General features: G+C 37.0%; 2 protein-coding genes across 2 annotated transcripts; one reads left to right on the forward strand and one right to left on the reverse strand.

Moving 5' to 3' along the window:
- Nucleotides 1-38,254: 38,254 nt before the first annotated feature.
- On the reverse strand, nucleotides 38,255-46,380 carry LOC108204418 (MLO-like protein 10). The gene is made up of 15 exons (XM_017373836.2): nucleotides 46,059-46,380; nucleotides 45,727-45,784; nucleotides 45,393-45,619; nucleotides 43,071-43,187; nucleotides 41,679-41,739; nucleotides 41,491-41,579; nucleotides 41,304-41,378; nucleotides 41,126-41,214; nucleotides 40,987-41,036; nucleotides 40,862-40,902; nucleotides 40,612-40,785; nucleotides 40,078-40,113; nucleotides 39,922-39,989; nucleotides 39,774-39,834; nucleotides 38,255-38,964 (listed from the first exon to the last, which is right to left on the reverse strand). The coding sequence occupies exons 1-15, from the start codon at nucleotides 46,206-46,208 to the stop codon at nucleotides 38,554-38,556; spliced, it is 1,707 nt and encodes a 568-aa protein (XP_017229325.1). The 5' UTR covers nucleotides 46,209-46,380; the 3' UTR covers nucleotides 38,255-38,553.
- Nucleotides 46,381-47,579: 1,199 nt separating this feature from the next.
- Nucleotides 47,580-55,079, forward strand: LOC108217360 (uncharacterized). The gene is made up of 15 exons (XM_017390198.1): nucleotides 47,580-47,649; nucleotides 47,728-47,871; nucleotides 47,970-48,083; nucleotides 48,176-48,256; nucleotides 48,372-48,521; nucleotides 48,758-48,838; nucleotides 48,954-49,028; nucleotides 49,335-49,448; nucleotides 49,610-49,681; nucleotides 50,144-50,260; nucleotides 50,331-51,296; nucleotides 52,033-52,491; nucleotides 52,608-52,860; nucleotides 53,320-54,350; nucleotides 54,472-55,079. Exons 1-15 carry the CDS (start codon nucleotides 47,580-47,582, stop codon nucleotides 55,077-55,079), a joined length of 4,335 nt encoding a protein of 1,444 aa, XP_017245687.1.
- The last annotated feature ends 5,869 nt before the right edge of the window (nucleotides 55,080-60,948 follow it).

Below are 60,948 nucleotides of genomic sequence, written 5' to 3' on the forward strand. Positions count from 1 at the left end.
ACTTACAACAAATATATATATATATATATATATATATATATATATATATATATATATATATATATATATATATATATATATATATATATATATATATATATATATATTCATACGCTAAAAACCCCATACGTCAACACACACATGAAATTATCTATTTCCACATATCAAAAAACCATAGAAATAAATAAAAAAAGGCATTCAAATTCCCATATAAACACATAGAAACATAAAACATCCCTAAAACAATATAAATTCATCTATATCCACTACAAATTAATAACATTAAAACCTATAACGAAACTTCAATATCTCCAGCGGATTCTATTACTAAACAAACAAGAATCAACTCCAAATAATATCTCTATGTAACACAATAATATCTCTATGTAACACACAATTTAAAAAAAAACTTAATAAATTGCCAAAACTCAAACTAATTAACAAAACCACAAAAATCAAGACAAGAAATAAAGAAATTCTATAATGATAGAGATAAGACCATCTCCCTCCTATATATAAACTTATTTCTTCTCTCTGACACTCTCTCTCTCTCTCTCTAATGCTCTTTCTCTAACTCTCTCTCAACCCCTATCTATAACTCTCCATCTCTCCGCAACCCTCTCCAGCTGTCTCTGTCTCTCTAACTCTCTCTACATGATCATGAGCAGAGTTGCAATTCAAATGTTATTAGGATTCAATTTATAGCGGTCATAGGACACTAAATTTAAAAAAATAAAAATAAAAGAGGTCGAGTGTCACTAACTTGGAGGTAGACAATAGCATCAACAATGTGCTCCAAGACATGAGGTCCAACAATGTCTCCTGCCTTATTTACATGATCAATCTCAGACACATAGAAAACACATGTTAGCTTATTCTTTTTCTGAATCACGGCTCGAGAAGATGAACTTTATGTCCCACGAAAAATGATCATAAGCTATCTTGTAAAAAATTAACTGATTATAATAAGGACTTACCAGGACACTTGGATGTTTGTTTTCTTAGCAAACCTCAGCAACACTGCTGTGCTTTCTATCGGCTATTTCACAGAAACAATTGTTATAGAACTAAAAACGGGGGTGAGCGAGTCGTGCTTTGGACTGGTCTCGGTGCGAGATGCCTACGTATCTTCTGCGTGGGGAAGAATCAAGTCCAAAACGTAGTTCTAGTTATGAGGGGTAGAGCCCTTTATATAGGCGCTTCGGAGTCAGAAGTCGAATGGAAGTACGATTCCGTGTATCAGACTTCTTATTGAAGTGTGCCTCGAGGCAAGAGATAAGATAGAACTCTTATCCTCTCGTTGTTGATATTTATCTGAACTCCGAGACGTTTATCTGTTAGAATCAGGTGTATTATAGAACTTGTATTTGTAACCGGACCTACAGTTGGGCCTCTATTAATTACGAAATTAATATCTAAGAGTCTCACGCCCTATTTAACTGGGCTTTAGTATTCTTGGGCTTCTAATATCAAATAATAATTAAATATTATTTCTAACCCATATCATTTGCCCCCAACTTTCGACAAGTTTCGTAGAAACTTTTCAAAAGTTGCTGAGACCTTATCGGCTTTCCGAGCTTCGTTCATTACGCGAGAAAGCTAACTTCTGCCAATTCTTATCACCCAAGGTCTGAAGTTTCATAAATAGCGCAATGATCTCGCCGATCTTGACTACTTTGAGATAATTCGAGAGATGATTTGAATTGACTGTATAGTAAAGATAGCTCTGTTTCGTGTCCTTCGGGATTGCATTTCATTTTTTTATTGGAATATCAGAAGATACGAGTCCTTTTTATGACCTTCTGAGTATCCTTTTCAGATGTATGCTTGTAATGGTGCTCTCGAGCATTTCCGTATTTTTTCAAGGCTTAATTCAATTAAATTGGAGTTTCTACGATTAAATTCCAATTTTCTAGAATTTTTTGAGCCTATGAAGAATTTTCAAAATATTTTTTGAAATTAAAATCCCAATTTTACTATTTTTCCTGATTTTTCAGGAATTTTTCTTGTGTTTTCCAATTCTTAGGAATTCTCAGAATTTAATTAAAGAATTAAATAATTCTTTAATTGACCATTCAATCCTTGAATGAGAAGTGTCTCCTGGGCGTGCCTTGCCACGCCAAGGAGACATGTATAATACCACGCCTAGGAGACATGTCTCCTGGGCGTGGTTGCATTAAGCCGGCTAAGGCTGGTTCTTATGATGCTTCCTTGGCGTGCTTAGACACGCCAAGGAGACATGTTATGTGCCACGCCCAGGAGGCATGCCTCCTGGGCGTGGATGGATGATGTCCGTTTAGGATTGCCAAGTTGATGCTTCCTTGGCGTGCTTTGGCACGCCAAGGAGGCATGTTCTTAACCACGCCTAGGAGACATGTCTCCTGGGCGTTGGCAAGAAAGGCCTATCATAGCTCGTCAAGTTGATGCTTCCTTAAGGCACGCCAAGGAGGCATGTTTACTAGTACGCCTAGGAGACATGTTTCCTGGGCGTGTATAGGTGAGGCCTGTCCTGGCTGATTAAGATGATGCTTCCTTGGCGTGCCTTACCACGCCAAGGAGGCACGTTGTTTAACAGGCCTAGGAGATACGTCTTCTGGGCGTGGGTTGGTGATGCCCATCACAAGTTGAAGAAGTTGTTGTTCTCTAGGCGTGCCATGCCGCGCCTAGGGAACATAGTTTTTGACCAACGCCAAGGATACGTGGCTATGAGATAATCGACGCTTTTGGTTAACAAGTGAATGTGCCCTGGGCGTCGCATGCCTCGCCAGGGAAACATTGTGCGTACCACGCGTAGGAGTCATTTTTAGGACTATAGTCGTGTTATATGTTGTGGGCCTTAGTCTATAAACTTGTCAGGCCTATATTTCGAATTATTCTTTTATTTTATTTTTGTGAGTGTCTTCAGGAATTCTCGAGACCCTTCTAGAATAGGTTCGAATTTTTCAAAATCATGGGCTTCCCGCCTGTGACCTGGGTTTGTGACCGGCCCAAAGCCCAATTTACTGGCTGTAGCCAGTTCATTTTAGGGTTTACCGGCAAGTGAACGGGTTAAGCTTTTTCTATATAATGTGTGACTTGAGATTTCATTTCTCATTTCACACAATAGTTTCCAAGTTCAAGAGCTAAAAATCCTCCCAAATACTCTCAAACATCCTCTAGTTTTTTGGCGAGTTTCTAGGCGTATCTCCGGCAATCTTCAAGTTCTTTCCAGATTCCGATCGATATTCGAGACTTTTTCCAGATTCCGGCCGATATTCAAGGCGTTTTCCAGATTCCGGTTAATCTTCATCCTTTCTTCACCTATTTCTGGGTTTCAACCTTCATCTGAAGAATATCAATGGCGGATTCTTCATCCTCACAGCAATCCCAGCTTTCACAGCAACCTACAGCTCGTTCGCGCGCCAACCGAGGTAAAAAATCCCTCGTCCATGCTAGTGTTGTTTGTCTTAGGGATTTACTAAGTGAATTTGGTCAAGCCTTTCCCAATCTACTTCACTTAGATGCTTATAAATATCCTTCTAAATACGATCAGAAGGACGTTGATGCCATTGCATATCTTTTTGGCATTAACGGGCCTTATCGGGCCATGGCCCCAGGCCCAAACGATCGAGCCTGTTATCCCAAACCTGGGGCCATAAGGATTTATAAAGAAACTTTTTACGCGGGCTTCAGATTGCCTCCTCCCGAGTTTGTTTTTAGATTATTGGCCGAGGCCCGTGTTTGTCCAACCCAACTCCAGCCCAACGGCTGGAAATTCATCTATTGCTTCCTAGTTCAGTGTAGGAAACACGGCATTGAGCCCAGTGTTTCAGTTTTTAGATATTTGTTTAAATTTGTCAATGCGCCCAATGACGAGGGTTGGGTCAAGATCCAATATAGGACCCTAGCCCGTAGCATCTTTGTTTCGGGTACGGCGCCCGATTCCCTCCCCCACTGGAAAAAACAGTGGTTTTACTTATATTTGGACGACGCGAACTGGGCCGACTATTTTTATTCGGACTTTAGCAGAGCCGAAGATGGGCCTGTTAGGTCCTTAAAACTGGGGGTGGAGGAAGAGGCCGCCATAACTATTTTAACTGGAGACTGCCTCCACCATTGCTCGGTGCTCGTTTCTGAGGCTTCGCTCCAGGAATATGGGCTGAGCGATTTGGGCCCAGAGGGTATTATCCTTTTTTCTTTTTCTTTATTTTTTGTTTCGGGCCCGTATGTTTGGTTATGTCTTCTAACCTTTCTGGGCTTTTTTGTTTGCAGCCAAGGAGAGATTGGGCGCGATTTTCGCCAAAAGGGAGAAGGCCGCGACGAAAGTCGTGGAGACTGAGGTCCAACGGGTCAAGCGGCCCAGGAAGGACGGGGCTCAAGAGGTCGTGGAAAAAATCCAAGCCTTTTTGGCTCCGAAGCCCACGGCCGTTGAGGAGGACCCGAGCCCGTATGTGGTCCAATGGGGCCTCCTCAACAAAGATACCGTTGTTGGGGATGCAAGGGCCGCGGCGGAGTGGTCCAAAAATGTGATCACTCCCCGAGATAGGGCCCATGTTGTGGAGTCCTCCGAGGACCTCCAAATCGAAATGCTGGGGGCCCAAGCCGTGGCTACGGTAAAATCCGAAACCTTTTGTTATTTTACTTTGCATTTTTATTTCACTCGTAATTTTTCCTTTTTGTGGAAAACTTTCTAACTTAGAAAATTTTCTTTGTTTCATCGTTCGCAGATGAACACCTACCTCCAAGCGGCCGTCCACAACCTGAAAACGGTGAGGGCGGAGAAGACGATCGCGGAACGCGACCGCGATCGTTACTTTGACGCCTCAACTGCCAACTTTGAGCAGTTTAGGAGGGTGGAGGCTGAACTGGTGGCTGAGCAGGAGAAGGTGCGGTCATTGGAAGCGGAGTTGGCGAGGGTGCGCCAAGAGGCGATCGCCGATTTTAAGGCATCGCCGGAATTTGACGAGCTCCTCGCGGCGGAGTACGACGCGTCCTTTCCCGAGACTTTCAAGTCCTGTTGGGAAAGGATCATAGATGAGGTGGGGGCCCAAATTGAGGGAGTTACCCTGGAGCGATTCCCGGTTCCTAAACTCCCCGGAGAAGAAACCCCTTCTCCGATGGCGGTAGAGGACCTCGAGGGGTCGCATCTAGTTGACTCTCAAGATGGGGAGGTCCCTACCGAGGATCATATGATCGAGGATCCCATCCAGGATAAAGAGGATCTTGGTGAGGACGAGGAGGCCCAAGACGAAGCCCAGGAACAGGGGGCCCAGGACCGGCATGCCCAGGAGAAGGAGGCCCAGGAGAAGGATAAAGCCCAAGAGGATATTTTCGACGATGGGCTTCCTTAGACTAGGCCTCCCTTCAGCCCTGCGTGGCTTATTCTTGTACTTATTTAACTTATCCGGATATTTACACCCTTCGGGGTTTTAACTCCTTTATTTAAGTTACCTTTGTTTCACACTTTGCTTATCATGCCTTTAATATTCTTTACTTAGGATATTTTTAGATTGTCTCTAGTAAGATCTGTTAATTCAAATCTCGAAATAGTCACGGGACTTTAACTTTCATGAATCGGGACTAATTCAAAGTTATTTTTACTTAGAATTTTAAAACTCCAAATCATCTTCCAACGATTAGGTTGGGCTTACAGCTTGGATTCTCGTAATCATTTTTTATGATTGGGATAGCCCATCAGGGTCGTTGACTTTTAACAGTCATATTTGGAATTTACTTAATATCTTTTCTCAGCTTCAAGCCTTTATCCTTTTTCAGGATGTTTTATTCGAAGGTAAGCATAAGCCCATAACACTTTAACAAAATCAAGGCTAAAAATCCTCGGGACTTTCATTAATATCATAGTAAAAGAGATAAACTAAACTTGAATTCAACTACATGGCAGTGGTCAACATGACCTTATTCTTGCGATAACTACTAAATTTTACTATCATAAGATAAGCATTAAATATAATATATCTTCAAGTTGGTCGCATGCCAACTTCTGGGGACTTCAACTCCTTCCAAGGTTTGAAGCTTGTATGAGCCATGGCCTGTAACAGTCTGTTAGATATAATTGATGATTACTAATGTTCTTAAAGTTTGTTTTAGAACAGGAGTGATCAGAGTTTAAGCTGGAAGCTGATCAGAGTTTGATGAAGCTGATCAGAGTTTAGTAAAGTCTGACCAGAGTTTGATAAAGTCTGATCAGAGTTTACATAGTCAAGACTCGTCAGAGTTTACACGTGGAAAGAGCTCAGAAGCGGATATACTTCAAGGAAGGATAGAAGCGGAGGAGTGATTTGCTGACTATGGAAACTAAACAGAAAACTGGAGCAATCTTTGATTGATAGAATACATAGCTGATTTATAGGATATCAAATCAGAGATTGATTTTGTAACTGTGTCTATATAAACACAGATTAGGGTTACTCTATATGAGTTGAGTTATCGAGTACATTGTTAAGAACCCTAGCAGCTCTTAGTGATAAAATATACATCACTGAGAGAGTTTTTGTAACCATTAAAGCTTTGTGAATAAGAGTTTATTGTTTTCAATCTCTTATATTGTCATACTGTGTTACATATTGTGATCACTATATCATCTTATATAGTGAGTTTATAGGACCTAACAAGTGGTATCAGAGCCAGCTCTGTTAAGATTACTACAGTGAGATCTTAATCACAATCATGTCTGAAAAATCACAAGCTTCATCCTTTAGAGTTCCAATCCTTAAGGCATCTGAATATCCAGTCTGGAAAGAGAGAATGATCATATTCTTAGACTCTGTTGATCCAGAATACCTTGACAGGATCTATGATGTACCACATATGCCCACCAAGCTCTCTGTTGGGCTTGCAGATGAACCTCAGAAGATGGTTCCAAAAGAAAAGAAAGATTATACCCCTGAGGACATCTTGTCAATTGGTAAAGACTCTAAGGTGAAACACCTTCTGCACAGTGCCCTTGATAATGCAATGTCTAATAGGATGATTGGGTGCAAAACTGCTAAACAAATCTGGGATGCTCTGGAAACCAGATGACAGGGAACTCAGGCCATAAAGAAAAATAGAAAAACAATCCTTACACAGGAGTATGAGCACTTTGACTCAAAATCTGGTGAGTCCTTGACAAATCTGTATGACAGATTTGTCAAACTGCTGAATGACTTATCTCTTGTGAACAAGGAATATGATCTTGAAGACTCAAACCTCAAATTTCTTCTGGCTCTTCCTGAAAAGTGGGATTTGAAAGTCACCACAATAAGAGACAATCTTGATCTTGGAGAAATGTCTCTTGATGATGTTTTTGGAAGACTGAAGACCCATGAACTTGAGATGGAGCAAAGAAGCAAACGTCATGGAGGCAAATCAAAGTCTGTTGCTCTGAAAGTTCAAGAGGAAGCTGCTAAGAGCAAAGGAAAAGCTCATGTCACAAAGTCTGACATTGAGTCATCAAACTCTGATGACTCAAACTCTGATGTCTCAGACTCTGATGACAGTGATGGTGAAATGATGCAGTTAGCAGCATTGATGGTGAAAAGCTTCAAGAAGTTGGCTTACAAAAAGTTCAACAAAGGCAAAAGTTTTTCAAGGAAAGACAGAAACTCTGACAGAGTTTATGACAAGAAGAACTTCAGGAAGAATGAGGGCAAGGAAGGGAAAGCTGGAAAAGCTGACAAGTATACCTGTTTCAACTGTGGTGAAAAGGGTCACTTTGCTTTTGAATGCAAGAAAGCCAAGAAAGAAAAAGAAAAAGCCTTTATCACCAAGAAAGGAAACTGGACAGATACATCTGACTCAGAGGAAGAAGTCAATTATGCTTTGATGGCAAACACTGACAACAACTCTGAATCTACTGTTAAGGTACCTCATTCTACTCTTGCCTTTGATATTGAAGATATAACTGAGTTAAGATTGTTCCTTAAAACTTTGCATACAAGCTTTAGAGATCAGACTTTAGAGAATGAAAGATTAAAATCTGAAACTCTAAGTGTAAAGAAAAGGAATGATTACCTAGAAAAAGAATTAGTTCAAATGTTAGAAGTTCAGAAAGAGAGAGATGATGCTGTCATTATCAAAGATGAATTATCAAAGAGGTATGCATCTCTTCAATCAGAACTTGCTAAGGAAAGGGATATCATTAAAACATGGACTAGTTCAGGCAAAACTACTCAGGATATTTTAGGTAGTGGAAACTGGAAGAAAGGACTAGGTTACACTGATAACTCTGAAGCTGAGTCATCAAAAACAGAGTTTGTTAAAACTCAAAAACCTAAGGTTAAACCTGTTAAATTTGTTGCTGAATCCTCTAAGTCTAAACAGAGTAGACCAAAATCAGAGATTAACAACAATTTAAAATCTGATAAGCCCAAACAGGTTAACATAGGGCTGATGACTCAGAAACAGCTTAAACATAATCTTAAAGAGGCAAAGTCTGATGACAAAAACAAGGAGCCTAGGAAAAATAGAAATGGCAAGATTGGAATAGACAAGAGTAATAACTACATGCCTATTCCACATGCACCTAGGAAGACATGCCATAACTGTGGGAATACTAATCATCTTGCTAATTTTTGCAGGAAGAACAAGGACATTAACTCCTTACCTACAAAGTCTGGAGTTAGAAAAAGTAGTATTAGATATAAACCACAAGATCCATGTTTTCATTGTGGTAGTTTATGGCATTCTATTTATACTTGCAAAGAATATCATAGTTTGTATTATGATTATTATCAATTGAAACCTTCTTTAAAGGTTAATAAAAACTCTGCAAGTACAAACTCTGTTTCTAGTACAAACTCTGTTACAAAGTCTGTTGGCTCAAACTCTGATAATAATAATAATTCCGCTGCAAATGCTAACAAACTTAATAAGGCCAAGGGATCCAAGCAAGTCTGGGTCCTTAAAACTAACAATTAGTGGTCTTTGTGATTGCAGGGCAACAGGAAGAATATCCTAGTCTTGGACAGTGGATGTTCAGGACACATGACTGGAAATAAGACCCTGCTGTCAGAGTTTGTGGAGAAGGCTGGCCCAAGTGTTTCTTATGGAGATGGCAACATAGGAAGGACTCTGGGATATGGCAACATCAATCTTGGAAATGTCATCATATCAAATGTAGCTCTTGTTCAAGGGCTAAAACACAATTTACTCTCTGTCAGTCAAATCTGTGACAGAGGATATCATGTTGATTTCTATGAAGAACACAGTGAGATAGTAAGCAAGTCAACAGGCAAGGTGGCAGTGATTGCTCACAGACATGGAAATATTTATGAAATCCACTTGCCTACAAACTCTGAAGGAAAAGCAATTTGCTTGTCTACAAGAATCTCTGCAGAAGAAAGTTGGAAGTGGCACAAGAAGCTCTCACACCTGAATTTCAACTCCATAAATGAGCTTATAAAGAAAAAGCTTGTGAGAGGACTCCCTGAATCACTACTCACATCTGATGGATTATGTGATTCATGTCAAAAGGCCAAGCAGAGAAAGACATCCTTCAAGAGTAAGACTGAACTGAGTTCAGAAATTCAACAATGGAAGAGTTCTGCAAAGAAAGAGGTGTAATACAACAATTTTCTGCACCTGGTACACCACAGCAAAATGGTGTAGTTGAGAGGAAAAACAGGACTCTTATTGAAGCTGCCAGAACTATGCTTGATGAGGCTAAATTACCTACTTATTTCTGGGCAGAAGCTGTTCAAACAGCTTGTTTCACTCAAAATGCAACCTTGATAAATAAGCATGGCAAGACCCCATATGAGATGGTGAAGAAAAAGAAGCCAAATCTGAAGTACTTTCATATATTTGGGTGCAAATGCTTTGTATTGAAGACTCATCCAGAACAGCTTACCAAGTTTGATTTAAAAGCTGATGAAGGCATTTTTGTAGGGTATCCTCTGACAACAAAGGCCTTCAGAGTCTATAATCTGAGAACCAAGGTGATCATGGAATCCATACATGTGTCATTTGATGACAAAAGAATTATGGGCTTAGCAGATATGGATGATCATGAAAAACTGCATTTTGAAAATGAAGAAATATTCTCTGATTCGACAAACTCTGATGAACAGTCAAACTCTGACTGTGAACAAAATACAGCAAACTCTGATGAAAATTTACAAGTTCATGATGATGAAGCACTTGCTGAGGGGGAGCATCAGAATGTTTCAGACTCTACCCAAGACTCATCAGAGAATGCTAACTCAAACTCATCAGAGAATACTGATTCAAATTCTGATAGCACAAATGCAGGGGGAGCTACAGAGAATGATCAACAGAATCAAGAGAGCATGGATCAAGGGGGAGGATCCAATGATGAAAATGGTCAACTTGCTAGGAAGTGGACAAAATCTCACATACCTGATTTGATAATTGGAAATCCAGAAGCAGGTGTGCAAACAAGGACAACTACAGCAAATGAGTGTTTACATCATTGCTTTCTGTCACAAACAGAACCTAAGAAAGTGGAGGAAGCTCTTCAAGATGCTGACTGGATTCAAGCAATGCAAGAGGAGCTAAATGAGTTTGAGAGAAACAAAGTATGGACCCTAGTACCAAGACCTAAAGATAGATCCATAGTTGGTACAAAATGGGTTTTCAGAAACAAAACTGACAGTGAGGGTGTCATAACAAGGAATAAAGCAAGGCTTGTGGCAAAAGGGTATTCACAACAGGAAGGTATTGATTATGATGAGACATTTGCTCCAGTTGCAAGATTGGAGGCAATTAGAATCTTTCTGGCCTATGCTGCTCACAAGAAATTCAAAGTATTCCAGATGGATGTCAAGAGTGCTTTTCTTAATGGGAAACTGGATGAAGAGGTATATGTTGAACAACCTCCAGGCTTTGTGGATCCAAAGCATCCAGACTATGTCTATAGATTGGACAAGGCACTTTATGGACTAAAGCAGGCTCCAAGGGCATGGTATGAAACTCTGGCTCAATTTCTTCTTGAAAATGGATTTACTAGAGGTACCATAGATAAAACCCTGTTTTATTTGAATCATGGTAATGATCTGCTTTTAGTTCAAATCTATGTTGATGACATTATTTTTGGCTCCACTAATGCTAAACTCTGTCAAAGATTTGCCAAGCTCATGCAGTCTAGGTACCAAATGAGCATGATGGGGGAACTCAGTTATTTTCTGGGTTTACAAGTTAAACAGACTGAAGATGGGATTTTTATAAATCAAGCCAAGTATACCAGAAATCTTTTGAAGAAATTTGGTATGCAAGACAGTAACTACTCCTATGGCAACAGCAACCAAACTAGACAAAGATACTGGTGCATCAGTGGATATCACAAACTATAGAGGAATGATTGGATCTTTGCTTTATCTGACTGCAAGTAGACCAGACATCATGTATGCCACATGTCTATGTGCAAGATTTCAGGCAGATCCAAGAGAGCCTCATCTGATTGCAGTAAAGAGGATATTCAGATATCTCAAGGGAACCACATCTTTGGGATTATGGTATCCTAGAGAATCAGATTTTAGTCTAATTGGATACTCTGATGCAGATTTTGCAGGTTGCAAAATTGACAGGAAAAGCACAAGTGGGAGTTGTCAATTTCTGGGTGGAAGACTTGTTTCTTGGTATAGCAAGAAGCAAAAGTCCATTTCAACATCAACAGCAGAGTCAGAGTATATAGCTGCAGGCAGCTGCTGTGCTCAAATTCTTTGGATGAAGAATCAATTGTTGGACTATGGGTTATCCTTTTCTAAAATTCCTATTTATTGTGATAACCAAAGTGCTATTGCTATGACAGGAAACCCAGTTCAACATTCTCTGACAAAGCACATCAGTATAAGATATCATTTTATAAGGGAGCATGTGGAGGAAGGAACCATTGAACTTCACTTTGTTCCCACAGAACAGCAGCTAGCAGACATATTCACCAAACCACTAAATGAAGCAACCTTTACTTGGCTGGTGAATGAGCTAGGAATGATATCAGGAACTGAGTAAACATAATGGTTAGATCTTTCAAATTTAAATTGTCAATTTACCATATGTATTGCTCACATATCTGCCATGATATACTCTGATTGATAAATTCTGATGCCATTCTCTGATGATATACTCTGTTTGTTATACTCTGATTGACATTCTCTGACGCCATTCTCTGACGATATTCTCTGATGTTTGTAAACTCTGAATCTTGATTAATGATCTCATTTTTATTTCTCTGAGACACTTAACCTGTGAAGATACTATGAAGCATGATCTGAATTAGTAATCATGAATCTTAGTTAAGTTCCTTAATCTTGATCTCAATTTTGTGCTACTATTTTACACTATATGCATATTGATATCATTGAGACTCTATTACTTCACATATCTTAATTATAAGTGAGACTGATTAATTTGCATTTTCTCTCAGTAAATTAGACAGTGTTTATAAACTCTGATGCTATACACACCCCTGGAAATAAGCATAGTACTCCTTTGAGATCTTAGATGTCTATATGACAGTGACTGGGAAGACCCAAACATTTACTGGTATTAAGTAATTGCCAAGATTCTATCATCTATGGTGACCAGTCACAATCTCTGATTACTGGAGAAATACTGTTGCTAAATTATATTTAAAGGTCGTGATTCATTTACACTAAAAAGCGTCCTTGAAAAAAAAAAGGGTTAGTTTATTTTATATATTTCTCCATCAGAGTATGTCTGTTGTCTATGTCTTGAGAGTTTAAATAAATTATTCTTGTCTACCTTATAATTACGAAATTGTGAAATTCTCTAGTCTCTGATTTAATATGTTAAATCACACACATTATTTCACAAACACATTATTGAGCTATGGATTTTATGACAAACTCTGATTTATTGATGAATATTCTGCAAATCATGTCTCTATTCTGAGGTCCTTAGAAATTTATTTTCTTTGATTTAAATCTCAGAGTTTAAAATTCGAGAGATTTGATCTTGATTTTTTAAAAATCTTGTACATTTCAGGAGTTTCAAATATTCAGAGAATGTGAAGAGAGTGTTCCAAACGGATGTATTATTAGTGGGTTTGCATGAAAAACATTTTAATAGGAGAACGTGTAATCAGAATTTATTACTGCACATGTTTTACTGCGCTCATGATTATTACTCTCGTTTCTCCATCCCACTAACATTCATCTACCAGTTAAAATCTGACAGGTGTCCAAGTGAACAAAGAGCCCAAGCTGTACAGCTAGACAAAATCTGAAGAGTTTATCATCAGATTTTATTGCTTATTCTTCACTTATACACTTAATCTTTACACACACTCTCTCAACAAACTCTTACGCTCTTCTCTCTGAAATTCAAATCTTCTCCTACACACCTTCTCAAACACCTTCATTCACAAACTCTGTTCTAATGGCCACTACAGCTTTTACCTTTGCAGGTGTGGAATTCGTTCCAAACAACCATGCTGCCATTCTCAACACTGCCGACGCTCCAAGGGATTATCATCCCATCCAGCAATTTTTGGCACAGAGTGCCCTTGCTAACGCCCTTACCGCTCCTGCCAGACTCTCAGGAAGCCAAATCATCAATTTTTGGAGGACGGGTAAATATGACAATGGTGGTGCAGATGGATCACCATCAATTGTGTTTTCATATGAAGGGGAGGAGTATTCTGTTACTCCAGCCACAGTTCGTCAGGCATTCAACCTGCCAGAGCATACTGCTTATATCACTAATGGAGATGCAAATCTGAGAACAATGATGACTGATTTGGGCTACAGTGAATCACTTGAAAAATTGGGACAACTGAAGCGTCCAGGGCTCAGAAGGGAATGGAGTTTCTTCTTCGACTGCATCACCAGGGCCTTTCAAAAGAAGTCTACAAACTGGGATGCAATACCAATGGACATGCTGCAGATTGGGTATTCTCTGATCTACTCTACTAATTTTGATTTTGGTAGATTAGTTCTTAGAAATATTGGTGAAAGAATGCATGAGAATAGACAAGTCATATATTTCTCAAGATTCTGTCAATTATTGTGTAATACTACTGTTGGTGAGGTAGATTTTGATGTTGATGATGAGATCAAGCCATTCAGGCTTCATAAAAGAGTGTTTAAAGACCTCATCTCCAAGGATGAGAAGTATCCAATTCAGAGACCTCTTCTAATTCCAGCTCAAGTTAGAGCCAGGATGGATATGCCCCCAGTACAACAACAACAACAACAACAACCACAACAGCCTCAACCTCCAGTCTCTCCTACAATCCCCAAACAACCCAGAACTTCTGCATCCAGATCTAAAAAGGCTACAAAGTCTGATGAAAATCCTTCTACTAAGAAGACCAGAACCTCTGTTGCAACACAAGTTCTGAAGACAAAGTCTGATAAACCAGCAAACTCTGATGCTGTAAACTCTGATGCTGTAAACACTGATCCTTTAAACTCTGAAGCTGCTTCTCCACAAAAGCAGAAAAGAAGGAGACTGGTTGCAGCCTATGATTATGATGATCTTGAACCTGCACATGCACCAAACTCTGAACCTTCTCCTACAACAAACTCTGAACCTGTTCAAACCAGTCCTCAACAAAAGCCAGCTAGATTCAAAAGAAGGGCTAAAAAGCCTGCGAGGGCAAAGGTACCCATAAAAGAGATCACAGATTTTACTCTTGAGGAAGAGCAATCACCATCTACTACACTTCCAGAATCTTCTCAAGCTCTGATGGTGCATCCTCTTCAGGCTGTTCCACTCTCAACTGCTACAGCATCTTCTACTTCATCTGAAGTAGATGAGGAAATTATATGCAAGGAGCAAGCTACAGCTGAAGCTGAGACTACTGTATCTGATTCTCAAATTCCAGTCTCTGATCATGGACCCTCCACTCCAATTCCTCATTCTCCAATGAAAATTCCTGAGGATGCCATTGTTCATGATACAGCTCCAGAAAACTACAAGTCAGATGTTGTAGTTGAAGAACCTGATAAGGTAGCAGTGGAAGCACTACAATCTCTTGCTAAGGCTGGTGAAGAGCCTAGCAAATCAAAAGCTGATGCTCAAGAAAAATCTGTTCAAGATCCAGTTGAGAAAGTTGCTAATCCTGCATCTGATAATGATGAGGATGATGACAGTTCAGATGATGACAATGATGAAAATGATGATGAAGTTCCTTTGTCACATCTACAGCAAAAGTGGGAGTCTACCAGCCAATATAATGCAAGGCTGCAAACTCTGAACACAAACTCTGAGCCACTTCCCAGGGATCTTCAGGTTGATCCACCAAGTGAAGTATGGGACAAACTCTGGATGAGCCACCAACATTCTCTGGAGCCAGCAAAAGCTGAAGATTTTCTATCTATGGCAGAGAATAAAATCACAAACTCTGATGTCATGTCAAGCCTCAAGGCTACAGTTCTTTATCTAAAGACATTTCATCCTGCTCAAGCTCAGACATCTAAGTCTATAGATGGTCTTAGAACAGAGGTAGCCAATCTCAAGGAAACTCAAACTATGGAGAAGAAAAGGACTCTACTACCTCTGAAAGATGATGTTAAGAAGCTGGTGTCTGCAAATGACTCTCTGGAAAAGAGGATGACCACCATTGAGTCTACTCAAGAGAAAATGTCCAAACAGCTTGAAGCCATCCAATCTTCACTTTCTCTGATCACATCAATTCTGATTCCTGATGAGGATGATGTCAAAAAGGGGGAGAGAGTAACTAAAGTCAAATGCAAGTCTACTACTCAAACTCTGAAGAGAAAGAAGAAGGATGATGATGATGATAATGATGTGGATGACTTCACAAAGCACAAGAGATTTCAAGCAGGAACTGGTGGAAAAGCTATAAACTCTGACAGTTCAAAATCTAAGCAAAAGTCTGTTCCAGTGCCAACACATAATGTCACATCTGGATCAAAGCACAGACCAGTGGCTGGATCAGATAGACCATTGACTGATGAAGAACTTGCTAGATTTATCTTTGAACAAGAAAATCCAGAAGCCAAATTGGATTTGGAGTTGATTGCTGCAGAGGAAGCTGAGCTGAAGAAAGAACATGTTGAAGCTATAAACTCTGGAAAAATTCAAAAGCCTGCAAAATCAACTACCAAGCCAAAAGAAAAAGGGATATTGATCAAGGAAGCTACTGTTGCTGATCAGAGTTTACCAGTCAAAAAGGTATACTCTGAAGATGAGTATACATCCAAGGGAAAAAGCAAAGTAGATGAACACCTTGAGAAAGGATTGATTAAGAAGAAGCCTACAACCTCTGACAAGGCTCAAGTTGTAAAGGAAAAGAAATCAGAAGCTGCAATCTCTGACAAAGCTCATGTTGCAGAATCACAACAACAAAAATTAACCTCTGACACAGCTCAAGTTAATAAGGAAGCAAAGAAAGACACAACCTCTGACAAAGCTCAAGCTGTGTTCAAACCAACAACTACTCCACTGGAAGGATTTGCAAAGCCAAGTCTGATGACTGAGATAAACTTTGAAAAAGGCTCAATTCAACCAATCTCTCGTCAAAAGGCAGGAAGAGATAAAGGAGGGCTAGGATCTAAATATGAGAAATTTGATCAGAGTATAGGATCAATGTCAACAGACCCCTCATCTCTCTGTGCTCCCAAGACTGGAGCATTGCAAGAAAGAATGGACAAATTAGATTCAGTCCAGCTGGTGAAGAATGACAGAGGAGATAACGTTCTTATCTACTTCATGTCTGATGGAACAGTGTTTAGAGTAATTGAAGCTGATCTGTATGCTAAACACTGGGAGGAATTGAGATATGTCTCACACATATTTCTAGTAAAGAACAAGTCATGTCAACACATCTCCAATCTGCTCAAAGATCAAATCAGAAGAAAGATGGGTATTACAGGAAACAAAAATGCTGGACCTTTCATTCCTAAATACCTCAATCATAAAGGACAGCTGGTTGAGATGAAGAAAAATTCAGCAAAAATAGTAACAATAGCTGGAATCAGAACTCTTGCATTTAATGAAGAGTCTGATAAAGCTTACAATATCAGGCTGGATAGAGACTTGAGAAGAAATAAGATATATGATCTCAGAGCTGCAATTTATCAAACTGGAGTTTCAGATCCAGAGCTGAGAGAGATCAAGAGACAGATGATTACAGTACTTGAAGAAGCTGAAAGAGAACTCCTCAGAGGATATCTAAAGACAGTAAATGGTGTCTATGAAGCTAAGGTGTAAAGTATCTGTAAGTTTTAAAAAGTTTTCAGTTATATAGCTAAACTCTGTTGCATTTGACTTATCTGTTTTGACATCATCAATTATCTGTTAACTTGCACATAACATATTTATGCACAAGTTGGGGGAGATTGTTAGATATAATTGATGATTACTAATGTTCTTAAAGTTTGTTTTAGAACAGGAGTGATCAGAGTTTAAGCTGGAAGCTGATCAGAGTTTGATGAAGCTGATCAGAGTTTAGTAAAGTCTGACCAGAGTTTGATAAAGTCTGATCAGAGTTTACATAGTCAAGACTCGTCAGAGTTTACACGTGGAAAGAGCTCAGAAGCGGATATACTTCAAGGAAGGATAGAAGCGGAGGAGTGATTTGCTGACTATGGAAACTAAACAGAAAACTGGAGCAATCTTTGATTGATAGAATACATAGCTGATTTATAGGATATCAAATCAGAGATTGATTTTGTAACTGTGTCTATATAAACACAGATTAGGGTTACTCTATATGAGTTGAGTTATCGAGTACATTGTTAAGAACCCTAGCAGCTCTTAGTGATAAAATATACATCACTGAGAGAGTTTTTGTAACCATTAAAGCTTTGTGAATAAGAGTTTATTGTTTTCAATCTCTTATATTGTCATACTGTGTTACATATTGTGATCACTATATCATCTTATATAGTGAGTTTATATGACCTAACACAGTCTTAATTTGGTAGGGGCCTTCCCAATTTGGAGCCATCTTGCCTTTGGGACCCACTCCAGAAGCTTCAATTTTTCTAAGTACCAGATCTCCTTCCCGGAAGTATCGCTCCTTAACCCGTAGGTTATAGTAATAGGAAGCTCGTTTCTGGTTTTCCACAATCTTAGCATGAGCTTCGTCACGAATCTCATCAATCATATCAAGCGCAAGTCTCATGCCTTCTTCGTTGGCTTCTGGCTCATACTGCTGGACCCTGGAGGATGTATGAGTGATTTCAAGTGGCACCACTGCCTCGGCTCCATAAGCCAGCTGAAAAGGTGTTGCCCCAGTTGAAACCTTACAAGTTGTTCGATACGCCCATAGTATAGGGAGTATCTCATCGGCCCATGATCCCTGGGCTTTCTCAACTCTTTTCTTCAGTCCATCAAGGATTATCCTATTGGCCACCTCAGCTTGTCCATTAGCTTGAGGATGGGCAACTGAAGTGAAGCGTAACTCAATCGAGTAATCCTCACAATAACTTCTAAACTCAGCATTATTAAACTGAGTCCCATTGTCTGTAACCATGACTCGAGGTATTCCGTACCTGCAGATAATGTTCTCCCACACAAATTGTGTAACTTGCTTGGTGGTTATCTTGGCCAACGGCTTGGCTTCAATCCACTTAGTGAAATAATCAATTGCAACCAATAGAAACTTTCTCTGCGCACTAGCAAGTGGAAACGGTCCAAGAATATCCATCCCCCATATTGCAAAGGGGATAGGAGTATTAATAGACGTTAGCATCTCAGGTGGCTGTCGTACAACGGGTGCAAACCTTTGACAACGATCACACCTTTTCACATAGTCTTGAGCGTGCTTTAGCATATCTGGCCAATAGAATCCAAGGCGAGTTACTTTATGAGCTAATGCTCTTCCACCAAGGTGTTGGCCACATACCCCTTCATGAACTTCTCTAAGGGCTTCTCGAGCCTCATCCGGCCTCAAACATCTCAAATAAGGGATCACAAACGATTTTCTATATAAGACCCCCTCAATGAGTACATACTTAAGGGCCCTCACCTGTAACTTCCGCGCTTCATCAGCATTAGGCGGTAGATGACCGCTTTGTAAGTACAACTTAATCTCATCCATCCAAGTGGCCCCTGTGTCAATGGGGGCAACTAACTTTGCTTCAATGCTTGGGGTTCTCAAAACCTGATAATAAACGCTTCCTGAGCATACCTCATCGTCGGAGGATGCAAATTGTGATAAGGCATCAGCCTTGGTGTTCTCCTCCCTTGGCACATATTCTACCAAGCATTCTTCGAATAGTGTCATCTGGGTCTTTACAATCCTTAGATATTTCAGCATAGTCTCCTCACGGGCTTCAAACTCACCATTCACTTGGAAGACTACAAGCTTTGAGTCACCACAGACTTTCAAATTCTTTACCCTCAAGGTTCTAGCTAGACCAAGTCCAGCTATTAATGCTTCATACTCTGCTTCGTTATTAGTGGTCGGAAAGTCTAGCTTAATAGCATATTCCACTGTAAAGCCATCAGGGTTTTGGAGCACAAGTCCTGCACCACTACCTTTTGTTTTTGAAGCCCCGTCAAAAAATAGTAGCCAATATTCTTTAGGTTTTTCTTCCTTAGTAGGTTCTTCTACCTTGTCTCCTTGCCCCCCGACTTCCTGGTTGCTAATGGTGCATTCAACTAGGAAGTCAGCTAAGGCCTGAGCTTTAATCGCCGTTCGAGGCTTATATCGGATATCAAATTCTCCAAGCTCAATTGCCCACTTGATCAATCTTCCACTAGCCTTAGGGCTATGTATAACATTTCGGAGAGGTTGGTCTGTCAAGACTTCTATCTTATGAGACTGAAAGTAAGGTCTCAATTTCCTCGAGGCCGTATCATGTTCAAAGCAAACTTTTCGATCACTGAGTAGTTGAGCTCCGCTCCATGCAGAACCTTGCTCACATAGTATACTGGTTTCTGGACTTTGGATTCCTCCCGAACCAAGACGGCACTTAGCGCTTGTTCCGAGACAGCTAAGTATACATACAGGGTTTCGCCCTCTACGGGTTTTGATAAGAGTGGTGGCTCTGCCATATATTTCTTTAGATGTTCGAAGGCCACTTGGCTCTCATCCGTCCATTCAAAGTTCTTAACCTTCTTTAATGCTTTGAAGAAAGGCAAGCACTTGTCTCCTGACTTGGATACAAACCTTCCCAAGGCCGCAATTCTTCCTGTCAGTTTCTGAACATCCCTTACATTCTTCGGGGGTTCCATATCTAGGATAGCTTTTATCTTGTCGGGGTTGGCTTCAATACCACGCTTTGAGACCATTAGACCCAGGAACTTTCCAGAACCGACCCCAAAGGCACACTTAGCTGGGTTTAACATCATCTTATGCGTCCTCAGGACTTCAAAGGCCTCCCTAAGGTGCTCAAGGTGATTTGCTTTGTTCAAGCTTTTCACCAACATATCGTCTACATATACCTCCATAGTCTTACCAATCAGATGTTTAAACATCTTGTTTGCAAGGCGTTGGTATGTTGCTCCTGTATTCTTAAGCCCAAAAGCCATAACCAAATAACAAAAGACACCAAAGTCAGTGATAAATGATACCTTGGGTACATCATCCTTGTCCATCCGGATCTGATTATATCCGCTGAAGCCATCCATGAAACTCAGCATCTCATGGCCAGCAGTGGCATCTATCAGTGTATCAATCCTTGGAAGAGGAAAACAATCCTTCGGGCAAGCGTCATTTAGGTCAGTGAAGTCCACACACATCCTCCATTTCCCATTAGCTTTCTTGACCATAACAGGGTTGGCTAACCACTCTGGAAATTGTATCTCTTCAATAAAACCCGCTTCTAACAACTTATCGACCTCCTGTTTAATGGCTTCTTGCCTTTCAGGGGCGAAGTTCCTCTTCTTCTGCTTAATAGGTTTCCTCTCGGGGTTTACATTCAACTTATGGGTCATGAATGAGGGATCGATACCTGGCATATCAGCCGTTGTCCAAGCGAAAACATCACGGTTGTTCCTCAAGAACCTCACAAGCTCTTGTTTCAAATCTTCCTGGAGTAGTGCTCCAACATAAGTGACCTTTTCAGGTTCTTCTGTACACAATTGGATCGGAACCAAATCTTCGGCAGGCTTGCCTCTCCTTTCTTCTTCTTCTCGGACATCAAGGTCCTCTATAGGTAATACTTGCCCCCCGGCTCCTCTAGATCTTAATGCCCCAATGTAACAGCTTCGGGCCATTTTCTGATCTCCTAATTCTTCTCCAATTCCGTTCCTAGTTGGGAATTTAATCTTCATGTGGTAAGTGGACGGGATTGCCTTAAAAGCGTGTATCCCAGTCCTTCCAAGGATGGCATTATAAGTAGACGAGGCTTTAACAACCAAGAAGTTTATCATACATGTGGCTTGCCTAGGTTCGGTACCCATAGTCATAGGGAGTTGGATCATGCCTTCAATCTTAGTTTCCACATTGTTGAAGCCATATATAGGCATATCCGAGGGTGTTAGTTGAGTATCAGAATATCCCATCTTTTCATAGGCATCATAGAACAAGATATCCACCGACGCTCCATTATCAACAAGCACTCTCTTTACGGACGAGTTTCCAATCACCGGAGTAATTACCAATGGGTCATCATGGGGAAACTTTACCTTCTCGAGGTCAACGTTATCGAATGCCATTGCATAGTCAATTTTTGCCCGCTTCGGGGGTTCTCCAACTATACTCATCACTTCCCTTACATAAGCTTTTCTTGAGTTACTTGAGGTTCCTGCAGCTGTAGGCCCTCCGGAGATCACGTTGATCACAGGCCCTCGAGGCTGGGTTCTTTTATCATCGTTGTCTCTTCCACGATTATCATTGTCTCGATGACTCTTGTCTCCATCTTTGGTAAATTTGGATAACTTTCCTCTTCAGATCAAGAACTCAATCTCATCCTTCAACTGCCGGCAATCATCGGTCTTATGTCCTCTGTCTTTGTGGAATCGACAATATAAATCTTTGTTACGTTTCTCCGGATCGGTCCTTATAGGCTTCGGCCATCTAACGCTTTCATCCTTCTCAATTTCCAACAGGATTTGACTCCTCGGGGCGTTAAGCCTGGCATACTCAGTAAACCTCGGCCCCACCTTCTTTTTAGCAGGCGATTTTTCTTCATCTTCCTTCCGGGAGTACTTATTCTCAGCATTATACTCCGTGTCATTCCCACGTTTCTTGAAGTTGGTATTCGGTCCCTGATTGTTCTGGGATTTTCTCAAACTTTCCTCCGCCTTTATATACTTTCCGGCTCTCTCTTGTAAATCGTTCATATTGTCCGGAGCCCTCTTGGCTAGAGATCGGCGAAAATTGTCATCAGTGGTGCCTTGTTGGAGTGCAATCATGGCTACCTTCTGATCCAGATCTGGGACCTTTAAGGCTTCTTTGGTAAAACGATTCATATACTCTCGGAGCGATTCGTTCTTACCCTGGTGCAAATTCATTAACGAGGCGGAGCTTTTGGCGTGAGTTTTGCTTCCAACGAATTGTCCTATGAAGGCCCTGCTCAAGTCTGCAAAACAAGAGATAGAATTAGGGGGTAGGCGACTGTACCAATGTTGGGCCATTCCACTCAAGGTTTGAGGAAAAGCGCGGCACTTGATCGCTTCCGTGACAGGTTGGAGCAACAGTGCGTTCATGAATGTTCGAACGTGGTTTGCGGGATCACCCGTGCCATCATAGGCTTTAATGGTTGGGAGCTTGAATTTTCGGGAAATCCTTGCACCCATGATTTCTTGCGTAAAAGGGGGAACCGGGTTATCAGGATCGCCTGCTGGTAACAGGTGAATTTGATTCATCACGGTTTGACGAGGGTTTTCATCCCTTGATTCTGGGGGTTGCATCCTTGCCTGGTCTCTTTTTAACCGTGCGATTTCCTCTTCATAGGCCCGGATCCTTTCCTCATAAGTTATTGGCCCCGGGGGCTCATTAGTTTCTTGCCTATGGCGGCGTCGACGGTGTCGATCAGCATCTCTCCTCCTTCGAGGGGGTGTATCATGCTCCTGCTCCGATTCGGAAGAGTCGTAGTCAGTTACATGCACATAGTCATCTCTTGTGCCTCCACGGGTGGTTGTAGTGACCGTTGAGTAATGTGTGCCGGCGTCGGTGACGGTTGCAATTACTCGAGTCAGAGGGGGCAGCGAGCCAAAAGTCAGGGGAGTGGTAGTTTGAGCAATGGTCGTACCAAGCGGGAGAGAGGTAGTTACAGGGGTTGATTCAGTCGAGACCCCGGTGGTGGTTCGACTGCGTGGAACATGGATTTCTGAACGTGGTCCGGTTGGGTTCGTCATGGTTGTTGTTATGTTCCCACAGACGGCGCCAAATGTTATAGAACTAAAAACGGGGGTGAGCGAGTCGTGCTTTGGACTGGTCTCGGTGCGAGATGCCTACGTATCTTCTGCGTGGGGAAGAATCAAGTCCAAAACGTAGTTCTAGTTATGAGGGGTAGAGCCCTTTATATAGGCGCTTCGGAGTCAGAAGTCGAATGGAAGTACGATTCCGTGTATCGGACTTCTTATTGAAGTGTGCCTCGAGGCAAGAGATAAGATAGAACTCTTATCCTCTCGTTGTTGATATTTATCTGAACTCCGAGACGTTTATCTGTTAGAATCAGGTGTATTATAGAACTTGTATTTGTAACCGGACCTACAGTTGGGCCTCTATTAATTACGAAATTAATATCTAAGAGTCTCACGCCCTATTTAACTGGGCTTTAGTATTCTTGGGCTTCTAATATCAAATAATAATTAAATATTATTTCTAACCCATATCAACAATATACCTGATAAATTTGAAAATAAAAAATCAGAAGTTTGGGTGAAGAAAAGTAATTAAAGGGATATGGGTGATGAAGGTCAAAAATTTGCACTTATAATATTAAGAGAAATATACACTTAAAATATAGAAGAAAATAATATAAGGCAGAAAGTTACTTCTTTACCGGATAAATAAACAACCGAGATGATAGCCTCCTGTCATGCCCTTCTGAAATTGTTATAGCAATCATGAAGCACAAAAGAAAGAATTAGTAACAGTAATTAGTAAAGAGCACAATGAATTCTATGATACATCTCTTAATTTGCAACAGGTTGCATGATGTGCACAAGTCAAATTCTGGGCAAGGGCCCTCAAGAAGCCGTAAATAAGAAGAAGAACAAAGCAACCTTTCTAAGAAGTAATTACCAATGCGTTAATAGAAAAACACGCACATGTAACAACAGTGTACTTCTACCAACACCAGGATCACTATCAACTAAGAGCAAGGAACCGAAAAAACAGGAAAAGAACTTAGGTACTGAAATATGCTGCAGATCCACTACATAATCAATACTTTAGCACAAGCAAATCCTTATTACTCATATACATCTCTTAAGATATGAGACTTGAAGCTAAGCACAAATTATCGAGTATGAATATTGAAAGATTTTGTAGGGACCAGAAAAGTACCTCACGGGATTCAAAATCGGTTGCCATGATCATTAGTATAAATTGTAGTAGATGTTATTATATGATGAATACTTAACACTACACATTCTGGGAAACAAAACTTAAATCAAGCTAGCAACTCCAACATACTAACTTATCAGGCTGATACAACCTGGAATGCCTACCGAGCTGGTAACTTATCTAATTACATACAGAGAGAGATAATTTAAACATACCACATACGTCATCAGACATTAGTTATACCTCGAGCAAAACCACCATCAAGAACCCAAACAAATTCATTTCAAAATACTTCAGACTTAGAATCATGCAGATGACCAACTACAATTATAAAGATACATGGGATAAAATATTTGCTTCCATACACTGAACTTACGTTTATTGGACAGTAAAAAGAAACAGTAAATACCACAGATTACATATCTAAACCAGGTTCTAAAAATAAAAGTAAAAACTCTACACACACATCAAATACCCATCAGGAATTCAACAAAAAACACATTAAAATTCCATTATAAACACTCACTCACCCATACACACATCAAATACCCGTATAAACCCACTACAAATTATATTTTTCCACTGCAAATTTGGAACATCGAAACCCTCACAAAAACACTTATATATCAACATAACTACTACCAAACAAACAAAACCCCATACGTTAAACAAACATTTTTCAAACAAACAGAATTATTACTAAACAAACGAGATTTAAATTATAAACACTTACACACATTCAAATTTCATTAATTAGACAATTAAAGCAAGAAAACAGATTAATTATACAACTAAAGCAAGAAAACAGATAAAAATATATTTTTTTTCTTAAACCAAAACACCCAAAATCACTAACACACACACACATAAATAAGCAACTACAAATTATTAGATTCAATATACTACAGACGACATCAAACATTAGTTATACCTGGTGCAAAACCACCACTAAGAACCCTAGCAACTTCATTTGCGGATGGTAGAGACCTAGAAATCAGGCATCTGACTAATTGCATTTATAAAGATAAATGTGAACACATTTGCTAAGCTACAGACACCAAAATATATTTACAGAGGCACATGCTTCTCTGTGAATTTATTTAGATGTACTTTCGTTACGCACCATAGCTTTTCATATGTAATTGGCCGGTAATGTGTTGAAAAAAGACAAATTATAAGCAACACAATTTATGCATTATTGTGTAAGTGAAAATAACATCAACAATGCGATCCAAGACATGAGGTCCAACAATGTCTCCCGCCTTATTTACATGATCAATCTCAGACACATAGAAAACACATGTTAGCTTATTCTTTTTCTGAATCACAGCTCGAAAAGATGAACTTTATGTCCTACGGAAAATGATCATAAGCTATCTTGTAAAAAATTAACTGATTATAATAAGGACTTACCTGGAACACATGGATGTTTGTTCTCTTAGCAAACCTCAGCAACACTGCTGTGCTTTTATTCGGCTATTCTACAGAAACAAAATACTCAATAAATTTGAATATAAAAAATCAGAAGTTTGGGCGAAGAAAAGTAGATTAAAGGGATATGGGTGATGAAGGTCAAGAATTTGCATTTATAATGTTAAGAGAATTGATCAATTTCCTATGTACCGCTGATCGATCACCTCAATGGCCATGTATATATCAGGCAACATTTTGTACTTTTGTAGTTACAGTAGTTTATTATACAATTTTGATTACATTATCATTCCTTGTTACAATTAAAACTACCTATTTCACAGATAACCAGACTTATGGCTTAGCTTATTCTTTTTTGAATTAAGGCTCGAAAAAGAAATGCCTTCTCTAGATTAACTTTATGTCCTACAGGAAAAATGATCATAAGCTATCTTGTAAAAATTAATTGATTATAATAAGGATTTACCAGGAACACATTGATGTTTGTTCTCGTATCAAACCTCAGCACCACTGATGTGCTTTCTTTTGGCTATTACATAAAAACATAATATTTAATAAATTTGGGAAAAAATCAGAATTTCGGGTCAAGAAAAGTACATTGAAGAGATATGGGTGATGAAGGTTAAGAATTTGCATTTTTCTTTAATGACGGAAGAATTTGCATATTTTAATGTTGAGAGAATTGATTATTATTCCATATACCACCGATCACCTAAATGGCCATAAATTTATCCGGCAACATTTTGTACATCTCTAATTACATTATTTTTATTGCACAATTATGATTACCTTATCATTCCTCGTTCCACTAAAAACTACTATTTTTTAGTATTTAATTTCACGCACAACCAGACTTACGGCTTAGAGTTGCCTTCGACCATGCCTTTTGGCAATACTTTCTAAATCAAATTAACAATCAGAATCAAGGAGAGAGAGCCTGAGTTTGTTCCAGAAAGTCCTCAATAAACTATGGAAAAAGTAAGTCAGAAATGTATGTGGAAGACTAGTAAAATAGATTTAAACATTTATTTTTTAGAACCGAATTTAGAATTTCAAAAACAAATCTCAAGACAGATCAATTAATGTCGAAACAGATGAAGAAATATCAAGAAAGAAAGTTAAGTATAAACAGATATATGCACCTTGACATCTGTACTGGAATACATAAATAGTTCTCTAGTCCCATTTCTGATTCGCTCTGCCCAATTTCTGAATTGCTCAATACTCTGTAATAAAGAACAAGATATAACTATAATGAAGCCATATTAAGACTTAACAAAAAAAATACTTATGTATGACAAATCAGAGCAGGTGCCAGTCTAAACGTATAATTAAAATGAGATTTATAGATACGTTACAGATCCTACGTGATGAAAATAACACAAAACTCCACTTTCCACTACTATCATAACTATGATCAACAATATAAAGATTGTGCCGATCAGCGAAATGAAATTTGTACGAGCACAACATTAAACAGAGATAGAACATTATGTGCTTAAAAGTAATCTGCACGAATTATACATATAAAATATAGAAGAAAATAATATAAGGTAGAAACTTACCTCTTTACCGGATAAATAAGCAACCAAGATGATAGCCTCCTGTCATGCCCTTCTGAAATTATTGCAGCAATCTTGAAGTAAAAAAGAGAGAATTAGTAACGGTAATATGTAGACAGCACAATAAATTCTATGATACAAGAAATAATTTGCAACAGGTTGCAAGATGTGCTCAAGTTATATTCTGTGCAAGTGCCCTGAAGAAGCCGTGAACAAGAAGAAGAACAAAACAATCTTTCTAAGAAGTGATAACCAATGGGTTAATGGAAAAACACGCACCTGTAATAACTGTGTACTTTGGCCAGCACCAGGATTACCACCAACTAAAAGCAGAGAACCGAAAAAACAGGAAAAGAACTTAGTTTCTGAAATATGCTGCAAGATCCACTACATAATCAATACTTTAGCACAAGCATATCCTTATTACTCATATACATCTCTTAAGATATGAGACTTGAAGATAATCACAAACTATGGAGTAGTAATATTGAAAGATTTTGTAAGGAATAGAAAAGTACCTCACGGGATTCAAAATTGGTTGCAATGATCATTAGTTTAATTATAGTAAATGTTATTATATGATGAATACTTAGCTGTATTGATTAGGCATGAGTTCTAAGTAGTAAGTTCACTACACTTTCTGGGAAACAAAACTTAAATCAAGCTAGTAACTCCAACATACTAACTTATCAGGCTGATACAACCTAGAATGCCTACAGAGCTGGTAACTTAATTACAGACACAAAGAGACAATTTAAATATACCACATACGTCATCGGACATTAGTTATACCTGGAGCAAACCACCATCAAGAACCCAAACAAATTCATTTCAAAATACTCCAGACTTAGAATCATGCAGACGACCAACTCAATTATAAAGATACATGCGATAAAATATTTGCTTCCACACACTCAACTTACGTTTATTGGACAGTAAAAAGAAACAATAGATACCACAGATTACATATCTAAACCAGGTTCTAAAAAGAAAAGTGAAAACTCTACACACACATCAAATACCCATAAGGAATTCAACAAAAAACACATTAAAATTCCATTATAAACACTCACCCACCCATACACACATCAAATACGTGTATAAACCCACTACAAATTATCTGTTTCTACTACAAATTCGGAACATCGAAACCCTCACAAAAACACTTGTATATCAACATCAATACTACCAAACAAACAAAACCCCTACGCTTTTTAAACAAACAATTTTCAAACAAACAGAATTATTACTAAACAAACGAGATTCAAATTAAACACTTACACACATTCAAATTTCATTAATCCGACAATTAAAGCAAGAAAACGGATTAAATATACAACTAAAGCAAGAAAACAGATAAAAATATATATTTTTCCTTAGACCAAAACGCCCAAAATTACTAACACACACATAAAATAAGCAACTACAAATTATTAGTTTCCACATATCAAATAACCATAGTATAGTAACTAAAGAAAAAAAACATAATTCAAATTCACATATAAACACACACAGAGACATCAAATACCCATATATAAACCTGCATAAAATTATCTTTATCCACTACAAATTTAGAATATCAAAAGCCCGTCAAGGGGTTCGAACTTGGTTGTGATCATCATTAGTATAAACAGTAAATGTTTATTATATGATGAATACTTAGCTGTGCAGATCAGGCATTAGGCCTAACTAGTATGTCCACTATGCTTTTAGGGAAACAAAACTTGAAGTAAACTTGCAATTCTAACACGCTGACTTATCAAGCTGATAAAACCTATAATGCTTACAGAACTGGGAAGTTAACTAATTACAGATAGAAATAGATAAATTAATATACTAAATATGTCATAAAACATTATTTATGCCTGGTGCAAAACCACCACCTAGAACCCCAGAACCTTCATTTGCAGATAGTCTAGACCTAGAACTGAGGATGATGACTAATTACATTTATAAAGATAAATGTGAATACATTTGCTTAAGCTACACACACCCATATCCTTCTTTGTGAATTTAATAAGATGTACTTTCGTTGTGCACCATAGCTTTTCTTATGTAATTGGCCGGTCATGGCAAATTATAAGCAACACAATTTTAACCCATTTTTGTGTAAGTGAATAGTATCACTAAATCTCATATACAAGATATGCATCAACAATATTAAAAAAAGTATCTAATAATCTCATAAAGGAATTCTCCGCTCCTTCATATCAACACAATCACATTGGTCAACCTCACTGGACCAACATCTCATGCCTGCTACGACAAACATTGCACCATTTTCTTCCCCATCAACTGGCCCAAAACTTAATCTCAGAAATATTTAAACAATGACAGGTTTAACAAACTGCTCTGTAATTTACAGAGAAACGGTGTTTATAAACATACATATTAACCAAGCATTAAAACAATACTCATAAAGGCCATACAACTCAAAAACTGATACTCAAGATTGTGACATGCATATGTCCATATCAAGAAATCTTTAGTACAAACTACAAGCATCACATGCACACCCAAAGCATATACAAAAATTCAGCTTACCTTTATCAGACACTAAAAAGATAGAACAGATACCAAAGATTGCATATTTAAACAAAATGAAAAAGGGAAACCCTAAACATAAATGATACATATCCAATACGCATCAAGAATTAACGAGAACACACATTAAAATTCTATTAATTGTATAATTAAAGGGGAAAAAACGCATTCATATTCCATTAATCAGACAATTAAAGTAAGAAAGATAATCATCATAAAATATTCATATACCAAAACCCCAAAATCACTAACGCAAACATGAAATTATCTATTTCCTCATATCAAATAATCATCCAGAATTATCTGTACCCATTCAGATAAAAAAAAATATCTAAATGCACATGCAGATTCCCATATAAATGCAAAGACATCAATTACCCATATACAAACGCAGATAAAACTTATTTGTATCAACTAAAAAATAAGAACATCAAACCCCGTAAATAAACATACAAATATATATATATATATATATATATCAGCAGAACCTATTACTAAATGAACAAGACTCAACTCCACACAACTTCTCCGCTTAACACACAATTCAAACAAAACTCAATAAATTAACAGAACTCAAAGTAATTAATGAAACCACAAAAACTATACCAAGAAATTAATAAATTCAAAAATGATACCATCTCTAGAGAAAAAACCCTTATTTCCACTCTCTCTCTCTCTCTCTCTCTCTAACTTAATGCCTCTGCACTCCCTCTCCCTATCTATGACTGTGTTTGATTCTCTATGAATTAAAGAAGATGTACTTTCGTTATACACCTATAATGTAACTGGTCCGTCATGTGTTAAAAACAGACAAATCATAAGCAACACAATATTAAGGCATTATTGTGTAAATTGAATAGTACATCTTCCATTTTGCTTTAGTATCACTAAAACTCAATATAAAAAATACATCTCTCACAAAGAAATCCTCCACTCTTTCATGTCAACACCCATATTCACATTGGTCAACCTCATCGGACCAACATCTACAGCCTGGTATGACATTTCAGAAACATTTAAACAAGATCAAACCTTAATTTCAGAAACATTTAAACAAGATCAAAACAAAATAGATATATATTAGCAAATTCTAGAAGTACATGATAGTTATACAAACTGCTCCGTAAGTTAAAGAGAAACTGATGGTTATATACAAACATATCAAACAAGCATTAAATCGATACCGATAAAGCCCATAAAACTCAAAAAATGATACTTGAGAGTGTATGTTTTAACTAAACATGTATATGTTCGGATCAAGAATTAATCTAGTTACAAGAAAATATTCACCACAAACTACAAGCAGCACACCACACACAAAACATACACAACCATTCCACTTACTTTTATTAGACAGTAAAAAGAAAGAACATATACCAAAGATTGTGTATCTAAACCAGGCTTCATAAGCAAAAACAAACACTACACATACATATCAAATATCCAATACACATCAAGAATTAAAGCAAAAAACACATTCAAATTCCATTAATCAGACAATTATAGCAAGAAAACAGCTAATCAACATATATATTCATACACCAGAAACCCCAGAATCACTAACACACACATGAAATAATCTATTTCCAATATAAATAACCATCAAAAATTAAAGCAAAAAACACATTCAGAGACATCAAATACCCATATACACAACCCTGATAAAAATTTGTATCCACTATAAAATTAAGAACACTAAAACCCTTTAAAAAAAACTTACATATATATATACATATACATAATATATATGTATATATATCTGCAGAACCTAGTACTAAACAATCAAGATTCAACTCCTCATTAACTTCTCTATTTAACAAACAATTCAAGCAAAACCCAATAAATTATCAATACTCAAACTAATTAACCAAACCACAAAATGTACAAGAAATCAAGAAATTTAATAACGACAGAGATAATACCTGAAACCCCTTTTGTTTCCTCTCTCTGACTCTCTCTCTAATTCTCTACCGCTCTCTCTAACTCTGACTTAATCTCTCTCTCTACCTATCTATAACTCGACCTCTCTCTGAAGCCCTCTCTAGCTGTTTCGCTCTCTAACTCTGTCTTAATCTCTCTCTCACTCTCTGTCTATAACTCTCCCTCTCTCTAAAACCCTCTCCAGCTCTCTCAGACACTCTCTCTCTATGATCATGATCAGAAATGCATTTCAAATGTTACTCGGTTTAATTTATAGTGTTGGCAGAACTCTAAATTCAAATCCTGTTTATAATGTTCGCAGAAATCTAATTCAAATCCTGGCCGTTGGTAATTTGAACTTAATGGCCATCTGGTTTCAGAGAGAGAAAAGGGCCTCAGAGCATCCCAGCGGAAAGCCCAAGTCCGGGATCAATCTCAGTACCAACATAAAGTGAATTCTAAGAATAGCTGGTAATTTTCCTACAATGCACAAGGCCATTTCTACTTTCAAACGAGTCCGGTTAAATTTTAGGGTTTTATATCGAATTGTCCACCGAACTCACCAAAATATATCAAATAGCTACCTGATCTCCACAACGACTCAGTTAAACCACTATAATGCTACTATATATCATTCCGTTAACTTAAAAAAAAAACCTAACGCCAGAGTTGACAGAAAGCTGATGTGGCATAATAGTGTGTTTGGCTTATTTTGTTCAACATTACACTTTTGCTCATTTGGTTGAAAATCTGTGTCCTGGATTGTGAGAAAAAGGTTGTAGCATTTAAACCCTAGGGTGCCAGGGAAACAACAGTCTGTAATCTCTTTCACGAAGAAGAAAACTCCAGGAATTAATATTCCTGCTTGAGATGGGTTCCCTACAAAAGTGTTTTTTAACGGGGAGGAATGCTCACTCCCAAGAATACTTCCATCAGGCAATTCTTACAGATTGCACTCATCAGCCTCGACATCTTTCATGTTACCTCTAGTAATCCTGGTTTTGATTCAGCAATAACAATGTGATCTGAGTATTGCTGCCTGTTTTGGTTGTGGATGATATTATCTTCATTCTTTGGTTTAATTATATTGTCTGTATATTACCGTGAACTCGAATTATTCAACCACACTTGAGTTGTTAATGATGGTTCCTGATCTAGAATCATCACAATAATGTTGAACAAAATAAGCCAAACACACTACTATGCCACATTAGCTTTCTGTCAACTCTTCCGTTAGGTTTTTTTTTTAAGTTAGCGGAATGATATATGGCAGTATGACAGTGGCTTAAATGAGTCGCTGTGGAGATCGGGTAGCTATTTGATATATTTGGTGAGTTCGGTGGGCAATTTGATATAAAACCCAATTTTATGATCATTTTATATAATACTGTTTATAATTATTATATAGTACAATTTTAAATATTTTATAATATTAGAATTGTATTTAATTTTGAAAAATAAACCATCTCCAGCTTTCTCTCACACACATTCTCTCTCAACATGATCATGATTAGAGATGCATTTCAAATGTTACTAGGTTCAATTTATAATATTCGCAAACTCTAAATTCAAATCGTAACCGTCGGTTAATTTTAACGTCTCGCTCTACATGATCATGATCAATTCAAATTTTACTGGGTTCAGTTTATAGTGTTCGCAGAACTCTAAATTCAAATCCTAGCCAAATCCTAGTCGTTGGTTAATTTCAACGTAACGGTTACCTGGTGTCAAAGAGAAAAAAGGTTCAGGATCTTATTTTGGTTCACTATATTAAAAAAAAAAAAAAAATAGTTTCAAAAAAATAACTCACATTCTACACCACAACTTAAAGTTCCATTTCCTATATTTATTCAAAACGGCACATGAAATCACGTTTTAAACTTTTAGTTTTTGAAAAAAAAAGTAAAACGTAACACAAAGTTATGCTTAAAATATTTATTTTTTAAATGATTATAGACGTAACACGAATTTACATTTTCATCACTATAATGTTGTGTTTGGTTGGGGTGAATGATTCCGGAAGGAATGGAATGAAAAACGAACTATCTTATGGACAATTTTTAAAAAAATTCATTCTTTCCTCCATTCCATTCCTTACATCATGTGCTAGATATTACATCCTCAATTTGAGATGGAATGCTCCATTCTCTCCCATCCTTAATTTTCTTCTCAAATCTCATCATAGCAATTTTGCACTTCCTCAATTTTTTTTTCAAAACTTTCTTCCTATCTGTATTAGTTTCAAGTATTTTTACTAATTTCATTCCATTCTCTCCAACCAAACACAACATAAATGTTACACGAAGTTACGTTTGATTAATTTACATTATAAAAAAATTCAAACCAAAACGAACATTCTACACATATCAGACCTAGAAGAGAGAGGAGATAAGAGATAGTGGAGATAACAGAGGGAGGAGGGAGGAGCTGTAGCACGATTGTTCAACTAGGGCACTGTGACCATTACGTTTATGAATTTTGAGGTATTATTCTATTTGTATATGTAATATCTGTATTTATTTATTTAATAATAACATATCTGAACTAGAATAGAATAAATAATATTAGTTTAATAATATGATTAGAGAAAAAGGATTAGTAAATTTAAGTTAATAACAATAACAATAACAATAATAATAATAATAATAATAATTGTTTTAAAATGATTTGATTTAAAATAGAATTAATAATTAATAATTAGATCATGAAAAAGTTTATATTAATCAGTAGAGTTCTATTAATTATAAGATATTTAGAGGATTATATATAAAAAGTATATGAGTTATTAGCAACCATAATCATAAGGAACGGGAACGCAGCCGCATAGTTAAAGCGAGAATAGAGGGTGCGAGGCGTGAACTAGTGAACCTTTTCATTAGGGGTGTTCTTCAAAGAGCCCGCACCGCAATATACGGTTTTCCTTTTTCGTGTTGCGATTGTGGTTTGAAATTTTAACAAAAAACGCGCAGTACGGTGCGAGTTGCGGTTTGATATCATACGAGCGTGGTTCAAGCCGCACCGCTATTTTCTAATATATAAAAATATATCATATATAGTTACAAATAATTATGTTATATAGATAGATTGTTTATTATGATGATGTCATATGTTATGTGTGTGTGTGTGTATGCGTTCAAGTTACTCAACTCAAATTTGATAATTTGACAATATAAATTCAGGTTAGTTGTAAGATGATAAATTAAATATTAAAATTAAATCTGTTTTCTATAAAATAATTTGTTAGTGTTGGAATCTTTCCATCTTCATCATTATCATACTTATATTTTAGTTTATATTTCTTTTGATGAGCAGTGGCGAAAATCAGAGGGGGGTTAGGAACTTAGGGGATGCTAGAGCCCCCCCTAACTTCGAAAAAACAGTGTATATTTTTTTTTCAACCCCCGCTGAATCATCCATGTCAATATAATTTAAGGTACTTAGAGCGAATTCAAGAGATGCCTTATAATATGTTCCAAGTCATAATTTAGGACATTTGATGAAAAATGTTGATCCAACAATGTCCTAGTGATGCCTTATATCATTAAGACAACCTCTTGAAGCCTTATTTATAAGACACATCTCTCTCCTTGCTCTATCCTATATATTATAATAAATTTTTATACATACTCTCTTTCTCTCTCTGCTTTGGACTTGCTCTTAGTCTAAAGATAGTCTGATTAACAAATACATTCAAACACAAATACATTCAAACAGATACACTCATAAGTCATACGCACAGACTTGACACAACCCTAACTCAACTTCTCACTGTGATAAATTCATTTAGCCGCGAATCCTCGACAACATGCTCAGTTGCGCTCTCCCTCCTGGCGGCCGGCTCCTAGTGCCCACAACTCACAGCCCTGCAACCTGCTCTCTCCGACTCTCCCTGCCTTTAGTGGGCTTAACATTTCGGGCAACAGGGTTCTTGTGGGAAGAAGGACAAACCGAGCCCTTAGTGGTCCTTATCTTATCACGCCACACATGGAGATAGAGACATCTTGGAAAGGAATATTGAATAGTCATGTCACTTGGAACTGGTTGTTTACGCTTTTTTTGGAGGTCTACGACCACTATGTGGTGTAAAAAAATCGGTATTTTATAAGTCAACTTTTTTTTCGACGCTGTTGCTTACTACTGTATTTATGTTAATGCACTATGAAAAACGTTTTCTATGAGGCCTTTTAATCAATCAATACCTGCAACCTAGAGAGATGGTCGTGTCTCTTTGATGAATATGATATCGAGGTTGGGTATTCAAATTTCAATTAGTCCTTAACAATCTCGCTTGCTTCCAAGTTTGAGCCCCCTAAACTTCATTCCTGGTTCCGCCGCTGTTGATGAGTATCCTAACTCACCTCGGGCAACCGCACCACCAGCAACCGCACCTCGGGCACCTCCCACGTCAACACCCCTGCTTTTTTCATTCCTTCTTTCGTAGTAGTACTGATCTGATAGAGTAAGTTAGTAACATGACGTAGACATGCATGTTTTGGTGGGTAATAAATTGAAGTGTAAAACCCAAGTAATCAAGTGCACACATGTTTTTGTACCGTAGTGGTACCTGGTGTACAAGAGTTGACAAAACCACCAATCCGATTCAAACCAATCATATTTCGTCTGATTCAAGTCTAAATTTATTTAACCCGGTTAGTAATTGGATTGAAATAATATTAATCCGATTTGGTTGGGTTGAACATGGGTTTCGGGTTTTTATAAACCGATCCAACTCAACCCGATTGAAAAATATGAGAACATATTCATTATTAGTCTGGTTCAATTAGTTTTATTGTATTTGTGTGCTCTTAAATTTAATATAATAATTTTTGTTTGCTATTTAAATATATATGTGATTAAATTTATGGACGAGGATATGAGATTAAATTCATTATTATGTTTGTCTAGGAGCACACAAACATAAATATTGTTTGTTTGTTACGTTAATATATTTATGACCTTAAATTTATCTATTTATGTAGCAAACAAACACGAATGAGAATATGAGATTAAATTCATAAGTATATTTGTTCATTATTTGTTACTACTTATTTTTTTTAACTGTATTCAATTTTATGTCTTTGTCAAGATTGTTAAAGTAATTTTCACTATAAAAAATTAAATGTTGAAGACCTATTTGACACCGACGATTATAATATTTATTAACCCAACCAAACCGATTCAAACTGAAGTACTACAAATTGGTTTGGGTTACAAATTTATATGATTCGGGTTGGGTTGAAATTTTGAAAACCCGACTTAATTAGATTGAGTTAATAAATTCCGTCAACCCGTCCAACCCGAACCGTGTACAGTCCTATGCGGAGTAATAATTTTAGTTAAGGAGATGTACTGACTTGCCAGGTTTGGTTTTTTAGTTTTACCGTACTTTAACCCGTGCGAAGCACGAGCAGTTATATAGTTCGTAATATATTATTTAGGATTTAAATTTTAATATCATTTTATAAGTATTTTATTATTATTGAATTGAACGGATTATATTTTTTCACAAAAATTTAGATTTTACAATTTATTATTTATTTATAAATATTTTTTTGTTATTAATATGTGATAATTTATTATTCAATTAATTTTAAATCATATTTCGTATATCTTCATGTGTATGAAAAAAGATATTTGTCGTGTAACAGATTAGAGTTTGAAAAGGTTACGTCATGATTCGTGTTTGTATTGAAATAGAACATATCAGATTTAAAAAGAGTTAAATGAATGTTCTTATTAAAAAAAGATAATTCAAAATTATATATTTATAATTTTACTTTTAACATCATTATAATATTTTTTATGAAATATTATATAATATTGTAGAGTAAAGTGCATTTTGTGTATCAAATGATTTTTTGAAAAGATATGTACATGTAATACTCCCAATACTGTTTTGAGCAATCAACTATAAATGTATCACCGTACAAACTTTTATTACAGGATCAACACAATGAAAATCTTGCAGATCTGTAATCCCGAACATGATGAACAACACAAAACCCAAACAAAAATCAAACTAGGAGGAGAGACCAAACAAAACCCAAATAAATTGGAAAGATCTGCAATCCCGAACATGATGAACAACACAAAACCCAAACAAAAATCAAACTAGGAGGAGAGACCAAACAAAACCCAAATAAATTGGAAACATATTGAAAAAACACAAGAGATTAATTAATAGTAATAAAAAGAAGACAAGATTGTGGCTTTTCACGGGTGCAAGCCGATGAAAACCCCTCAAATAACAGAGACGGCTATTTAAGGACAAGGTGAATTTTAGGGTTTTGAGAGAAACCCCTCAAATAATAGAGACGGCTATTCAAGGACCATGTGAATTTTAGGGTTTTGAGAGAGACTACTTACATATTTTTTATGAAATTAATTGGTAAAATCTTTATACATATGAATTAGTTATAATAATACTTTTATAAGTGAAATATTAATGAGAGGTGACAACTTCAATCAATGTTAGTATTTAACATAATTCATCGCTCATTTCTTTGTTGATTACATCCTCAGTTTTTACTAATAGACCCATATTTGGAGTTTGGGAGCATGTTGGCAAAAAATTATAACAAGGGAGAGTTGTCACCCTTACTCCAATCATTCCTACTGGTAAAGAACAAGCATGATTCATGTCAAATGTACAAGCCGAGCAGCTACTCTATACCATGCTGCTTTAAAAGCAGTTACTAATTTATGTACTCGTCAACTGCATGCATTAAGAATCAGTACCAGGGCCCTAAACAACAATTCTTACTTAGGTGGTGGCGGCTTCGAAAATGAAAAATCATCCTCATCTCGATTTTCTTCACCAGCAAATACAGTTGTTTCAGGGTCTATATCATCGTCATCAACTCTTACAATCAATTTGGCTGTGGTGGACTCCGTATTTACTGGATCAGCTTCCAAATCAGACATGTCCTGTTCGTCGTACGCATATGAACGAGTTGCATGACCAGTTGTCTTGAAACGATGAAGTTTAGATGTGCCCGAGTGCAAAGTTGATGACATGGATGTTGATGCCATTGAAGGAGTAGGGCTTGAATCACCCAGACTTCGAGTAGGAGACCTTCCTCCGTGTTTCTTCTTAACAGCCATACGCCAATTCTTAAGGGCTTTGGCCGTTTGTTCATCAAATATGGATTTCTTCATATTTGAACCCATCTGAAAATTTAATTCAAACAACTTCATGCACGAGGTATTTAGCTCCAACAGAGAAATTGACTCGGTAACAAAAATATATGGCAAGAAAAATTAGATGTAACTAGAGTACAACTTTAATGAATTTAATTAATTCAAAGTTAATTCAAATAATGCCATTTAAATTCAGGATATGTATTTCGATCGGGTTTGAAACAGATTGTATATTCTAGATGACTCGTGGATCAGATAATTTTAGCGATCCATTTCGTTTGCATACCCCGGACTCAGTTACCCAGAATCGGCTGAAAGAGTCGAACATAGATATGTCTAAAGGACGGACTTGACAATCTTTTTTTCCCAGCCTAAAATAAGTGTCCGGGTCTTTAGCCCAACTGTCCAAATCAGGTACTCGAGGCAAAATGAATAGTTGAGATACTAAAGGCCCCAAATAGAGTTGGATCGGAATTTCGACCCATTAACGAGCCTATTTGCAGATGCAACTGTCAACTATAATCTTATGAGATAATTCTTGACAAAAATAATTTATAGTCAGTTTAACCGCTGAATCTCCCTTTGATGGATCAATATGTTACCCCGAGTCCTCGTTGGTACTTAACTCCAAATGGCCGGCATTAAATATTAATAACAAGATCCTGGCAATACTAAAAGTCCATTTTTTACAAACAAATCCTCCATACCACGGACTTGCTGGATAATGAGAGGATTTAAAAATAAAATACTTGGAAACTGTCCATATCACTTTAAAATTAGTCATTAGCTTTACGCTTTGAAAACTAGAAGCTTTTCAAATGGTTACAGGAAAATTGTACCTGAGCTATGAGGGCATACAGTGGAAGTGTACTATAGCTGCATAAGAATAGGACTCCAACCCTGCAGACAACAGCCACAAAGATCAAATATTCCGTGACTTCGGAAGAATATTGTACCTGACAGATATCTAGTAGAATAATGGTTTACCCTAAAGATAGTTTAATCATCAACAACTGGAAGTTATCATGGAAACAAGATTTCAGTCCAAATTCATACTGCAAAGAAAAACTAGTTTTATTAGCAAGCTTTAAACGAAAGAAAAACATATTACAGATATGAATGATATACAATAGATTTACTTACCCATATCCATAAGAAATATGTAATCTGGAACGCATTCTGCAAAAACCATGTTAAATTAGATGTCATTCAACAAATAAATGTTTAAAAGAAGTTGCAGTGAGTAAACCTTTTGCCTAAAAAAAATACATAATGTATCTACTTTGTCCTCCAAACTAAAAGCTCCAAATTTAAAGATACATGGAGAACAAAGTAAAACTTTCTCTTCCACGGTTTGCAAACTCCATATTCATTTCTATCGGCAGTCCAACCCTATGCGTTGAGTTTAAATCAGATGTCTTCAGCAATTAAATATATTTTGTATAGAAACATCATACATTGATTTGGAAAATTACTAGTCCATGTGTATCATTAGCTCAAATTACTTCAAATATTAGCACTTCTACAATTCCTAGTGCAGAGAATAAGAAGCAAACACTCACAACAATTGATCTTGCAGTGGAGTAAAAACTGAAAGATATAACAATACAGCTAATAACTTCTGATCCAATTTTTTTTCTTAAAAAGGTGTTGTGAATTCCTTTCATCTTTCGTTACCTGAAATAGTGCAAAGTGTATAAGATGTAGGACTAAGTGGGGCCGACCAAACCAAAAATATCTGTCTGAGCCTTGGACAAGAGGAATCCCTTGGACCACTGCATGTCTGTCCGTGATTTCAAGAGCCATTTTTGTCAAAATGGATTGGAGCTTTGTCCCAACAGCTAAGATAATCTGGGAATAACCAAACGGTTAGCTTTAATCTTCTTAATAATATCTAACAAGAAAAGAACTAGAAAAGATTTCTTACAACAAGAGGTATCAAGGACGCCCAGAACAGTGCCTTGAATCCTGTCATGAAGCACCATTAAAATTTGTATTGTGAAAGTTATAATGAAACTTCTCAATTAAGAGGCCTTTGGAAGAGATATATACCATTAACATTTATCAGCAAAAAAACCACAAATGATGCCCACAACACCGGGCTGCCAATGTCACAAAGAACCAAGTGAGGAGAGAAATTTACGAGGCAAAAATGAAATCAAGCAGCAATATGATTACACTTTAACATTACCTGACTCCCACTACTACCTGGAAGTCATCCTCTAGTGATCTTTTGATATACTTTTGGAAGTTAAATTTACTTCCTGGGGCTAAATGAACCTACAAATACAGTAGCATTGTCAAGAATAATGTAAACATATAGATGGTGTATGTGTAAATTAATAATCAATAAGCAACTTGAAACTCACACTAATGAATCCATTTCGCAATGTCAAGTAGTCAGACTTACTAACAGACCTAAAAAATTGCTGAAAAAAGCATCCCTGCAAGAGGAAAATTTTGCATAGTGGATATATTATTTCCATTACTAAGAAATGTATATGTAATACAAAGAGAATGCTGATTAAAGTTCCAAGCTCGAGATATGTATCTTACAACAACAAAGAAGAACGGAAGTTTTGTCCAGAAACTAGTGTGTGCTTTGACGAAAGATGTCTCATGAGTAAGTCGGAATCTTGAAGGATCTGCATGTCCCATTGTAGGTAATGTGACTCGAAAAACAGTTGCATCACACAAATTTATTATAAAAAAGCTAGACCTTTTTTAGTAATTTAACAACATACCGTTGGAGAATTCATAGTCATGGGATGCCGTCTCTTGCTCCCAAACTTTCCAGCCACGAATCTAAGGAAACACAAATTTTAATAGCATTAAATGAGGTGCCATACATCATTACAGGGGGTAAACATCACGAGGTGGTAAGACTGTCGAAACTCACACACACTTGACAGTTGGGAGAAAAGCAAAAATATTTGCTAGGAACACAGCAGCTATTGAATAGTTTGATCTTGGAATATTTAAACGCACTTCTTAGCTTGTTATATCTAGGGTTCTTCTCAAATGATACATATCTATTAAATGTATGGTTTTCCTTCCCATATTAGTGGCTAATGGAATTGTTCTGTCTTTGCTGGTTATTTGCTCTGTCTACTGGTTGCAATGTAAGGCAAATTAAGCTCATGCCCTACTTAGCATATCTATTTTTATAGCTGCAGCAGCTTCATAGTGCTCTTACACTTTCTCAACTTCAGCAAAACAATTATAAGACACGGAACACTAAAAACCTAAAAAAACCGCTTTGTGAGAAAAAAGGTCTGCAGATCTTCACTAGACCTGCTGATGTCTGAGCCTACGCACACAATACATTTTTTTTTGTATGAAGCAGTAGTAAGGTAATCTGAGCAACAAGAATAGGCTGGCAAAGGCCTTAAATTAAAATTGAAAAAACAAGAATGCTAGAACATAACATTGTTCAACTTTAAAGGAATAATTAGGTTATAGCATGCTAGCTTGAGTTGATTTGTTTCCTCATGCAGGAGTTTCTGCGTGTCTAAATAAATGGCAATCACCCAACTGATTTTTAAGCATAGGCATGACAAATTACCTAAACAAACACCATCCACCAATCAAAGATGGTCTGCCGCTTTTTATTATCGACTAGGGGAAAAAAACTTAAATCTAAACTTTGTCCATATTTTCTAAATAGAAGTGCAATCTGCTACGAGAACCAACAGAATTGTTTGTTTTTCTTGATTAAGATTATGTTTCCTCTAATTGTGCTTTCTAAGTAGCTTACAGAATCACAAAAATCCTCCATAAAAATATAGGAATTTCTTCTTTTTACAGTATAGATATGATATTAACAATCGTGTGCTATCTCAACACATCGTAATCTTTTAATGTACATTTTATACAATATAATGACAGGCCTTTACTAAAATTCACTGGGCCAGACATTACACGAAAGGGAATCTATTACTTAAAATCTTAGCGAAATCATATGTTCGCTTCTGCTATGGCTCAAAAAACAAATAAAAAAATTATATATTTCAATTAGTCTGCAGGCACATAGAGGAGATCTGACTTTCGACTTTTCACTATTTTACCAAGTAAAATACATGCTATATTTGAATATAACGAAAGCACAAAAAAATTATTCTCGGATATTTTATTACCTTTAGTCTCCCAAGAGCCATTGTAACAGCACTGTACACCACGTGCAAAACTGCCAAGAAGAATATGAGTATGTGCAACTGATGTAATCCGTCAACTGTTATGATTGGTACATGCCCCTGTTGGCCAACACATGCATTAGTATCTACAGACTGTCATCATGTCGCTTCCATAATAAAGTCTATATCTTGGAAGGCCATAGATGTCTATAAAAAATAATTTAGACATAATACTGAATCAGTAAGTTCTACCATATGCAGATTTAGTTGCAAAAGATGCCAATATCTTATGCCTTAATGCAAAGAGAAAACGGTATGACCACAAAATTTGGGCTAGTTCAACATCATATGTTAAAAGATATGGGGATATAGATTCCTCCCACCTCACACACTTAAGAATACCTCATGCACCATTGGAAATGACAAACATTGAAACAACCAAGGAAGCACATGGATAATAGGCAAATCCACATCAATCTTAGAGGGCGTTTGGATACGTGCATTTCATTTCAAATGATGGATTTTAAATGACAGGATTTGAGTTGTCATTTCAAACTATCAGCTTTATACTAATATTTGAATGTCCTGGATTTCAAATGAAATCCAAATCTATATTCCCAAACAGATTATGTGTTCAAATTCAGAATTTCAAATGAAATCCAGGTTCCCAAACGGACCATGAAGTAAATTACTCTGATTAATTCGAAATTTACCCTAATATTCAAGTACTACGACACATGTATATTCATAAGACCTTAGATTCCAATTCTAAATATCTATTAATATCCCCAGCCAAAATTATTTCATCAGCAAACCAAGATATACCTCTTCACTTAACATGTCGAAAACAAGAGTACAGGGGAATGCGAGATGCATAACAGCCCTTGTATACAAAATTCACACGCGCAAGTCAGTTATATATATAGCCAATAATAGGCAACACTAAACTAAAAGAATTTAGGTCTTTAGCAGGCTCACTTTCAATCTTTCAGTCTATCCAACAAATTAAAAATATTTAAATTAATAAAATAGCAACTAACTCTTGGTTCAGCGGTATCTACCTTGCTTCCTTTACCGGATGTCGAGGGTTCGATCCTTCTCAAAGACAAAACGAGTGTGTGCGTGGGTTTAATCATCAAAACAATAACCAGCATCACAAATCGACTATGTAGGTAAATCCTCTTAACAGTTAATGACGAATAATATAAAGTTCTAAGTTGTGGTGCTTAAATAATCGCCCATTTAGTTAAACCTATCCTTCAACTGCTTTTAACCAATAGATGTAATATTTCGGAATGGGGGATCTTTGCTGATTGCAGTTTTGGATATTATATTCAAAGGGATCAAATAATTCAGAACCAAACCAGATTCCAAAACATTCCGTATTAGTACACCAAGAATACCTATACTATTCTAGTGTTCTTATCCACTAAAATCAACAAGAGTTATCATAAAGACACAACAAGTAAAAATTCGGAGAAACAGCTACAATCCCATGAAGAAATTGGCCTAGTCAGTATGACCCCAGATTCATCCTAGCGATCTCCAAAATTAAAGCCAGGCTCATTTCTAGCAACCCCAAAGGCTGAACTTGTACCATCCGAAGCCAGGCTCATTTCTAGCAACCCCAAAGGCTGAACTTGTACCATCCGAAATCACACGAGGAAATAGACATACAGCTCCCTTTAAGGCAAAAATCAAGTCTAGTACTCTAACAGATAAATCAAGTGTGCATTAAAACATAACCCTTAAAAATTAGCATAATCAGTAAGTAATAAAACATAATGTGCAAATGACCAGGGGAGGATCTAGTAAAGGGCACAGGCAATGTGCCCTTTTAAACAAAATTGACGCTTTTTCGCCATTATAGATTTTAATAAAATATAGAAGTGTCCGCATAAAAGTTAACATAAGGGTGCCTTCCAAAACTTTACTTATTGCTCCCCGGGGCCCAAAAATAAAATTCTAGATCCGCCCCTGCAAATTAGCAAAGCAACTAATACAAGTCATTGAGATAAACCATGACTTTTGTAATATTTTACTGATAATACATAAAAGCAATTAAATATAAAAAATGCAACTGTTAACACAAAAGGCAATCGAAGATGTTTTAAGATGGACAGAAGCAAAGTACATATACACTGTACAATTATATTGTTTTTTTAATAAAAATAAAATGAATTAATATATATGGTGCAACACCCCCTCCCTTTCGATTTTGATGGGAGTAAAAAAGAAGTCGGGTGTGAGTTATCAGTACAATACATGCGTACTGAACATCACATACTTTACATGTAAATGTAAGCGTATCATAGATATATGTACCTCTTTGCAGGTAGATTTGTTGTTAGAAACAGATAGTGATCTGTGGTCATACCACAGAAGCCTCCGCCGATTTTCTTCTTCGCCTTCACCTCCCTTGACATGACCTTTCTTCTCCCCAACTTTACACGGCAACATTGTATCGGCGACACTTTGCGAGATGCAAATTTTAGCAATGTAATACTGACTAAAGGTCAAAAGTAGTGAAATGAAACCAAGAACCATCAATTCTGCAGTAATTCAACAAAAATTGTTTTGGTGAAACAAATTTATTCCTTATATCAATAAAAAAACATGGGCAAATAGAAGGAAAGAGAAAGTAGAATGACTTATTTACCGGATTTAACCTTGTCCAGAGCATTAAACAGAGCTTTCTTGTGCTTGGCTGTGAACCACTAAACAATCCATTTGAAAGTGTGAATAAGTTGATAAACATATACTACTTTGCATAATTATCAAGAATTGATTGGGCAAAAACAAGCATAAATTCACAAAATCCCCTTTCCCTTTCTGCATAAATGGGCTATTCTAATTTCACAATTCAAAGGGATCTATGTCTATACACAAGACATAAGCAACCAAAAAGGATCATAGTAAACAAAAAAATGAAAAATTCAAGTGCATAGACGACAGATAAACGTAAAGATAGAAATTGGGGAAAGAACATACAGCTCCAAGTTTATGAAGAATCTTCTCCAAAGCAATAGAGATGATGATAATAACAGCACAAACAGCAGCAACAGCCCATGTGGGTGTTCTATCAAGCTCCCTTGCCAACTTATCTCCGCTCATCTTTCTACTGGAATCCTTGAAACGCATGCATTCTAAGTGCTAATAATACAAGAGATTTGGCCAAGTGGGGATAATGGTAAAGTGGTGATAGATGGCTGAGACAATTTTAGTAGATACGTAGCTGTGTCTGTATTGTCCAGTAATTACGCGGTTTGCGCCATTTTGATTGGGTGATGTTCTTTTTCGGACCAAGTTCGAGTAGTAGTAGTAGTACTCTCTCCGTCCCAAATTAGATGGCCCGGTTGATTTTGGGCACACAATTTAAGGTTCATTGACCGCATAGATACGTGATTTATTTTTAAAATTTTATTTTTGCAAATAAAAATTAAAATATGAAATTTTCATTTATAAAAGAAAAAATAAAAAAATAAATTTCGGAAGTAGACGGTCAATGCACCTAAAGTTACGTGCCCAAAGTCAACGGGAACATCTAATTTGGGATGGAGGTAGTAATATTTTATAGAAACCGTTCGAAATAATGCAGCGCACTACTAGTATTCCGTTGATTACTCTCAAATGTCTACTGGACTTGATGAAATTTTCAACCAACTTTCCAAGTGTTTGACTCGGTTACACAGGCATGTAAAAATTTATTTGGCATAAGAGGTTTTGACCGACAACTAGATTTTTCGTGTTTTTTGGAAACTTGCTTGACCTAGATATTTTTAAAAAATACTCCTAAATTTATGCGACCCCTTCGATGTACGACTTCACGTATTTAAACAAATATTTTATTATAATTTGAGAAAAAGCTCTAAACTGGACAAAATTATCAAATTAAAGGTTATGCGCTATTGGATTGAATTGAAAATCTTAGGATCAATCTATCTATTATCTATCTATTATCTATTATCAATATTCAATATATTTTTAAAGAGTGCACAGCCCGTTTAGCATCCTTACCCACGGGTTAGCCTGTTGACCCGCATTTTACCCTTTAAACAACTTGAAAGCATGACCCGATTTAATTTTCGATAACCGGTATATACCCAGCTTTCCCAACTCTATCATCAGACTTCCTTTGCTCGAAGAATCCTTACTAGGCGTCAATCACGGACAATCACTGCGGCAGCAAATCAGGGATTCAAATTTGGCATCATCCTGTCCGGAACTATGGTAAGTCACTAACTCAGACAATTGTCCATGTTCATTGTATGTTTAACTCAAAAATTCAGAACTTTTGCATAGTCATGATCTCATCGAATAGATAGGCTCCGGTGTATTTATTTTATGTGTGATAAGAGATTAATGTACCATGGATTCAACTACTGATCTCGGACAGAATAACACTTATTTCGAAGCTTGATTAGAAAACTGATATGTGAAGATGGTTTATTAGCTGATTCCCACCACATCACTGTAGTGGCATAGTTATTTTGTGTCAAGGAGTATTGAGCGATGGCTGATGGATTTAATTTGCCAAGTCGTAAAAGAAACAAAGAGAACAATTCAGATAGTTCATTCTCCGGTGATTCTTCGTGACAATCAACTATCTGGGGGAACACCACGTGTTTTATCCAGCAACTCACATTTTTTTATGTTTCAGGCATCCGAGGATATGCAGGCGGGAGGGCGCTCGATTCATTTTTACAAAAACGTGCAGAAAACATCAAGAAATCTAGGCCCAATCCTCCAGGTTTTGCCCCTGTTGAAGGGTCTCTTCAGAATAGATCAGGTGGCACCTCCTCATGTACGCGTGTGTTGATGTTGTTCTTCATATATAATATATTTCAGATAACAGTATAGTTTAAGTTTATAACCAGTTGCTGTTGGTTTCGTTCCTTGCAGGGTCCAATCGGTCTCCTTTGTCTACTGTTGATCATAATTCACCCCAGGCATTTGTTATGGGAACCACAACCAAAGGTGCTACTCTCTGCTCCAGGCTTTTGTTTCGTGCATTCTGTAGTTTCAATATTGCTTCCACAAACATCTCTGCAGATCTACGCTCCTGACTATTACATCTTATTTATCTTGACAATCCAATTTTTACGTAGGTAGCAACCTAACTCCGATGTATACTGAGCACTCTAATGGGAATCATGGTCATGATATCAACTCCCATTTAACAAGCATAGGTAAAAATCATTGATTGTCGGTAATAGATATTTTAAGTTTTATATTGATATATACAATGATTTTTTGCTATGAAATGCGCATTTGTACGACCAACTGTATCATGGTCTGTCCCAGGTTCTGAACGTACCCCTGTTGGAAGCACTGTTCCTAACATGACTGCTGGCCATGTGAATGATACACAAAAACCTGCAGAAAACATCAAGAAATCTATGACCATTCATCCGGGTTTTGCCCCTGTCGAAGGGTCTCTTCAAAATATCTCAGGTGACGCCTCCTCATATACAAAAGTGTTGATGTCATTCTTGATGGATAAAATATTTGTACCTGATAATTGTTAGAAAAATTGTTTAAGATATCTCTGCTCCTGATAAAATATCTCTGCTCCAACCTTTTGTTTCGTCCAGTCAGTAGTTTAAATATTGCTTCCACAAAGATCTCTGCAGTGAATATGCTCCTGACTATTACATCTTATTTTTTTTGAAAATCCAAATTTTATGTAGGTAAAAACGCAACTCCGATGTATACTTGGCACTCTAATTGGAGACATGGTCATGATATCAACTCCCATATAACGAGCCTAGGTAAGAATCAATGATTGTCGGTAGTGGATATTTGAAGTTCTATGCAGACTTATACGATGCTTTTTAAGATTGATATAATTTCGGATTCTCGAACTGCAACATGATCCACAAACAGGTTCTGAACGTACCCCTGTTGGAAGCACTGGTCCTAACATTGCTGCTGGCCATGTGAATGATGCACAAGAAAGAGGTAACCAGGAGGCCCTTTGTTTTGAATCTTACGGTTGTCATTGTCCAGTGATGAAATTAAGTATCATGTGAGAGTTGCACGTTTGTTATGGTTTTCGTTTAAAACCTTGCTTTTGGACCAAGGTTTACCGCACTAACATTCTTAGAGACCCCTGATGAAAGTTTAAATGCGCGTTGATGATGGTCCAAGCATTAAATGTAAACTTGATTAAAAAATTACAATTGAACGATTCAGGTTAAGTAGTTGGTATAGATCATATATTATTTAATATTAATTTGGACTTATTTGGCTTTTGTGTTCCAACAGCACCAAGCACGTTGTCTTATAGACTTGACGGTGGAATCAAGAAATCAAAGACCCCTCTTAGTAACATTGATCTAAACATTTCTGCTGGCCATGTCTCGGGGACAAAAGAAAGAGGTAACGCGTATGCTTTTCTACCTTTCAGCTTAATGTCGTCACTAAGTTCTGAAAAATTTAAAATAATTAATGAGACTTCAACGTATGTTCAGATGTTACTTGATTGTTTGTGTTAGACCAGTTTATACCACACTCACACTATTAGAGTTACCTGTTGACAGATCAAAGTCGCAGAGGTCGTGGTCCAAGCATTGAAAAGGTCCTTAACCAGAGGCGAAAAGCAAGCTTAACAGGTGAAGTACAATACACGCACATAATTCGGCAGGCTCTGCGGCACACCCCACTCATTTTGGTCCAGTATTCGAGTATTTATATATTAAATACGCTTTTATTGCTTGAATTTCCCAACATGTCCTGGCATTTTGTCTTCAAAAGATATTGAAATTGGCGTAATGTCCACTTCTCGCAGCCGTGTGGCAAACGAGGCCAAAAAAACTACAGGTTTGCACATTTGCAAACTGCTAATTGGATTAAAAAAAATAATGAGTGTATAATTCAAAATACATGTTTAGGACGAAGAGGTCGTGGACCAAGTATCGAAACCATTTACAAACATGTTGATTTCAGCGGTATCTTCAACAGCTCAACATTATCAACAGGTTGTTATACTAGTGCACATTTGTACGGTAAGAGTGTTTAGTCGCGCGTTAATTTGATGCCTTTCTCACTCCTGTCAATGTTTATTTATTTTTCAGCCGTGCCTGATACCGCGTTTGCAGACAGTAATTACTCTGCATTCGGAGGAAAAAATCTTGAACACCTCTTCGAAGAGGTGGTTGACGAGCCAATGGAACAAGCCGTGATGCATGACCGTGAGTATTTTGAGCCTTACATACTTGATTCTTTATTCATTTACAAAATATAACCAGTGACTAAATACAGAAAATGACACTGATACGAACACTTGGGAAGGTTACATGGACATCGGTCCGCCATCTGGAACATGCAACAAATGCGGTTCATGTATGTGGTCCGAAGAGCGCAACAACAAGTCTAGGAAAACAGCACAGCCTACATATTCACTCTGTTGCAGAGATGGTTTTGTCACACTCCCAGCAGAGGACCAGCCTCCGCCGGTGCTTGCATCTTTACTTTTTGGTGGTCCCAAAACAGCACACTTCAGAGCAAACATTCGTGTTTACAACTGCATGTTTTCTATGTGCTCGAGTGGTGGTAAAATAGATCATAAAATTAACTCTGGAAATGCTCCCTACTGCTTCAAGATTCGAGGACAGAATATACATCTAATGGGCAGCTTACTACCAACACATGGCGAATCTCCTAAATTCTGCCAGCTCTACATATATGGTACGGATAATGAGGTGGCCAACCGGGTCAAGGCAATTGGCTCGAACACTGATGACATTGATCCTGAAATAGTCGCAACTCTCATTTCCCTACTTGATGAGCACAATCACCTTGTGAAATCATTCTGCACTGCACGTGAGAGGTTCAAATCTAACCAACAAGATGAATTTAGTTTGACTCTAATTTCCTCAGAGGCAGCTAATGGCAGGCAAAATATCATAGGTCCTTCTAATGAAGTCGGAGGGTTAATAGTCGATCCTAACGGAGATACACCTGGCGTGCGAGATACAATAGTACATACACGTCGCAAAGGTCTTGAGAGAGTCTGGGAAACAGACAAGCACTTTATGCCTTTTCAATACCCATTGCTGTTTCCTCAAGGTAAGGATGGTTGGCACCCGAAGATTCCACTGCGTATTACGAAAAGGAGGAATATAAGTGCAGATGAGGCGTCTGAAGATGAACCAGATAGGAAACACAGGGAGTTTGTGTCCATGAAAGAGTATTACTGTTACAAGTTAATGATACGTCCACACGAAGGTATGTGTCCTACATAATCCCTCCATCGATATGATTCTGCTCTAATTTTGGTTTTACTAATTTGTTCCATTACTTTACCAAACCTATTTTATAGTTTGACTTCCTATATAGCCATATTGGTGTCATATCTGATAGGCTGCGGAGGTCATGTCAAATTAACATTAAACTTTGTAAAGTGCTGTGATATAACATATGAAGCAGAGACCAACAATCAATATCTTCAGCAAAACTAAGCCATATTGGTGTGCGTGTATATGTATCAAACTTATTTTACGTGTTGTAATGTGCATCCACAGCTATATATATGTGAAAACCTGTTCGTTTCATTTTTCAGATGCCCTCATATAGACTGTTTAATTAGTATTTCATAACACTTGCCTGATACTTAAAATCTTCACGGTTTACCGTATACTTATGGGTTCTGGTATTTCTTACATCGGTGCTGTATAAAAAGTACCACATGGACAAGATGAGGACTTATCATTAATTTAATATTGTTAGCGTTTTTATCCAATGTGCCGCCATCACTGGAAAGCAGCGGTATGCATAACAGTCACAACATATCAATCGCCTCATCGAGAAACACATTTAACCATGCAACTTTTCATGCCCAGTACATTAATATTCTGTGTGATGTTGATGTCAGTGACATTGTTTTTTCTAATCAATATAATCCCTCCATCGATATGATTCTCCTCTAATTTGGTTTTACTAAGTTGTTCCATTATTTCATCAGGCTTGACCCCTCACCTCGGGGGAAGGTTGTGGCAGCAGTACGTTGTTGATGCATTCACTGCAATGGAACAGTACAGACTTGATTGGATAAGTAGGAACCAGACAACTATCCGCTCGGATCTATACACATCTGTTAGGGATGTTGTTCGCAGGGGAGACAATGATCCGTCTCATCTTGGGAAATGTGTTATCTTGCCCGCGTCATTCACGGGGTGTAAACGCTACATGTCTCAGTATTATAAGGACTCTTTGGCACTTTGTCGGAGCATTGGTCATCCGACTTTGTTCTTGACCATGACATGCAACTTAAAGTGGCCCGAGATCAAGGAAATGATGAAGCACCTCCCAGGTGTCGATATATGTGACGCTCCTGATGTAGTTGCTCGCGTCTTCAAATTTAAGGTCGATCAACTCATTGACCTTATCAGAAAACAGAATTTTTTCGGAAGATGTATTGGATGTGAGTACCCTCTTTGTTCCCTTTTTGATTCATTAGATTAATCATATGAACACTAACTTAGCTACCAAGATACGACTATTCTGTGTTCCTCACCTTGCTTATCACTTCTTTACCAGTGATGCACGTTATAGAGTTCCAAAAACGCGGATTACCACATGTCCATATGCTTGTGTGGTTGAATGATTCTGACAAACCTAAAACTGCCGAGAGCATTGACAAGATGGTTTCTGCAGAGATTCCCGACAAGGATAAAGATCCCGTCGCTCATGCAGCGGTGTCCAACTACATGATACATGGTCCCTGTGGGAAGGATAACACGCAATCTCCTTGTATGGTCAAGGACAAGTGCTCTAAACATTTCCCAAAGAGGTTTGTCTGTATACCCCTGTAGTGTTTATAATGTACCATGATGCATCAGAGTTCTTTGTTGGTCTTTTGAACCATTAGGTGTGACAAGATTCTGAAATTATATACAAAAGTAAATTTTTGATGTGAAGTGTTAGTGAAATTGTGACTTTGTAGATTAGAAGTCAACTACAGCAATATTAAAAAAGGAGTTACATTTTCTTGATGCCATATACACATAGCAGGAAAAGGAAAGCCGGTAGTTACCGAGTCTTATACAAGCAAGAATGGTAAAAAACATAAAGACTCTCACATAGTTCTTAGGGAATATTTGAAGACAAAATGAGTAGTTTTATAAGCAGCACAAAATGGTGTCTCTATTATGTGATTCATCCGTGTCTGTAATGGCTGCCTTAAATTTGTAGTCCAATTAATAATAATGGTCTCTCTATCAGTATTTAACCTGACTATGATTTTTTTCAGGTTTAATGCCAGAACATCGTTTGATGATTCTGGTTTCCCGATCTATCACCGATGCGACACTGGTTTTACAGTCGAGAAGAAGGGTGTCAAGCTTGATAACAGATATGTCGTCCCATACAACCGTGAACTTCTTCTAAGATTTCAGTGCCACATCAATATCGAGATTTGCAACAACTCAAGGTCTCTCAAGTACCTTTTCAAGTACTGTTTGAAAGGTCACGACAACGCCACCATGCTGCTTAAAAAAAACAATGGTTCTGTCCAAGAGGTTCAAAGATCTGCTGGTAAAAGAAACAATTTAGACGAGGTTAAACATTATCTTGATGGACGATATGTTTGCGCATCAGAAGCAGCCTGGAGACTCTTTGGCTTTGACATCCATTCCCGTTGGCCTTCCGTTGACAGGCTTCCGGTACATCTCCCGGATGAGAAGTCTGTTAGTTTTACGGATGGTGAAAGCTTACAAGGTGTATGTGATCGTGCCGATTTGAGGAAGAGCAAGCTAGAGGCCTGGTTCATTGCAAACAAAGAAATTCCAACAGCCCGGAATTATACATATCACGAGTTTCCGAGACATTTTACCTGGCTCCCCAGGGTCTGCAGATGGAAAGAAAGACAGAGGGGTGATGTTGTTGGGCGATTGTCGGAGGTTCACGCTACGGCCGGAGAACTACTTTATCTTCGCATGCTTCTAATGAGGAAGAAAGGTGCTATAAATTTTCAAGACGTTAGGACTGTTGACAACCATGTTTACGACACTTTCAAAGAAGCTTGTGCGGCACTTGGACTGTTAGAGAATGATAGTCAATGGCACCATGAAATGTTTGAGAACTCTCACTCTGCCATGCCAAATCAGCTACGTGAGATGTTTGTTAATATTTTGGCCTATTGCTCTGTCACGGATCCAGGAGCCCTATGGAATGCACATTGGAAATCCATGTCAGAAGACATATTGGGGATTAGGAGGCGTGCGTCTAACAATCCTGAATTGCAACTATCTGACATTGATATCCAGCATTATGCCATTGCAGGTTATTTCCAATAATACACCAATGCAATTCATAATTTTGCTTTTCGATAAGGTTTATTGCATTTGTAGTGGTCGTGGCGAATGTTACACTAATATGTTTTCCTCTTATTCTTGGCTCGCAGAGATTGAAAAACTCTTGAATGATATAGGAAAGAGCATAAGGGATTACTCGGGTATACCGTATCCTTCTGATGTGTACCTTTGTCGCGATGTCAACAGGCTCATCAATGAAGAGACTTCTTATGATGTTATTGAAATGAAGCAGCTGCATGAGTCCAATTTTAAAAAACTGAATACTGAACAATGGGATGTCTACAATACGGTTATCGACAGCATTGATAAAAATCAGGGTCGCTTAATCTTTGTGCATGGGAGTGGAGGATGCGGGAAAACATTCCTCTGGCAGACATTATGTGCTAGGCTCCGTTCGGAACGCAAAATTGTCCTCCCTGTTGCATCCTCTGGCATTGCCGCCGTGCTGTTGCCTGGTGGTAGGACCGCTCACTCAAGATTCCACATCCCCTTGAAGTTGGATCAACATTCTACTGCAGGGATAAAACATGGGTCTGAAATCGCTGAGTTGTTGCAGAAGACCAGTCTCATCATATGGGATGAAGCTCCTATGCAACACCGCCATGCTTTTGAATGTGTTGATAGGAGTCTGCGCGATATAATGTCGTCAGTTGACTCGATTTATACTTCTCCTACACTACCATATCATGGCTATTGATTCAAGTAGAATTAACTGGACATTGAAAGTGAGGGTCACCAGAATGTGGCCTTCGGTAGATGACCAAGGTGATGTTGTTCGCCAGGACTTGATTCTTCTGGATTGCCTGGTAAATGTGAAGATTATGTAGTATTTTTTATTCTCACATCTCCTCTACTGATTTTGAATGTATCCCATGAATGCAGTTCTCACATATCCACGCAAGTGTGGAGCCAGCTATTTGGAACCAGATTAATCATGATGTGTTCGAGGGTGGTCTCTACATAATCAAAAATTTCAGTGTCCTTGATCCACAAGGATCCCTAAGGCCAGTCACCCGGAATAAGTGCATTAGTTTTCTCCATGCCACCTCTGTGAATCAGATTCCAGAAGATGACTTTGCTATACGTTTGCATAAATTTGAACTCGTGCCTCTAACCAATCTATTCACCCGTATTGATCCAATTGACCCCGAGTCAAAGCACACTTATGCTGCAGGTAGGATCAGACATCGTATTCATAACAGATTATACCATATACTTTATATATGTCTACATACCACTTTTGTAGATGTTATTGGAGTCCTCCAAGCACTTGAGCCTATTCGGATGACGCAAACAAATAACGGTATGAGACAAGTCATCCGTTTCTCTATATCTGATGGGAGGTGACTCTTTTTTCCACGATTATATCTCTTTACTTTTCATCAGAATATCCCATTAGTTCACCTCTGAACGTCTTTTCCAATATGCATGGTATAACATGTCAATCTTTTTACAATTGCCTGCAGCGTCTCACATTCGGTCTGTTTTGTCGGACTACCCAATGAGATTACTGCTTCACTTTATGGACATGACTTGCATACTCCAATAATCGTTATCCTCGCGTGTGTGAGGATTAGTCAGCACCGAGGTAGTTTCCAGAAATATATATATTAATAATATAGCTTAATTAAATCGGAATTTCGTATTCTACATCACTTATGTTTTTCTAGATCTATATTATTCACTGCAGGAAGGTTCTGTATAACCAGTTTGCCAGGGTCAAAAGTTTATGTTAATCTGGAGTATCCCGATATTTTTGAGTTAAGGGAGAGGTATCCTTAATTTCCCTTTTTAATCCACAAATATGTTTGCATTTGAGCCATATTTTTGCATTTTTCCAGAGTGCATTGATATGCTTACAATGACAATACCTATATTTATGTAGATTGGTCGAAATCGAGGATCAAAGCCCGTAGTGGATCAATAATGCATCTTGGATTACAAGTACGATGAACACTTTACCAGAGTTTTCGACGGAACTCATATGGCTGAAACTATTTTCATAATACTTTTGCATTTTTCAATTCAGAGTTGGTTGCTTGACATTTACATGTTATTTCCAATGAGGTTCTTCCTTTATGGTTTTTATATATAACGAGTGAACTAGATTCTCAAAGGTTCTGCATAATCCATTCGACTACATGGTTAACGACCTTGAAACAAAAAATATAACTAAACAAAAAAGTAATTAAATAACAATGGGTGCGCTTCTCTTCAACTATTTCCTGCACAAAGTTTTTAACATGCTATCTAGGTTCCTGGTACCTAGCCGGTGCGTACAGTCTAACTTCAATCCATAGTTTTAAAAGAGTCCGACCTGCATTTCAGGGTTTTCTTCATTTTATGGTTTGTTTCACAACTAATATTAATGTTGTATCCTACACAATTTTATACCATTATTTTCAGTTTAATCACAATAATAAAATTAATCAATTTTAACAAGGGTTCCCGCACGCGAAGCGCGGGCAAAATTTCCTAGTAATAATAATAGCCCAACATGGGGCAGCAATTTTATTATGAGACTTTTTATTCGTGTGAAAAGACTAATTTATCCCTCTGTCTAATATTTGTTAAAAAAATTGTGGTTTCAAGGAATCGAACTAAGGTGCAGCCACTAACATCCACTTCTTTCATACCATTGCGCTAACTTGACATTTGTGTTTTACTATCATACATATAATATGTATGCGTCGTGTGAACAAAAGAATATTTAATATTTTATTTTGAGAAACTTAATAAGTTGAAAGAGTTAATAGAACTTAAATAAGTTAATATTTAAATTTATTTCAATTCATAAATTCAAATTGTCTAGACATCTAAAACGTTTCAACATGATTGTTTTTGAGCTAACTATATTGACATCAAAATCATCTATTTTTAAATTATTCATACCTTATGAAACCGATTAAAATTTCAAAATACAAGTATGTCTAATATATTCATGTTTAAAATACACATGAAATACTAAGAAAATTATTCGCGCGCGCGCACACATACTAAATTAAACTAATAATTTAAATCGCGAGACATTTAATTCATTTGAAAAGACTAATTTATTCTTGTAATTTGATAAAATTGAATTTCATGAATCCACTAACCTTTACTTCTTTTTTACCACTATGTCAAATGATATTTGTATTCTAATATAATACATATAATATGTATATGTCATGTGAACAAAAGAATATTTGATATTTTATTTAGACAGACTTAAATACCATCAATTTTCAATAATGATTTTGTTTTTTATATTTATTAATATATAATATATCATATAATAATATAAATTTATAATATATGATTTATAGTCTATTTTTTATTTATAGAGATAATTTTTTGTGTCATAAAAGTGACTGAATTGAAAATCGTAAATTCTGAAAATATATTATTTAAGAATAATTTGTCTCAGTCTCCTTTAAAAGAAACAGTTGCGGAAATAGTACATGAATTCGACCCGATATAGGGCTGAGCAAACGGTCGGTTCGGTCGAAAACCGAACCGAACCGAACTAACCGAAAACCAAACTTTCATATTTTTTGGAACCGAACCGAACCGTACTTGTCGTTAAAACCAAACCGAACCGAAATTACTTCGGTTTTTTCGGTTCGGTTCGGTTAAAACCGAATTTTATATAAAAAAAAATTCTACATAAAGTCATAAACTTCCATAGCAATGCAGTAGCAACACAAATCAGTTTTAAACTTGGGTCTTTTACACTTGAATGTCAAATATTTAATGAAAGAAATGAAAAGTGAAAACATCAATACTGGCCAACAATGCTGCAATCTGAATCGGAACTTGAAGTCAGGTGGTGTCGTGGTCACGGCGCAAGGCGCGGGGCTTGGGAGTCTTGCGTCGGGCTTGGGAGTTAGGGGCGGTGGCTGATAGCAGATGGATAGAGATTAGCCGATTTAGGTTATAAGAGTTGACTGTTAAGAGAGGAAAGTATCTGTAATGTATACAAATATTATTTATATTATATATTATATATAAATATAATTTAAAATATATATATATATATATAAAACTTCGGTTATTTCGGTTAAACCAAAGTTTTGTTTTTCTGAAACCGGGCCGAACCGAACTTTTAGTTCGGTTATAACCGAAAACCGAACTAACCGGAGTTTTAAAAAATTTCAAACCGAACCGAACCGAAATTGTACGGTCCGGTTCGGTTTGGTTCGGTTTTGCTCACCCCTAACCCGATATGTGCTAATATATCATTTTATATTTAAATGATGGTTGCTTTTGAAAAAGATGCATTCTCGAATGCAGCATATGGCCAATAACGTTACATTCACTCGCATTTCGCTTATATAAAGCACTATAATTGAATATTAATTAGTATTTTATCATGTACGTGTACGTAGATATGATAATATCTATATATTTAGTAATTAAAACTTCAATCATGAATAGATGATTAATCAGATTCATAGACAAAATATGTTTGACTGAAATTTTTCCAATGGGTGAAAAATCAAGTAAAATCATCTATAGAATGAGAAACGAAAATTGGTATAATTGTTATGATTGAAAATACAAAAATGATATATACATACTGAACTAGCCTATAAGATTAAAATAACAAAAATCAATTTTGTGTGTCAAGATTTATGAAAAAAATATATGAAGAAATGGTCATTCTTTCCCCATATCATATAATTAAGTAGTCGTAACTTATCTTTAAATTAGTTTTCATTTAAATTATACATCTTTTTTAGTCTAATAATTGGATTATGTTTCGTTTTAAATATATTATATGATTATTAAAATTTACAAACAAACTTAATGAATTAAAACATGAATTTCTGTTTATACAAGATAAAATTTAAAAATAATGTAGATGACTCGACTGTACATAAATGTATGAGTTGTACTGATCATTTGCACTATTGATCAAATATGTCGAAAGTACAAATCGTCCGTCTTAGATTTGATTAGAATAATGAGTGTATATTTGTTTTTCTTGCTTTTGGTGGTACAATTTTTATGGGAATCATCTTTGTCAAGTTAATTTCTATAATTTAGATGATATACTTAAATATTGTATTTGACATGTAGTAGGTCATTGCGAATACGGTATCTTATATCACTTAAATACATGTAAAGCCGTGTAAAACATACTTTTTATTCTCTACTTTAGAGCAGAATATAACTGACTATAACTATATATATTATATTGTCGATTACGATATACTAACTTATAACTCGTATGATATATACTTGTGTGTATTTAAATTGCTAATAATTTTCTTATATGTGTTAAAATTAATAATTTATTTGGATATGTTGTTGACCGGATTCGAACCCTTAACCTTTAGTGGCATAGATGTAAAAATATAGAAAATTAAATCTAACAATTGTGGTCAATTTAATCAAGTGATTTAACGGTTATAACTCACCGTACTGACTACAAACCGACGATCAATTTTTTTTCATATTTAGCTTTAATAATATACTGGCTAATAACCCGTGCGATGCAGGTGTGTATTACAATTGTTAATAATTTTCTTATATGTGTTTGAATTAATAATTTATTATGATATGTTGTTGACGAGATTCGAACTTGAAGCTGTTGTAGCATGGATGGAGAAATATGAAAATTTAAGTCAAATAAAATTGTTCAAACAAGTAAAATTCTTAAAATTGATGTAAAATGGTAGCATACATTTTATTGTTGATCACGATAATATTAGAAAGTTAGAGCGATAGTCAAGACCATAAAATAACTAAATGTTCATAAAATATATATATCAACAATCATCTTAAATTTTAAAATATTAAACTGGTCGCATCAAATTATTCAAAAACAAAAACTAATCTCTATAAAAATCAAATTACTAGATACTGTTCCTGTGCCTTGCACGGGTTTTAGGGCTAGTTATGCAATAATAAGTTACTCCCTTGTCAATGAAACTAATTATGATTTTATATTATATTTAGAATAGTTACACATATATATGACACATATATGATTGTACTACATAGATAGCATCTTAAATAAAAAACAAAAAAAAACACAATGATAACAATTCACTTTTCATATATGTGTTAATATTAAAGTTAATAAATTTAACAATAATTTCGATTAACTTTGTAAGTTGTAACACCCAGTCGTACAGAATTGTGGAGACTTTAGTTCAGTTTATAAATATAAGTAATACTACTAATTGCACCAACAAATCATGATCTTTTGGGGGCATGTGGTGGGCTCGTGGATTACCCAAGTTGCTGCAATTGGGCCAGTTTATTTCGGCTTATTTTTGGTTTCGGAATTTAGAATTTGACCCGACTTTTGGAAACGACCCGGGAGTTGACCCGACTTGTCCCATATGGTATCAGAGCTCTACCCGCCCGGAAGTGCAAAGGCGCTGCCGGGATTTCGTAAGTTTGATTATGGACTCGATGAGGACATCGAGCATATAAAAGGGGGTTTTTGTAACATCCCACATCGATTTGACAAAGAGTATTTGGGAAGTTCAAGCAAATAACTAATGTATATCAATTTGCTAGCAGTTTTGGGACGACTTGTGGTGGATTGTTGGGTCCGGTATGCATCTAGT

The sequence above is a fragment of the Daucus carota genome, chromosome 1, assembly GCF_001625215.2.
Source record: "Daucus carota subsp. sativus chromosome 1, DH1 v3.0, whole genome shotgun sequence".
In the NCBI taxonomy this organism is placed as follows: Eukaryota; Viridiplantae; Streptophyta; class Magnoliopsida; order Apiales; family Apiaceae; genus Daucus; species Daucus carota.

Bases quoted from the DNA above. Each gene is read 5' to 3' on its own strand.
- LOC108217360 (XM_017390198.1), top strand. From the start codon at position 47,580: ATGGCTGATGGATTTAATTTGCCAAGTCGTAAAAGAAACAAAGAGAAC. The intron at 47,650-47,727 runs GTGATTCTTCGT...TTTATGTTTCAG, and splicing joins TTCAGATAGTTCATTCTCCG to GCATCCGAGGATATGCAGGC. The intron at 51,297-52,032 runs GTATGTGTCCTA...TTATTTCATCAG, and splicing joins AATGATACGTCCACACGAAG to GCTTGACCCCTCACCTCGGG.
- LOC108204418 (XM_017373836.2), bottom strand. From the start codon at position 46,208: ATGCGTTTCAAGGATTCCAGTAGAAAGATGAGCGGAGATAAGTTGGCA. The intron at 45,785-46,058 runs GTATGTTCTTTC...TGGATTGTTTAG, and splicing joins TTCTTCATAAACTTGGAGCT to TGGTTCACAGCCAAGCACAA. The intron at 41,215-41,303 runs GTGAGTTTCAAG...CTGTATTTGTAG, and splicing joins TGCGAAATGGATTCATTAGT to GTTCATTTAGCCCCAGGAAG.